The 72,089-nt window shown below is 38.6% G+C and overlaps 1 protein-coding gene across 2 annotated transcripts; it reads left to right on the top strand.

Annotated features, from left to right (window-relative positions):
- The first annotated feature begins 15,445 nt into the window (after positions 1 to 15,445).
- On the top strand, positions 15,446 to 36,655 carry KLF5 (KLF transcription factor 5). Of its 2 annotated transcripts, none has more exons than XM_037528943.2 (4): positions 15,446 to 15,639; positions 22,280 to 23,153; positions 24,141 to 24,200; positions 34,852 to 36,655. In XM_037528943.2, the coding sequence occupies exons 2-4, from the start codon at positions 22,292 to 22,294 to the stop codon at positions 35,028 to 35,030; spliced, it is 1,101 nt and encodes a 366-aa protein (XP_037384840.1). In that variant the 5' UTR covers positions 15,446 to 15,639; positions 22,280 to 22,291; the 3' UTR covers positions 35,031 to 36,655. The 2 variants fall into 2 exon arrangements, with proteins under 2 accessions (XP_037384840.1, XP_037384839.1); XM_037528942.2 differs by lacking the exon at positions 15,446 to 15,639 and adding an exon at positions 19,526 to 20,091.
- Positions 36,656 to 72,089: the final 35,434 nt, after the last annotated feature.

The following is a 72,089-nucleotide window of genomic DNA, read 5'->3' as shown; positions in this document are numbered from 1 at the left end:
ATCTGAAGACCTTATTCAGATTCCACCAATTGTCCCAATAATGCCCTTTAAGCCAAAGAAAATCTCTGAAGATTCATTGCATACAGTTCTCCTGTCTCTTTAGCACAATTCCCTTTAATCTAGAATAGTTCCTCAATCTTGGTCTTTTCTGACATCTATAGTTTTGAAAAGTGCATATCAGGTTTTTGGAGAGACTGCCCCTCAATTAAGTACTTATTTGGCCCTGTCCATTGACACTCATTTGTGGAGCAATGATGAATAAAAGTAATCCATTGTCTAGGTCCACATTCCAGTTTCATACCCCAGCACCACCTCTTACTAGATGTGTGATCACTAAGCCTCTCTGAGGCTTAGTTCCTCACATTTAAAACTGGGATAATTACACCTACATAATGAGTTATGGACAGTATTAAAGGAAGTGACTTATCTGAAAGGAATTTACCCCCCAAACTCACAAACTGTATACATTAAACATGCACAACTTTTTATATGTCTATCATACCTCAACAAAGTGGTTCAGTGTTTTTTTCCTAAGAGGAATTTACCCAATGCATGTCACAAAGTCATTTGCTTTTCATGTGATTTGGTTACTCAACTCTTCACCATCTGGTCACCCTTACATAAGTGCATTCTAAAGTGTATCTCTAAAGTGGGGTTCTAGAACTACTTAAAACTCATCTAAATGATTGTCAGCCTTATCAGACGATACACTACAATTGAACTTAGAGTGAATTAAAAGCCCTAGAACTTTTTCTGCATAACATTTCTTACAGATAGTATCATTATCATTAATACTATTATTATTAGTACTAGTGTTTCTGGACATGACCTACTGTATGTGTCAGACACTGTATTGAGTCCTTCCTGGCTCCAAGAGGATGAGTCCTTTATTATGTAATTCTCCCATCTCAGTGAGGTACTTAATAACAGTGTCTTTGAAATGATGGAAGAGATTCAAAGCCGTTAAGTCATGAAACTTATGGAAGTAAAGGTGCTAGAATTTAGTCCCAAATAGAATTTTCAAAACATGAACACCTTTTTCATTTCTGTAATAAGTATCATTTTTAATTTCTGCTCATTATTCTAGTTTGTTGAAAACCATGATTCATGATTTTCCCATCCAACATATTAGCTCTGGAGTGATCTTTGTGTCTTCCTCCAAATCATTGATAAAAATGTTATGCAAGAGAGAACCCTGTGATGCATGTTAAACAATTCCTTCTTGGTTGAAATTCATCACTCTCTGTGTACGGTTTTTTTTCATACAGCTATAAATAAATCTTTGGATTGTGAACCAATTCACCTATCATCATCTTATCTGTAAGAACAACTAAAGATATTTTTTTTTATGCCAGGAGAATCCCCTCAGGCTACTAATTTAATAGCACCTTTGGAGGGAAAAATGATTGTCTCAGTTTAGTCCAAATAGCTTATATTGAAATAATATTGACTCCTGGTGATCATTCATTTTCTTTTTATAAATCCTTCCTTAATAATCTATTCTGGAATTTTGACAGATATAAATTCAAACAATAGTGAGTAGTTTCCAAAATCCCAAACTTTTTCTAATAAAGTGACAGCATGTTGCTACTAAGTGACCCCAGGAAGGTCACTCTTTTAACCTAGATATTTCTGAAAAGAGAATGAAAAAATTCAATCTATCATTTCTTAAACTTGCCTTATTAATGGCATCTATTGGCTTTTGCCGACAACCTGTGCGGTAAGTATTATCTCTATTTTACAAATGAGAAAACTGAAACTTGGAATTATAAAAACATACCTAAAGTCACTTAGGTTACAAGTGGTGGAGCTGCTTGATAGATTGTCTCCAAGTGGCAAATTTTTGCAATCTCCTCATGCTGTAATCTCCTTCAGAATATTCTGCTGCCATTAGCCATTCACTTATACCAAACAGTATAAACTGAAAAGTAGATTTGTCTGAGCATAGAAATGTTCCCTACCCAGATAAATCAGCACCACACCAGAGGGCAACCATTCCCAAAGGAACACAGTCTCTCCAACAGCCTCAGGGCAAAGTAGTTAGACTGTCAAATGTTTGACATACATTTCATACTACTGAGATTCTCAGGGAGATTCAAAGGGTGTTTCCTCCTGTCCTAAGGACCCATTTGGCCTTCTCAACCACCTTGTTCAGGGATGTGCTGTGACCCTTATTTTGTCCTTGCAGAGAAAGGCCTAAAGTTTTTAAGGAATTTGTTCATACCTTATAGCTAGAGAAGGGCATAACTGAAACTCAAATTCCGATCTTCTCAATCCAAATTCAGTACTCTTTCACTTAACTAATGTCTTTGTTGTTCTGCCTTTGATCATCTAAAAAGCTTGTTGACATTTTCAAAAACAAGAAACTTTGACCAAGGGAAAAGATTTTTAGAAATGTAAGCTGGCCTTTACATTACAACAGTTTTAATACTTAAAAAAAAATTCCCTATTAAAAAGTTATTCCTTAGCATCAGCAACTTGGGGTTTGGATGGAAAACAGGATAGATCATACTAAGTCTGAGCCCTGTGGGAAAATGGGGGGATCCGGGAAGCAGCAAATTAACCCCCAGCTATACCTGTTTACACAGTCCATGTGTGTTTGTTCTGTTTGAAGATACTTTAAAAATAACAATTGTAAAAGAGATTACTGCTTTGATCAGAGAATCTGAATCTCTTTTGTTTGACCATGAATAATTGGTCTTTGTAATGTTAATGCTTCTTTTAAGGACTATCAGATCTGTAAATGCACCTTAATTACAGACAAGCAGTTTTGGAGGGAATTCACGACAGCATTTTATTGAAGGTCTTTTCTAGTTCCCCTTCAAATCTAATTATAGTAGAAAGATTATTTTAGACCAAGGAACAAAAAGCTATAATTATTAGTGTTTTCACTAATGTTCATGTAGATCAAAATAGTTACCTTATTGAAGAATAAGATTTAAATCTTAAAAATGTCATATATTTCCTATGAAGCACAGGACAAAAAGGTGAAGCTTTTAACTGAGATGTACTTGTTAACCTGTTAACCACAATTCTGCCAGCAGCTCAGAATTCTGTTTGCCCAGACTTCACATTTAGAAACATCACATGGAAATCCACAATTTAAACAATGGCTGATTCCTAAATCTTGTTTTTAAATCTGAAACCAACTAAACAATCTACTTAGCATGCATGGATAGGAGGTGGGATTTTTTTTTAAGTCCTCCAATTTTAATTTTGTGGCACTAGGCTTAGTCTTTTTGTTGCAAGATGTATGTTAATATACAATGTTAGATGTTGAAGATGTGAGGAAATGGGATTGCTAAATTGCAAATTGGGTGATTTAGTTAGATATGAGGAAGGATTTCTCAACAATAGAGTGAAATCTCCTTATGTGGAGGTGGTTTGAAAATTGCATATTTTATGAAATTGGTGTGGGGCAAAGCCTGTGTGCCAAGTGCAGCCGGTCTCAGAAGGGGAACCTTTCAATTGAATACATTTGCTCTTGTGCATAGTATTAAATCCCCAAATGGGATTTTTCTCCTCCCCTAGCCAGAAGGCTGAGCACTACCATTAAGCACTTGTACCTGATTCTACTTGCTACCTTCCAACCAGAAAGGATTTTTTTTCCCCAATATTGTGTTAACATTTAAATTTATCATTGAAAACTTTGACCAGAGTCGACCACACCTGTATCTGAGGAGAAAGGATAGCTCTGAGTTTTAAACCATATTGAATTAACACAGTTCAGTCTTTTTGGGTATTTTTTTCTTTCCTAATTATGGCAGCAATTAGCTTTGCAGCATTGCATTCATTCCAAGCAGCAGGGATGGAGAACAATAATCTTGTTTGTTTGAAGCTGGAGAGAGTGTACCTAGCTTTGTTGCCTCCACAGCGTAATCTAAATCTTTGCTAGGTGTCATCCCACACAATGGAGTGTGACTGGACCCCCCTCAAAGAACCTCCGTCACCTGCTTAATTTAGTTGTCACTGAAAACCTCTACAAGGTCAAGGAAAAACAGGTAACAGGCCTTTTTAAATTTAATAAGGTGGCATATTTTATTTACATTTATTTCAAAGGTAGAGCCCTCAGATAAAGGAATACTTTTTAAAAATCATTTAAGCTGTTAAAATTATCTCAGGGAAAACAATGGCACTCCTCTAGAACATTTTTTGACAATTACTGGAATAGAAAGTTGGCTGTTGTAAATGACTCTTGTGTAGTGATGGGGGAAAGCAAATTATTAAATGGACAAGTTATTTATGTTTGAAAATAAACTGTATCTCACACTAGGAAATTAGGTTACAGGCTATTCTGCCTTACAACATGAACATGTCATTAGTTTTAATTTTCCACAACAAAGATTTTAGGGTAATTTGCTTTCATTAGAATAAAGTAGTTTCTCTTCTATGTACATTATCATTCAGCACCTCTGTTGTTACCAAAGTGTTTTTTTTTTTCCTTCTTAATGTGCAAGAAGAATATTCTTGATTTTTTCCCAAATATCTAAATATTATGGCTAAAGTTTTATGGTATTCAGCTAAAACTGAAATGGTGGGTAAACACAATGCAAATGTATCATAACCATCATACACTGTAAATGTAACATTATGAAAGTATACTACTAGTATGCGATGGGTTTTAGTGTTTTAGAGTGCTTAGTGTACACAGTGTGTTTCTCTACTGTAAAATGTAGGCTACCACAGAGGAAGAACAATAATCAGTTATACATTAACCATGAAAGGTCATTTCTTGTGGCAAATGCAAGGTCTATTGATCAAGTAACATTTGTCAGTAGAAATGAGTCTCGGTTACTGGATGAAGCTGGTGAAGGAAGCCATTGTCTAGTGAGACATGATGATACATGCAAATCTTCCATATGCTTGGGGTGGTTTGGATATCATCAAATGTTTCTTTTCATTTATATAATGTAATTTACTGATTTTTCAGCCAATCAATCCCCAAAGCTGCATTCTTTTGTTAACTATGATGCACTTTCAAGCAATGATTAATCACCTAATGGTAATAATGAGAAAAGAAAAAATTATACAAAGATGAATGACGTCTTCACTTGTGTTATAAAATTGTTTATCAACTAGTCTCCCAGGGTGAACTGTGATTTACTTTCAAACTTAAACAACTTGTCTCTATAACCTTATCTTCTGGGTACTTCCTGTGAACTTCATATACTATGCAATCAAACCCATAAATATAGCTAGATGTTAACTTGAATGGCTGAAACAGAGTTAACCACACACATGTAGTTAAAGCTTTATCACCATTTCTGTCATAAACCTCTCCCTTTTCTTTAAGAGATTTACCAAGCTATCATAAAAAGGTATTATGGCTCTATCTTTGCAAAACATGAGCTCCTAAGAAATGACTTGCCTCCTCAAACATACTGGACTTCGACTCAGAGTCACATAGTGGCGTAGAACGCGTGCCGCCACATGTCAGGATGGCTGGTGCATCTGGCTATGGAATGTCCCAGGATTGAGGTGACACAGGAGTTAAAAATTTCACCTTTATTTTGTCCATATCTAAAAAATTAACAGGTATCACTGCCAACAATGATATGTTCCTAGAGGCATACAATTAAGCACATTTAACCAATTTACCAAATAAACGAGGAAAAGTATAAAATAGAATATGTATAAGGACAAAAGTGACTGTACATAATCAAATATCTGTAATGAGAAGGATGAGATTTTTCCAGGGATACAATTAATCAAAAATAATTATTGTAGGAAAATTGAAAGAATCAGACACCCCAAATTAACTCAGTAAAAGGATATAACAAGCATCATTATGATAATTTCACTGATGGATTTTCAGGAGTTACTGCTAATAGTATTGTTGCAATGTATATATGCAGTATATTAAGAAACTAAACTCAGTCATTTAAGTTTCCAATATTAAAAAAAAAATGGGTAGGCACAGCTTCTTTCCCTTTTTCAAATTTATTTATGCATACAAGAACTGAGGTACAGGCCAAAGGAGCATGGGGTGAGAGGATTCACCAGAGACAGGTAGATCTACTGAAATACACCGCTGAGGGGAGCAGTGGGCGAGACAGGAGAGGTCTGCTGCACCACACAGGTTAGCTCCCTGCCCGGGGATCGAACTCTTGCTGCTGTTGATAGCTTGATGGCACTGAGACTTTAATAACTGCCACACAGCCAGGGGGACCCATATAGCCTCTCTTTCTATGAATGACTTCACTCCAGAAATATATTACTTTTGATGACCCAATGTCAAAACACTAAGTCCAAGTTCTTTAGGACTCTTCTCAATGATCTCTTTCTCCAGAAGCCTTCATTGCTGAACTGTCATAGATAATGCATTTTCTTCTGGATTTTCATAATATTTAATGCTTAAGTTTTAATAAAGATTTTGGTCTCCTTTAAATTCCCATTGCTTATTAGTTTATGTTATTTAGCTTGTATCATTGGTTCTCAGTAAATGGCTTCCATTTCTCTAGAATTGAGTGAGTTCTATTAAAATAGATGAATGCGGGCCTCCCCAGTGGCGCAGCGCTTGAGCGCTGGGTTGCGAAGCTGCCCGCAGCCTCTGCAGCACCGGTTTGATCCCCGGCTGCTCCCCGGCCACCACAGGAGGGTCCCACATGGCGCGCAGACCTCTCCTGCCGCCCGCTGCTCCCCTCAGCAGTGTACTTCGGTCCTTCTGCCTGTTCTGCTCCCCGCTCTGGCTCTGGTGAATTCTCTCACCCTCCCGCACTTCTGACTGTACCCAGTGCTTGTATAAATAAATAAATAAATAAACATAAATAAATAAATCTTTAAAAAAATATATTAAAAAAAAATAAAATAGATGAATGCATTGGTTCCTTTCAGAGCAATAAATGCCATTAATCCAGGCTAATTTCCTACCAGTAAGGCATCTGTGAAGGTAGGCTTCACAAGTGCTTGACAAAACTTGAATCCTAATACTGACATCTTAATAATTTTTGAAACATAGATTTTTTAAGAGGGAGCAACCTCTCTCCCTGTCTGCCATTCTATAACCTCTAATTCTCTCTCACCTTCCTAAGGGTAAACTGTTAGCAATTTTGCGTTAGCCGCTTTAGAAAATGTGTGCTTCATATAATTTATTTGCATAAGCCACACCATAAAATATGTATTAGCCAGTGACATATTTTTTCCACTTAGTATGCCTTTAGAGATCATTTCATGGTAGTACAAATTTACCTATTTCATTCTGTTAAAATTGCTGGATATTATTCCATGGTGTGGATATACTAGAATATACTAAATCATTTATCTGATGGTTGCATTACCTACAGCTGAATATTTAGACGGTCTGCAGTTTTTCATTATTACAAACGGTGCTGTAACAAACATTTTGATACATCTGTTTCTCTTTTTGCACATTTAAGTAATTTTGAGGAATGAATTCCTGAAAGTGGAATTTTGAAATATATGAAAATATTACCTTTTGTTAGATGCGCCACATTGCCCTCTGTACAAATACACATTTTATAAAATCCATGCAAATTTATGTTTTTACTAGCATTATGGTATCATTGAATCTTTTTCATTTTTGTCGAGTAAAATGTCATATTTTACTCATTGCTGATTTGATTTGTATTTTTCCTTGAGAGCAGTGAGGTTGAATATCATTTCACACAATTATTGACCATTTGTGTATCTCTTCTTTTGTGAAATATCTATTTACCATCATTGCCTAATTTTCTGCTGGGTTTTCTTGTGCTTTTTCTTACAGATTTTTAATGACTGCTTTTATGGTTGTGGATATTCATTCTTTGTTCCAAATATTTTCTCCCAGATAGTTGCAATTTGGGGAATTGGAGGTAGAGGGATCAGTTGTCTTTTAATTTCACAGACACATTGTTTACAACTCTGCGTTGTGTTAGGCATTCCCCTGGACTTTATGACATAAGCTCTTTATACAGCACATAGAAATCATATTTGGTAAATCCAGGGGCTAACTGCTTTCACCAGTTCATACGCTCTAGTACACTGACCATCATTCCAGTTCTTACCTGAAATTTCCTACTCTCTTCTCCTATCTACCGTTTTGCAGAATCTTGTTTTCTTTAAAGGACAATTCCTGAATCAAAGTCCACACTGATGGCTCTCTTCCTTGTTGGTCATTCATTTGCACATGATAAAGTTTATATTTGTATTATATATTTGTATTTTATGTGTGCCTATATTGTCACTTCAACCAGATGGAAAAGCTGTTCATCTGAAGGAACTTGCTTTGCCCTAACTCCCAGTGTTTTGCCCATAGCAGGAATCTAGTAAAAATTTATTGGTTATATTAAGCATTCTTTCTTATAGGAAATATTTAATTTACCTTCTTCCCCATACATATAGAATTGTATATGTATTTATTTTCTTTTTTAAACTTATCATCTCTTTTGTGTAACCTGCCTCTGTTTGCCACTTGTTATAAGGTCATAATATCTGTATTTCTAGAATACAGTAATGATCAGTGTTAAGAATCTGGTTTTCTCAAAATTGTTCAGTGGCACAAAGAAGAATGCAGTCTTTTTCACATTTGAAAAACACATCGGTAGAGTCCAACATCTTTGCTAGTTTGGGTCTTTCTTTCATGCTACTGGGCTCTGTGTTGTCAGTTACAGTGCCTGGTGTTAGAATGTAGTGGCTTCAGGAGGGAGGGCCATGGTTTTACAGCAGTTCTTTGGTTTGTCTTTCAAAATTAAAAGACAGGGCCTCCCTGTTAGCGCAGGGGTTAAAGTCTCAGCTATCAAGCTATCACCAGCCACTGTGACATGAGTTCAATCCTAAGCCAGGGAGATACCCACATGGTGTAGCAGAACTTTCTTGTCTCCCTCACTGCTCCCCTCAGCAGTATGTTTCAGTAGATCTGCCTGTTATGCTCCCCACTCTATCTCTGGTGAATCTTCTCACCCCCTGAACCTCTGGCCTGTACCCCAGTTCTTGTATGCATAGATACATAAAATCTTAAAAATAAAACAAAATTAAAAGACAAAACCTAACCTAAACTGTAACAGGGTGGTCCCCAGGAAAGGGGGAGGTTCCAGGTTCCCTGCCCCACCCAAACAAGGTCATGTAACTCTTGTGATTAATAAAACTTTTCCTTCCTATTTCCAAAGTCTTAGGTTTGTAAGATGATAACCGGAAATTTTTCTGCCAGCAACACTCCACATTTTTTTTGGACTTGGACATTTTTTTCTGAGCCTATGGAGTAAAACTGCAGTTACATAACATATTCTACGTGGCATAACTAAAAAAAACTGTCTTTGTCTATATGTTGTATGTCTGTATGTCCTTGTGTCTGTCTTGACCTAGAGAGGTTGAAAAATTGGTATACGTGGTGCCCATAGATGTTAAAAAAAAAAAAAGTCTCCAGTTACGATAAAAACAAAAAAGTTATGGTTTGATTGTCAACATTGTGCTACTGAACAAAGCCGGTGCCTTCATAGAGATTGAATATTGTTATTTCTGTTAATTTTCTGATATTTATGGCAAAGCTTCCCAGAAATCTAAATTCAAGTACAAATTTGGTAGCCTGTCATTTGACTGATGCAAGGAAATTTTGTGGAAACTCAGTAGAGCTCCTGAGACACTCCACGAAGTTTCTCCCTTTCCTCCTGGGAAGGCATTACATGAATTTGTTCTATTTGGCTTTTACCTAATGAAGTAAAACTGGAAGGGAAGCATTGTCACTTGGGAAAATGGTAAAACTTTGGTATGTACAAAATGTTAACAGTAGTTTTCTAAAATGTGTATGAAAAAAACCTCTCAGTATCTGGTATGTATGTAAATTGTCAATGGTGCTTGTCACCTTGTAATATTGTATAATTCAATTGTTTCACATCTACAGAAATTGTTTCTGGAAATATAGGGAGAAAAGGTCTCAACGGATTCCTATTGATGGAACTGTTGAGAGTAAAAAACTTTCCTACAAAGGAGTGAATAGACCTGGAAATACACCTGACATTTACTAAGGTTTCTTTGACATAATACTGGAAATTTTTTTTATGCATTCTGTCCTGAATCCACGAAGTTTTTGTTTTGTTTTGAGTAACCAGAATCTGCAGAAAGGTTGCAATTTTTTTTTCAACAAAGCTAACTTGTCACATTTTCTCTCCCCTTGATACCAACACGGCATACAAATAGTGGTAGTAATTTTGCTACTTATCTTAGAGTCTGTTTTTGCGTAACTTACATAGGGATTTTGCCTGTTTTAACAAAAAAATTGGACTTAAGTTTGATTGTGTGGCTTTGTGTGAAGTTCTTCCAAAAAGTTGAAAAAGAGCTGAACCAAGAAGAGGAGAACTGTTTGCCTTGTTTGTAGGGTTCCAGAGACCTCCAAAGAAGGTGAGGAAGCTTGCCTCCATTGGCAGGACTGGACAACCCGGCCAACGAAAATGCCCTGGTACCCTCGAGAAAAGGAAAGCCCAGGTGGAGTCTGATGATACCAACTTTATACCTGAAGCATACATTGACTGGATGCCACTGGTTCGCTCTGATCCTGTATGGAATATTTCAACAAAGCCAGCTAAAAATTGCTGTTAGTTATTTCTACCCTGTGATTTTATGCAAAAATAGGAAAAATGGTTTAAAAGTAGATTTAATTTGCAAACTTTTGCTATGTTGTTAAAGTTTGGGATCAAGGTTGAGAGAATTCGTTTTTGTACAAGTTGAACCATTTTAACATTTTTTTCCCTGTGATTTTAATATATTTGCTATCTTGTTTTAGCCAATGCTCCAACTTTTTTTCTTGTTGGCTTGGGTATAGATGGCCAGAGGTATGCTTAAGTAATGAAACTGGCATAACTGGACATTCATGGACAATGCTGCTGACTAATTGTTGCTTCTCTTACACACATTGTAACCCTGAAAAAAAGACTGTCTCCTAAGATTACACCATGAGATCTGTGCCACCATAGATACGGTGGAATAAAAATTAAAAGGGGGGATTGTAACAGGGTGGTCCCCAGGAAAGGGGGAGGTTCCAGGTTCCCTGCCCCACCCAAGGAAGGGTGGAGCTGAGCAGGGAGAGAAGAAGCTGCAGAAGAGACTGAGGAAGGAAGCTGGATGGAGCTAGGAGACCTGGAAGAGGCGCATGGAGCCTAGAGACACGTGAAGAAACTGTGCTTGTCTTTTGGTCGTGGACTGGGTGACACAGATGTGGGTGAGACCCGTGGGGAGGTGACAATGGCAGTTTTTATCTTGATGTTGATTTTGCTCTTTTCCTTCCTGGCTTGTCTGGTTATTTCTGACCCTTTGCTGTGGGTCCCCACTGGAAGATGCTTTAGACTTGTGGCAGGCTTTGGGGCTTTGCTCTGGGCCAATCCCATATGGATGGACTTTTACCCACGAGGGGATGGGTAACTTTGGGTGCTTCATTTAGAAACTAGACTCTTTGCCTTACCTGTATTGTTTCCTAGTTTTATTAAAGTTCCTTTTCATTAAAGTCTCCTATGTTTTGTGTTGATGCGGCGGATGGCAGAACCCATTTAGAATAGGCAGGTTTGCGGGGCTTGGGCTGCCCCTCTCCCTGTCCTATAACAAAACTACATTGCAATAAAATTGTTATGTCATTGATTGTTCAAGTTGAGCTTATTATTACTACTGCTTCAACTGTGCTTACCTTAAATTTTTTTCTTATTGTAGAACATTTCAAAAAGACAAAAATAGAATGAAACTGTATATACTCATTATCCAGCTTTAACCATTATTAACTCAAGGTCAGTCTTATTTTATTCATAGCTTTACTCAATGCTTATCTTCTCTGGGTTATTAATATTTTTTAAGATTTATTTATTTATTTATTTATGCATAGATGCATGCTACAATAACTGGGGTGTAGGCCAGAGGTGGGGGTGGGGTAAGAGAATTCACCAGAGACAGAGTGGGGAAGCAAAACAGGCAAACTGACTGAAGCACACTGCTGAGAGGAGCAGCGGGTGAGTCAGGAGAGGTTTGCTGTGCCTTGTGGGTCAGCTCCCTGGCTGGGGTCGAACTCATTCTACAGTGGCTGATGATAGCTTGACAGTGCTGTCTTTAACCCGTGTGCCACCAGGGAGGCCCCAAGATCTCATTTTTTTGAACAAAGTAAATAGAGTTCCCAAACATTCATTCCTTTTTCCTTTTTTATTTCAAAATTATTTCAAGCTTAAAGGAAAATGTTGCAAGAATAAAAAAGAATCCCCATGTGCTTTTTACTCAGATTACTAATCACAATATTTTGCCATATCTGCTCTGTTTCTGTCTCACACATACACTTACACACACACACACATTTTGAGCCTTTATCCATACATAATTAGTGTATTAATCCTAAGAACAAGGATTACATTATCAAATTTAGAAATATAGCATTGTCTGTACTCAAATTTTGCTAATTATCCCAACAATGTCCCTTGCAAACAATACTGAAATAAACATTCTCGTATATCTATTTTTGTACACATTTAAGAGATTTTGAGCAATAAACTAAAAGTGGAATTTCAAAATACATGAAAATTTTATTTAAAGTCCATACTGAAATTGCTAATTATCTAATAATATTCATTGTAGCAATCCTCCTCTTCCATGTAGATCAAACCAGGATTATCTATTCTTTTAAAAAAAAAAGTTGCTGAGACTTTGTCTTTCAGGACTCTTTCCTAACATTTACAAATTTGAAGAGAGAGGCCAGTGGTTTGTAGAAAGTTCCTCAAACTGAGTTTGTCTGATCTTTCCTAATGGTTAGATTTAGGTTATGCATTTATTTGGTAGAAATACAAAATAAATAACGTTAGATCCTCAGTTCTTTACTTCAGGAAGGACAAGATGTCAGTTTCCTCCACTAATGATGATGCTAATTTATTTAAGCATTTATTTAAGATAATGTCTACCAAGTGTTTCCATTGGTGTTATCTTTCCCTACTGTAACTAAACCTCACATATGGGGAAATACTTTCAGATTATGTAAAATATCCTATTCCTCAGGAGAATTTCACTCAACATTTTAGCTTCCATTGATTGTTGCCTAAATCAATTAAGATCACCATGGTTGTAAAACAGTTATTTTTCTAATCTTACTTTTCTACATTTTTTAAAAAGATTTATTTATTTATTTATTTATTTAGACAAGCACTGGATACAGTCAGAAGCATGGGAGGGTGAGAGAATTCACCAGAGCCAAAGTGGGGAACAGAACAGGCAGACTGACGAAATACACTGCTGAGGGGAGCAGTGGGCACAGCGGGAGAGGTCTGCGGGCCATGTGGGACCCACGCCGGTGGCCGGGGATCACACCAGTGCTGCAGAGGCTGCGGGCAGCTTCGCAGCCCAGCGCTCAACCGCTGCGCCACCAGGGGAGGCCCAACTTTTCTACATTTTTAGATGGAATCCCATCAGACTTTTATTCTTAACTTCAGCTTTCATATCTATAATGAATAAAATTCACCAAACAGCTATTTTGTATTTTGTGTGGGATACTGTACTAGGAGATATCATGAGGAACGCAAAGAGGAGACCCATTTGTGCCCTTCAGGGACACACAGTTTGTTGGGAGATACAGCCATAAAGTAGATAGCATAAGTAAATGCTTTACTGAAGACGTAAAGCTAATGTGCAGGAGGAATCAACAGGAGTTAATTCTTAAGGGGGAATATAGAGTGACTTTGGAAGAGAAGTGGGCTGTTATCTGGGCTTGTGATATAAGGTATATGTGGTCAAAGAAAGATATTACAGTTGGGGAAAACAGCAAAGGCACTGGGAAAATGGCAATTAAGTCCTATGATTAGAGCCTGGAGTTCCTGAAGGAAGACACAGAGAGTTGTATTGAGAGTCCGGGATGTAAAGATTGGAGATTGGAAGAAAGTCCCACAATGTAGAACTTGGACTCCAATCTATTCACTGATGGAAGAAATGAAACATATTTGAGGAAGGCGTTATCTATGAGATGATACTTTGGGCAGGGACTATATCACTCATATTTGTATTTCCAAGGCCCGCAGTAGTGTTTAGCACATAGATAGTTCAATAAATGTATGCAGGCACCAATTTATGATAGAGACTGGTGTGTGTGTTTAAGTGTGGGTTGAGGTCATGATGGGATGGATGAGAAGTGGGCCCTTAACTCAGAAAACAGCTCTGTATTGGAATTGTTTATAGAAAATAATTTTTTAAATGTTATCATTTTTATTGATATAATACTGGTTTCTTGTCTCTTGGTTGTAACACGGTATATGATTTAGGGATTATACGTTGATACCTCTTCAGATGTATGTTACCACACCAAAGTACCCATAATCCTCCATGGTAGTCCATTGGGCCACCTCGCCCCTCTGCTCCTTCCCTTCCTTCCCTCTGGTAAACTCAGTTCTTTTTTTTTTTTTTTTTTTTAAGATTTATTTATTTATTTATCATACAAGAACTGGGGTGTAGGTCAGAGGTGAGGTGAGAGGACTCACCAGAGACAGAGTGGGGAGCAGAACAGGCAGATTGACTGAATTACACTGCTGAGAGGAGCAGCAGGTGAGACAGGAGAGGTCTGCTGTGCCATGTGGGTCACCTCCCTGGTAGGGATTGAACTCCTGCTGCTGTGGCTGCTGACAACCTCACAGTGCTGAGACTTAATGCCTTGCACCACCAGGGAGGTCCCTGGTAACCTCAGTTCTAAAGTCAGATTTAGAAAATGCTATAAATTCAAGTTCCTAGATCACCTTAAACTTCTACAGTGATTTTTACTCAAAGTTATTTCAGGTATCTCTTTTTACTTTGTTTTCTTTATTAAATGAATTAGGTTATTTACAATGTTTTAACAAAGTATGTAGACTCTTAAACTCTAGATAAAGTTTATATGTGTCTTTAAAGATCTTCATGTGGGGCTTCCCTGCTGGCACAGGGGTTAAAGACAGTGCTGTCAGGCTACTGGCAGCCACTGCAGCACGAGTTGGATCCCCAGCCGACCAGGGAGCGGACCCAAATGGCACAGCAGACCTCTCCTGTCTCACCTGCTGCTCCCCTCAGCAGTGTATTTCAGCAGATCTACCTGTTCTGCTCCCCTCTCTTTCTGGTGAATTCTCTCACCCCCACACCTCTGGCCTGTATCCCAGTTCTTATGTGCAAAAATAAATATTTAAAAAATTAAAGATCTTCATGTGTAATCTGGTTTTCTTAATCTAAAATATTCATACAGAAGACATAGAATGAAATAATTTCTGATGGGCTGTCTACATTGTCTTCTCCCTAAGAGCTTTGTTCTCCTGCCTGGTACCCAAAGTGTGCCAGCCCCACCCCCCCCAACTTTAATTTTCAATCCCCAGTAAATTTGGGTATTACTTTCCACAACTTTGGGTACGAGGTAGGAGAACAAGGCTGTGGCCCACAGCCTACTCCTATTAGTGTGTTGTCATCACATGAACCGCAATTGGCTCAAAACTCTGTTCATTGTGATGCTGGTGATGTGGCCTCCTTAATATTCTAAATGATTGTTTGGTGTTACTGCTTCCGTTGAGGATTTTTCTCTTCACATTTCCTATCATGTTTAGAGTCAGAATTCGAGTACTGTAGAGTTTAAGCTACAGTATGCCTGGCCTATAACTTGGTTCAGGGCATTTATATTAATGTCATTTTTGTCTGCGTATTATACTAACAAGGTGGAAAAAACAATCCCAGTCTCTCCCAAAGGTAAAATTCTACTTCTTTTCATATATTACTATATTTTTTAAAAGGTTAAATAAATTACAGTATATTTAAGAATAACGCACATTAGGAGCTTTGTGAAGTATTTCATGAAGGACATGTTTAAGTCCATAGTTGAATATAAAATTTAATTTCTTTTTTAGGTCATTTTTTTTTTTATTGATTTACCATTGGTTCACTGTACTATTTAAATTTCAGGAGTACATTTTAAATTTCTTGACAACTAGTATGAGAGATAATACAAAAAGTATTTTTAATATTTTTTGTTTATTTAAAATAGAAACAAAATTCTATTTAAGTTTCATATTTTCTCATCCCAACAGGACTGTATAGATAATCTTTTCTCTCATTTTTCATTCTTTTGAGTAAAAATTATTTGAATTTTAACTAATCTCAACTGAGTCTTCTATTTCATTCTTTTCTCAGTAACCTTGTTTTTGGTGTATGGCTTAAAGCAGTTGTCATTAATGAAAAAATAAAAGGATTAAAAACATGAAGTTTTGTAGAGGACAATAATTATGCTTTGTTTTTATTGATATAGATTTTGACAATCAATGAATGTCAAAAAGTCACTTTTAATGAAATAATCTTACCCTAGAAATGAGTACACTCCCTTATTAAAAATTATTTTTACTCAAGCTCACTCTTATTCTGTGCCTGATCTCACTGAGTAATTTGATTCTGATTCATTCACAGCAATGGAATATCCTGTGAATATTTTTCTAATCGAAGTGAATAAAACATTGTCTATAATACTTTCGATCTCTAAATTTTAAGCCCTCCCTGACGTTTTTGCCAAACTGAATAGATACTTCTTATGCCGTGTCTTTCTGTGAACATTGCCCCAGTAATAGCTTCATATTTCTCTCATCTCATCACTCAGAAGCTATTTATCCATTTTTTTCCACTGCCTCCTTCAAACCTTCCCCTCCCCCATCCTTGAAGGCCTGTTCAGCCCCCACACATTCAGACATATTTATTCCCGTAAAGATAGTGACACGGTTTATTCTAAGACTAAATCTGTGTTGCCCAGTGACTAAGGACTAAAGCATGCACACTGCTTCTATGCTTACCTCCTACCTAACTTGACTATTCGATTTTTTAATTTCTTGCCTTCAGAATTCTCTGTTTTGGCACAGTGCAGTTAACACACCACTGACAGTCCACTAATTGATTTCTGAAACCTGACATTTGTTTTTTGTTTTCTCCTATCTTCCCTAATGGTACAGCACTACTAAGCGGGAAGGAATGCAAAGAACTAGAAAGTTCAAAGTAATTGAGGATCTGTCCATTCACACTGTCTGGCATCATGCCAATGTAGAACCTGGAACATTTGAAAAATATCAAGTTTTAACCCTTTTTGCTAAGTTGATGAAGCAAGTTTGCAGCTGTAGCATTTGTGCAAACAGCAACAGCAAGCAAGCTAGGTTGAACATGTTCTTTATATGTTCAGAACCTCATGGCAAATGTCTCAGAAAAGGATTACTTTCCAATTTCCGTACTATTGTACAGTGCAAAGCTAGTTATTTTCTGTAAGATTGCAGAGCTGGGCATTTCAGAAAAACCATTACTTAAAAGTGGCAATCCTATTTAATGAACCCTTATGTCAGAAATGAAATGTAAATATTTGAGCAAAAATGATTATCTTCAGCTTTTCCATGTAAATGTATTGCAAGCCCAGCTATAGTGCTCTCTCTCTCTCTCTCTCTCTCTCTCTCTCTCTCTCTCTCTCTCTCTCTATATATATATATATATATAAACAATTCCATCAGGAAAGGTGGAAATGTAAAAGATAGTAAACAGAATTACAAACCTATTTGATTAAAAATTTACCAAATAGCTGGATTTTTTTTTTTTTTTTTTGGTAATAAAAAAGCTTTTGTAAAGGAACACATGTTAAATGGTGTGAAATACAGAAACATTTTAAGTAAAATATACTGGCACTGAGGTGAAAAGTTAGATTGAAATAACAGGTCATGGATGCTCAGGTGAAAAATATTAAAGGAAGTTCTAGATGGGCTTAAATGAAAATTAAAATATAGATAGATTCCAAAAGGCAGTAAGTCTAAGTAAGATTTAGATAAAAAAGACTACAAAAGTTTTATTAAAAGTTATCCATGGCACACTCAGCTTTGATCATGTTGTCAGCATTAAATAACTAAAGATAGTTCAACGTTTAAAAATTTTAAAAAGTGGTGTTAAATCCTATAATTACCAGCTTCTAAGTTATTTTATTTTTAAAGATGGAGGTGGACTGTACAGGGTTGTTTGCTTGGAAAAAAATTTGCAAAAATACAAAGTAATACTTTGGTCTATGAAAGTAGTCGTCAGCCAATCTCTGAAATGGTAATCACAGTAATAAAAATGAATCATGAATTAACAAGAAGAGAATGAAGAAGAGGAAAAAATCTCATTTTACGGCATAATTTTGTGTTTTCTAATAATAAATACCTGTTATACTTTGCATCAATTTTTAAAAATCTACATACTGAAATGAGATCCACTCTTTGAAGTGAACGTTTTTCTAGGAACAATTTTTTAAAAACTGTTTTCCTCTGAAGTAACGAGTAGACTGTTGTATATGTAAAGTTGTCTAATGGCACAGTGTGCTGTCAACATACATACATAGGTAGTAATATTCCAGGCATTTTTATTGCAGTTTATTGTTCCGGCTTCTCAATAAGCCAGATAAAATCATGTACAGGAACATTAAGGATTAAGGGAAGTGGTTTCCTTAGGTGACTGTTGGCAAAAATTCACCTTCCCATTATAACATAGTAAATGGACGATAAAATATTTGGCTATTACTTTCCAACAAATTTGGATTTCCAGTTTTCAGAGTTGCTGCGTATCTAATGTTTGTGGCTTGCTTGGTTGTCTTTTCGTAGGAAAAGGTGCCACGGTGTTAGGTAAATGTGCTACGTTTCTGTTTTGTAAATGTTGAACTCCATTTTTTGAACCTACAGTGCTAGCAAAAATAAGTCAAAGATGTAATGTCTATTTAAATACATTTGATCTAGTCGTTCGTGCTTAAATTAGATTCCATGCCTCGGCTAGAATCAACATAATGTAAATATTGAAAACTTCAAAATTCATAGGGCCCACCCTCCCCCCTCAGACACGGGTAAGAGGTAGAAATATGTGTGAAAACTTGTTAAGCACTTCAAATACTGCAGGGGGAAAAAAACAAGCTTTTGTGCAAGATTTCCAAAACACACTTACCATTCAACCTATTCAGGACATTTCGAATTTGCTTTGCTAAATGAACAGTCACTGCTCAAGACACATAGAGACAAGAGCTGTTTTTAAATTTGTTTATCACACCGCCCCTGGTTTTCCGCTCAAGAAAAGTACATTTTGTATATTTAAAAATACACACTCACTACCCAAGTATCCCAAAACCTGAGCGCCCCCACCTAACAGCCTACTGGGTTTCAGCTTTTGAGTTTCAGGTCCTTGCACAACACCTAAGACGTGCAAAACTCCTTTCTCCCTAATCCTGGCAGAGAACAGTCCGAGGAGATCTCCCTCCACGTCCCCACCCTAATTCCCTCTCTTCCTAGATTCCACCCTCTTCTCTCCTTCCCTCCGCCCCCGGCTCCGCCAGCCCAATCTGTCAGAGAAGTTGTGTACAAACCGCGCGGCCGCCCCGAGCGCGAAGCTCGTGGCCGGCGAGGGGCGCGGTCGGCCCGGCGGGGGGCGTGGCCTCGGGGAATTTCTCTCTCGTCATTGGTTGTCCTCTCAGGCCCGGGCGGCCTCCGGGCCCCGGGATTGGCCGCCGAGCTGCCCGTCTGCGCGGCGGGCCCCGCCCCCCCAGAGTTGGGTAAAACCCGAGGCGGGCGTCAAGTGTCAGTAGTCGCGGGGCAGGTACGCGCGTCGCCACTTCGCTCCCGGGACCGGCGCAGGCGGGAGCGGGCACCGGCGCGCGAGGGAGCTCGGCGGGGCGGGGCGGGCGACAGGGGCCGTCTGGAGGACGTGGGCACAGCCGCGCGGCAGAACGGACGAGCTTTGGGTTTCGTGCGCGCCTTCGAACACCGCGCCTGCCGCTGGCCGCGGGGTCCGCCCGGAGCCTCCCCTCCTCCGCCCCCGGCCCCGCGCCCAGCTCGCCGGCCCGAGCCAGCGTGGGCGAGGCGGGAAGCGCGCGCCCCCGAGCCCGAAGCCGCCCCACGAGTGCCGATGGCGACCCGGGTGCTGACCATGAGCGCCCGCCTGGGGCCCGTGCCCCAGCTGCCGGCCCCGCAGGACGAGCCCGTGTTCGCGCAGCTCAAGCCCGTGCTGGGCGCCGCGAACCCGGCCCGCGACGCGGCGCTCTTCCCCGGCGAGGAGCTCAAGCACCCGCACCATCACCCGCAGGCGCAGCCCGCGGCCCCGCAGCCGCCGCAGCCGGCGCCGCCGCCCGCCGCGGGCCCGCGGATGCCCCCAGAGGAGCTGGTCCAGGTAAGAGCCGCTCCCCGGCCCCCCTCGCGGGGCTCGGGCGTGTCCCGCCGCTGCGGCGCGCGGGCGACAGGGGCCGCTCCAGGCTGGGCGCGCGACGGGGCGCACCGGGGCCGGGGTGGGCAGCCCCGCCCCGCCCGGCTCGGCCCGGCCCTGCCCTGCCCGCCGCCCGAGCGGGGCGCCGGCACCTCGCGGGGACAGGGTGGGCGGGTGGGTCGGGGCTTCCAGGAGGGTGCGTCCGAGAAAGGCTGGAGCGACCTGGGTACGCAGGCACACCTTGCTTTTTTATTTGGGGAAGGAAACCTCCTCGCATCTCACGCTCAACTTTTCTAAAATTCCGCCTGGCGCTTCTTAAGCCCCTGCCAGGGCCGTGCCCTTGAGGGGCCCGCACCCCCGACCCCACCTCGGATCGGGTTAGGTGCAAACGCGAGTCTGGGTGCTGGGGGTGCTGGTTGCATCCCCCTAGGCTCCACCTGCCTGGGACACGCTCGCAGGGCCGGCTTGGGGAGATGGGCATTCGGCCTCTAAGGCTGTGTCGGAGCGCTTCTTGTTTTCTCTTGAAAAAGAAAGACCGAAAAAAAAAAAAAAAAAAACCCAAAAAACCAGGGTGGTTGTTTTCTAAATGTGCGCGTAAATTTCCTCCCGGAGCCGCGCGGAGAGCTGGCAGTTGGCTTTTGCACTTGCCCGGCAGCCGAATTAGAGCAACCGCCTGTTTCTTTCGCCCACGCAGGGAGTCATACAGCCCAGAAAAAACTTCCCGGGACTTTTAGCCTGTCCCAAGGAAAAAAAAAAAATTGGAAACATACCCACATGCAAACAGCTGGAAGAGCTAAAATCAGAAACCACTAACCACGGCGGGAGCGAAGTGCACGAATGGGTTTAGTTCGATTTATTTCAAGCCGCCTGGTTTACTCGCCGCTTGCTGTAGTGTGTGTGCTGCTCGCCTCCTGCTCGGGCTGGGGAGCTGCAGTGTCGCCGCGCTGCGAAAGGGCAGTGGCGTTTGTCAGGGATGTGACTCACATGACTAGAGCGTTAATTTTATTTTTAAATAGTGTCTGTCCGGGAAATCCAATCTGGATCCACACTGTATCATGCAAGGTCCGAAATACGCTTTGAAATTAAATAGTAGCAAAAAGGACTATTATTTGTAGACTAAGTTGCACGATGAATAGTTCTATGAGCCGTCTAGTGGGGGTGGGTTTTTTTTTTTTTAATTAAAAAAAAAGTGTGTGTTAATAGTCGGGGAGAAGATACCTGTATAAAGATTGAGGAGACTAGTTATAAATTGGATTATGTCCAAAAAAAAAATGACCATTTGAAAACCAAGATATAAGGGGTGACTGCGTTTTTACAGGGTAAGGGGGAATGTAGCATTGGTCCACTGAGGACATGATAAATGTTTTGCTGATGACTAGGCTGGTGATACAGCAGCCTCTCCCACCCACGGCCCCTTCTCACCACTCTACCAAGGGAGTGATTTTCCCCTAGGTAATTAAAGATCTGTTTTAGATAGGGATATGAATAGAAACATTTCATTATCATATTAACCAATTACAGAATCTGCTGATTAAAATCAACATTTAGATCAAATGGCGAATGTGAAGTAGATACTGTTTTACTCAAAACGTTGTATTTAAGTTTCCATTGAACTATAAACAAAAAATGCCCTGAAATAGCCAAGGAGTGTTTTATGTTACGTATTTCGACAATACCTATTCAAGCAAAAGGAAACCTATGACAGTGTTTTTAAGGTTTGCTTGAAACGCGCACACACACACATTACATTTAACTACATGACATAGAATTCAAGGTACTTTGCAATATTACAATACTGTATTTCAATTGTACTGAATTGTGTATTGGGACGGGGAATGTTGCTTGTTTTTGATAATATACTTTATTGCATCAGAAAGGAATGTTTTCCATTTGCTTCCTGATTTTTTTGATTAGTCTCTCACTTTCCAATCTGGGTTTGGTTGTTGGAATTATTTTACCAAATAAATGTTACACAGAATTTTGTTAGGTTCTGTTGAAACAATTATTATTTAAGAGATATATATTTCAAGCAACACTTAGGAGTTTACCCTAGAATTTTTTAGAGCTTGTTGGGAATTTTTAGTTAACACTGTTTGTCTTCTCGAGATGATGAATTGGGTGGATTATGCATGTTTATGTTTCTTCTTTTTTTTAGACAAGATGTGAAATGGAGAAGTATCTGACACCTCAGCTTCCTCCAGTTTCTATAATTCCAGAGCATAAAAAGTATAGACGAGACAGTGCCTCAGTCGTAGACCAGTTCTTCACTGACAGTGAAGGGTTACCTTACAGTATCAACATGAACGTCTTCCTCCCTGACATCACTCACCTGAGAACTGGCCTCTACAAATCCCAGAGACCGTGCGTAACACACATCAAGACAGAACCTGTTACCATTTTCAGCCACCAGAGTGAAACGACTGCCCCTCCTCCGGCCCCGACCCAGGCCCTCCCTGAGTTCACCAGTATATTCAGCTCACACCAGACCACAGCTCCAGAGGTGAACAATATTTTCATCAAACAAGAACTTCCTACACCAGATCTTCATCTTTCTGTCCCTCCCCAGCAGGGCCACCTGTACCAGCTACTGAATACACCGGATCTAGATATGCCCAGTTCTACAAACCAGACAGCAGTAATGGACACTCTTAATGTTTCTATGTCAGCCGCCATGGCAGGCCTTAACACACACACCTCTGCTGTTCCGCAGACTGCAATGAAACAATTCCAGGGCATGCCCCCTTGCACATACACAATGCCAAGTCAGTTTCTTCCACAACAGGCCACTTACTTTCCCCCGTCACCACCAAGCTCAGAGCCTGGAAGTCCAGATAGACAAGCAGAGATGCTCCAGAATTTAACCCCACCTCCATCCTATGCTGCTACAATTGCATCTAAACTGGCCATTCACAATCCAAATTTACCTGCCACCCTGCCAGTTAATTCACAAAATATCCAACCTGTCAGATACAATAGAAGGAGTAACCCCGATTTGGAGAAACGACGCATCCACTACTGCGATTATCCTGGTAAGTGATGTTAGTGGTTGGGACAACAATACATGCATTTAAGTGTTGGTGTATTTGTACCTTTTCAACCACAGGTTTTAGATTTATTTATGACAAAATCAGTGCCTGGCAATAAAGATTGCCTGTTTTTTTTTTTTTTTTTTTTTTTTGTATTCTATTCCTATCCCAGTTTGTGCCTCACTGGTGTTCAGCCGCTTAGTTGTGTATAGCTTATTTTATCTATAATGTTTTTTTTTAATGGCCAGGATCTGGGAACAAGATTCTTTGTACTTTTTCTCCTTAGTATCAAATGAAAATTTGAATTTTGAGTTATGCCAAATAAACCTAAATTGGAGCTTTTAGTTCTAAATTAAGCACTCTGAAAAGAGATTAAATATAGGATAGGGGAAAATAAGGTGTGGCCATGAAGTTGGAATTGATATCCTGATGGTAGGCAGGAGACTGCTCATTCTTGAATGAGATACATGGCCCAAAATAAAAATTGATGATGGTTATGAATATATCTACAAGCTGCTGGCATAAGCTAGCTTAAGATTAATACAGGGTATACTTTATTAATTTATGGTATGTGATACAGCATCCCATACTAAATGTAGAACAAGAAATGTAGAACAGAAAGTTGCAGTCATCTTGGGTAATAGTTTAACACTGTCAGTTTTAGAGCCATTAGAATTTTTTTAGGCACTGAAGTATGTTTAGTTGGTATAAAGCACCTACTAGAAAATCAATACGAATTTCCCATTTGTAGCTTGGCTTGATTATTTGTACTGTTTCCTTCTAAAGTGATGCATAAAGCAAATCTCTTTATACCTTTAATAAGGTAATAAGGGAACTCTTTACAACTTTTTAAAGTGAAGCTTCAAGATCTCACCTAGCATGAGAGATTTCTTCTTTAAAGCCAGATTTTAAACACTGAATCATCAATGTAAAGATTTCAAAAGGATTTCCAAAATGACAAGCTGTTCTTCCTTCCCTCCTTTATTTTAGGCTGCACAAAAGTTTATACAAAGTCTTCTCATTTAAAAGCTCACCTGAGGACTCATACTGGTATGTAATTTTCTTGTTAATTCTGTGAGTTGTGTAAATAGTGTAAGTGGTATTCATCCTTTTAAAAGCCAACACGTGTTTGATCTCTTCTTTCTTCTGTCAACTTTTATTTTTTAATGGCCTACCTTTTCAGTGCTGGCTTGGCTCAAAATTTAGTTCAGTGAAAAAGTCTGGTTCCAGGAAGGCTGATGTTCCTTCACTAAGGCCTTCTCCTGTCACCTTACATAGAATTAATTACCCAAAAAAGGTAAACAACATGATGTTTACTGATGAATTTGAAAAAAAAAAAAAAAAATGACACTGCTATTTCTAGCTTGAAGGGAAAAAATATTTTTCCCTCCATAATAGATCAATGTGCTTCCAGAAAGCTGTATTAAAGACTAAAAACTTTACTATTTGGCATTTAAAGCGTAACTACCTAATAATCTTTTGTTTTAACTTTAGCCTAAGATATTTGTGTTTAGCATGATTTCCATATTTGAAAAGTAGGGCTGAAGTTGCAGAGTATTGAATTTGGACAAAGATGGGAGTTACGGTTTATAAAAGTAATTCTTCTGTACACTACCCCGGCCCACATTTTATGCATTTGAGAGACTTTATCTTTATTCTAGCTTATGTTTCATTCCTGTTTAAAATATGCTCTAAAGCTGAGCCCCTTTAATTTTATAAATATTTATTTTGCCAGATCTGTATAAGCACTTTTAAGAGCTTTTTAATCTTAAAACTTTGTATCAGAGCTCATTTTAGGATCAAGCTAGGTGGCATGCTTTACATACATCCAAATAACCAAAAACTATTTTACAGTATTTTGGTTACAATTTGTGATTTTCTTCAAAGAACAGCCATTAAGGGAAGAACTTATATGAAGCAATTGTAGATTTTTTTCTCCTTTCCTGCTCAGTAAGTGCAGTCTTACCTAAAGTTCAAAGAATAAGTTTGCTAATAAAAGCAATGACCTAGCAAAATGTTTTATTCCATCATTGCTATGGAAACCAAAGTATTCAACAGTTCCTTTGAATGGGTTGTTGGATTAGTGTGAGGGCTTGAATCTCCCCAGGCTAGATGTTACTATGGAAATTGAGTTTTGATAAATGAAGTAGTTATCTCTAACTGCTGCATTAAAAAGTAAAAGCCTTTGAACAAAGGTCAGTGCTGAGATAGAGCACTAAGAGGAATATGGCTGCAGACATTTTGTATGCATGCGAGGAACTATTTCTTGATATCCCAACGCTGAACATACTTATTAAAGTCTAAATAGTGTAGGCGACAATGTGGTAGATTCTGAGACTAGCTGGGAAATTGCTTTTAAAGAAGAGACATTGCATGTATTTATCAGTGAAATGAAAGGGTTGTTTTGGCCTGAAGTTTTAGATACAAATTGATTACATAGAAGGAAAGATGCTACATAAAGCAGGCCAAAGTAGAAATTGTATTTATAGTTAACCAGCCATTAAGCATACAATAAAACAATCTAAAGATATCAAAGTACAAACGACAAGGCCAAGAAAACGTTCCATATAGAAATTCTCAAGAATCATTTTACAGATTATATGTTATGAAGGAAGCATTGAAAATGGGTTTTTACCTGGATTTAATTAAGGGGAAGTGTAAATAAGTTAGAAACATTCCAACTATTGTTTTTTCCTTTGAAAGCCCTTGAAACAGGAGATAGGACTGAAGGAACATTTTTTTTTTTTTTTCCATGAGGTTAAAGTCTCCTAATAAAAGAGGAGTGCAATTGCATATAACGATGTAATCAACTGGTTATTGCGGGCATATCTAAATGGCCTTGCAACTAACTCCTGTCAGGGTTTAGTGCTCTGAATGCTTTACCTGGGATTCTGGAACTTGACCTGCTGGCAAAGAAATTTAATAGTGGTTTTGTCTTAACAGTGCTAGTACTAATGAAAACAAACTAAGAGGACTTAGGCCTACTTTGGGTCCCATGTATGGACTTTTCCCCCTCATCATAAACGTGTGGCCTTTTAATGAGGGAGACTATGTAATCCAGTTTAATAAAGTTTTGTTTGATAGTCTTTCAGCTGCCTTGGGGAGAGTTTGTAGCAGACTTGTTCATCTGGCCAAACCCGTTCTTGGGTAATCATAGAGCATTGAGGTTGTTTTCTCCTCATTTCTAGTTTCTAGACAATGCTTTTTAAAATTACTGTGCTCTCATTGCATCCTTTCCACCCTGCCTGTTGTTTTTAAATGAATCTAAAGCCAGCTAGGACTTGTTTTTCTTTTTTGTTGTTGTTGTTTTTTTGTTTTCCTTTTAAGGCCCAGGTATTTCTAAAGAACAATTTTTATTTAATAGCTTTCTCGTTTCTGTGTTCCCTGACCTTCCCCTTGGACGATTTATTTAGGGGGGCCTAAAAAAATAAAACAATCTATTTAGGAATGTTGATGGGTTGCCATTTTTCAGGCAGAATATAAAATACCCTAGCATTTCTTTGGAATATAATTGTAATTGCTTTAAAATGTCAGGTTACCTTATGTTTTAAAAATGATTCAAGCAATTAAAACAACCTACATCTGAGCTATTTAATCACTTTTTAGATTGTAAATGCTTGACTTGCAAATTGTACCTAAGGAAATAGTCTTTCCAAAACAAGACTCTTTTTAAAAAGTTGACATGAAAGAATAGAAGATACCAGCTTCTTTAACTAGAAACCTCAGAGCAATTCAAGTTTTTCTAAGTTCGTACACTTCGGTTTTTTTATTTGCAATGAATATGCAGATACTACAAAGTTCTGCTTTGTATGGTTAGACAAAATACCTGAGATCTACTTTGCCTCTATTCTAGGAAATAATTATAATTCACTTAAAAACATGTTAGGTCTTTATATATACCTACGATAGCCTACTTACAGGCCTATAGAGGCACTCCTTTTATGACTGCGTGGGTGTTTGTGTGTTATTTGTAATATGTGTGTATACATGTCGTGCCTCTGGTTATAAATAATTATGGCTGCTTCTAGGCAACAGTGTCAAGAAGTAGTATATTTACAAATAACAATAACATCTAAATGTGAATATTCTACTGATATTTGTATATGCTTCATGATGCATACAAAGGACTATTCCCATGCCAACATTTTGAAAGCCACTCCTAAGTACGTTTACTGAACAGATTTACTTGCCATTCCACCCTTGTAAATTAACATAACTTGTTAAATTGATTCGTGGATCAAATAGAAAAATCTACAGTTGTATGCCTTATTGTCTTTAGTTTCATAATGGAGATTCTAAATAACTTTTAAGCATGGGCTGTCAGAGAAAAGTAAAAAGCAATAGGAAAATATATTAGGACTTTATATCCAAAGAAAATTAGCCAGAAATTAAAAATTTATTATCACTGGTACTGGTTTCTTAGTGTGCTTGTGAGTGCCATAAGTTGAATTATTACTTTTTTTTTTTATGTTGAATGTGGGAACTTCTTTGAAAATCATGTTTACACTTTAGTAAAATGTATTTGCTTTCAAAAGAAAGTTTTGAAAAAGTAAATAATGAGCTCAATACAAATGTGTGAAATTTTAATGGTTTTACTTGCGTGTGTGGATATGCACTTAACCCTGGAGAATATGCTAAGTGGTTGGGAAATTAGAAAACAGTAACATATTTAGGTAACTTATCAGTCTTGCCTATCAGAACAGGGCAGAAAATTAGCAGTTGTATGAAGAAAGTATTTGAGCAGCACTCAAGTACTCCCTTAAACTCTATGCATGGCTGTTATGTGTATATTAAATGATTACAGAATCCCTTGCTATAGTTTGACAAGGACAGTCGGAAACTCCTATAAGAGACAACAGAGACATACAAATATCATAGGAATACAAAACTGGACTCTTGAGTGCAGCCATACACTTCAGTGTTGCATTTGACAGTGAACTGTGTTCAGGATTTCTTGGTTAAGAAAGAATTTCACAGTAAATGTTGAAAGATTTTTTTTTTTTTTTGGCCTAAGCCAAATTGTAAAAGGGGTAAACTCCCATGATTTGCTTTACTTGTATAGAACAAATTTATTTCTGTATGACATTTATATTAAGGTGTTATGTATACGTTAAAATATAAAGTCTCTGCTTGAGATCTGTTGCTGAGTATTGATTTTGGTTTCAGTTTGGATATTAAAAATGTTAGATAAAAAATGTCTAGTTCTTTGTTCTACACTTAGATGTTGAATATATTAGGTAATAGATTTTTATTTAAAATGACTAAAGATTTTCATTACTGGTACGTCCCCACTTTAAAAAAAAATCACTTTCTGAACTTGTTGATCTCTTTTTGTTTGTGTGGAACAGTGTGTGAAAGGAGTGAAAGGCTTTTAAAAAGAAGGATTTCACTTTGTTGGGAAACATTTAGAGCTAATATTAGCTTTGAGATTAGTATTTGTTGAATATATAACCTGTGTTTTTGGGAAGAAATGAAAAAGTTTTGCAGGATAAAATTATTTAGTGCCCAATGATTTTTTTGAGTCTGTATTTGAAAACTACGCAGGAAAAAGTCCTATTTGGCCTGTAGTGTTCGAAAATACTAGTTAAACATTCCTAAATTATTTTTATTTTCATTTATAGCTTCAAAGTCTGTCTTTATTTACAACTTCAATCTTATGTAAAAAACAAGTAATGACAAAAGAGTTGCTGGTTCAGACCCCTGGGAAGGTATTTATGAGAATAATAGCCTAGAAACAATTTTTTTAATGACTCACTCTGAAGATTAAATTTTGCTTCCCTCCTCACACTCTTTCATCTCAAAAACATTTTACATAGGAAATTGATTAAACATTGTCTTGATGATAAAGCCTATCAAAGGTTAAGAAGCAAAATTTGACTAAGGAGACCTTGTGGAAAATGAGAACACCAATCTCTTCTTCCTTTTTGTTCTTTTATAATAGTGGGAGAAAGTAGTTCATACGTAGATTTAAATAGAATTGTAAAATTGCAGAAGTTGAGATAGAAACATGAGTTGTGAAGGTAGAGAGCAAACTTTAAAAAAGTAATAATTTAATCATGGAAGATTTCACTCAGCAGATATTTTTAGTTCTATAGAATGTAGTAGCTGTTTACTTGATGACCTACATTTTTTTCAGTGAAAGATTAGAAACAAAGCAATGTCCTAGTTTAGTGTCTATAGCAGCAGTCCCTTCTATCAGCCTGTGTTATTTGTATTCAGGGATCTCTAACAACTCTGATAAAGGGTGATTTACTCTTTTAGAAATTTATTGTAGGTAACTTTCATTAAAAAGATGTAAGCAGAAGAATAAATTTGATTGATCTATAAAGTGGGGCGATATCTCCTGGTTAAGTTGCTGGTTGAGTGCAAATTAAGTTAAAAGAGAGGTATAGTACTCGTTCAGTACTAGAAAAATGGAAATAAAGGGTGGGTTTTTTTTTTTTTTTCCTATTTTGGTTTAAAAAGGGAAACTATTTCATTGACATGTTACCTTTTTTTTAAGTTCAGTTTAGGCTCTTAGTACAAGAAAGTGAATTTTGGTGTTGTCTTTCTGTCAAGAGGCTCAGGAACAGGTATTTTATTTCATTAACGCTAATGATAAAGAAGGTTACTCATTGTTTTTGTTTGTCAAAAAGCCTTAGAAGTAATAGTAGCTTAGGAGCCTAGGGATTCACTCTGCTGGGACATCGACAAGGTGACCCTTCACATGTCACCATATAATTCCCCTTTAAGTTTGGTAATCTCCTCGCCCCAGGAGATGGCCCCTTTCTGCCATTGAACAGCAACAGAGGCTCTAGAACTTCATGGTTTTCATCAACTCCAATCTACTTTAGACTGATTTTATCCTGTGTATCTTTAGGATGAATGATAATCGATACTGAGCATGTCCTTCTAAACAGGCTAAAAGCAAGGTTCTTACCCCAAAGCACATTTAGTCCATTACTCTCAGTGACTCTAGGCAGAGTAGAGCCAGGCAAATTCCTGCTGCAGGTGGGCCACAAAAAAAGACCAGTCTGATAGACTCATACTTGACACTCCTTTCTATACACCTTTCGTCTTGATTAATGAAAATAACCAACTTGGTCACACTTAGGTCAAACATGATTCTTTCAAAGAAGCATTAGAAGTGTGACATTACAGATGGGACAGAACGCAAGCTACTTAAAGAGGCCAAATGCAGCTATTTGAAGTCTTCATATGTATTAAGTGTAAAAGATTCATTCAAAGTGGATTTAAGTGATGATGGAGAGACAAAGAAGTGGGAATGATCTCTTGTGGACCCTGTAGAGATTTCTGGGAAGGGTAAGGCAAATCAGATTTTAAGGAAGGGAATGGACACAAATTGATAGGGAGAATGAAGGGAATTCTTAATATGTCCTTTTAAATTTATCAGTTTCTTAAATGTGGACACATTATTGACAGGGATATCCTAGCAAACACGAGATGCGTCTTGCAAATATTAATCTTTGAAGTAAAGTGCCTATCCTCTCCTCTTACAAGTGTAGTGTGTTACAATAAGCTTTAACAAAAAGATTTTTCACACTTGTTTTTTTTTTTAAAGACATATCTAATTTCCCTGTAGGGTTTAATCTTAGTAAATGCTTCCTATTTTTTAACCTTTCATTAGACTATATATAGAATGTTTCAGATTCTGAATTACATAAGTCACTAAATATGGGGAAATCTATTGAATTGGCATGTAAATATTTTCTTCCTGAAATGGTTCATGTTGAACTTCAAGGATTCTTAAATTCCAAGAATTAAGTGTTAATAGTTTTTTTCAACTTTAGTAATTTGCTGCGCTGTTTTGGTTCTCAGATTGGATATGGATTTTAAGTTCTTTAAGACCAGAAACTAAGTCTTATTTATTGTGCTTTGCAAGTCATTTAGCAAACAATGTTTACTAAACATCCACTTTAATTCTGATGGTTTTTAGCCTTTGTCAGATACAATTGATAGTGTTAACTTTAGCCACCAGGGAGGAAACTGCATTTTTGCCTGATAAACATTTTAAAAGTTAACTGAAATAACTTTTAAAAGATAAATCCATCTACAATATTTTTCTTTGGAATCTGTGTAGAACATTCTAGGGAACGGCCTTGGTATGAATCTATTGAATGTGTTCAGCAGAGCAGAGAAACCTCCCATCCTACTGTGATAGGTTCCAAAGTAATTTTTTTATCTGTTCATTAGAGGGGGAAAAATTAGATAATTTTTTAGTTCATTGTTAAAGCTTTCGAATACTTTATGGACTTGTTCTGCTGATCTACTGAAGTTCACTTAACCTGGGGTCAAAAGGAAACACCATTAGGTAATATTGGGATTGTTAATACCTGCAAAGAATAGTTTCAGGACTCACAGGTATTGAAGATGGGTCTCCACAGAAGATTGACTCAGCCAGCCTTTGCCTTGTGTCTCAGACAGTCTGGGCCTTACAACCTGCTCAGAGTCCATTAAGTTACTCCTTAACTGCCCTTCATAAGTGGCCTTAAAATCTTTAAAGAAATTTGAACTATTTGTGTTCCTTAAATCATTCATATAGAGTATATTAATGTTTGCTAATGGAAGATTTAAGTAGGACATTAAGGAAAAGTGGCAAGCCGGGATTCTTGATGTAGAGCTCATGGTTTTGTTCTAACTCCTGGGGTTACTGTGAGGATTAGGTGAAATGCTGAGAAATACCTGACTCTGGAGTATGTGCTCAGTGGATGTTTGTGCCTGCTCTCTCCTTTGCCTGGTTACATTTTTGCTGAACACTTGTACAGAACATGTCAGTTGAGTTTCTCACTATGGATAGTATGCTTAATTGAGCCTTTAAAAAAAGGTTAGCGATCCCTGGCAAAATATTGCTGGTAATTTTAAAATAGCATGAGAACATGTATGCTTTGAGATAAAGTTGAGGTTTGTTTTCCATGTTGTACAGACTTGTCACTTTTTTCTTTTTGCCTTTGGAAAGTTTCACATTAACAGCATGAGAACTTAAAAATACAGTTGATGTTGAAAGAGCTTAACTAAATATTTTAAATTGGTGGTATTGGAAAGAGATTCTGTAAAAATCCAATTAAACTTTTGAAAGCTCTATCCTGTTGAAATAACTTAAAGGAAGTCAGTTTGGTTTCCCAGAAGTACTGTGCATAGTGTTTCTGGCTGAGGAAGAAAGGCCCAAATCTGCTATTTGGCCAGAAATTGGGTACCAGCTTCCTTATGATGTTTTACTTGAGCAGTGTTGACACTTGAACAAATCCCATAGAAATGGCCCCAAGTGGGGAATAGTTGTCCTTGCTTTTATAGTAAAGACTTGGCCTCATAATTAATGACCCAGACACTGGTAGTATTCTTGGCTGAATAATCTATAGATGTGCATAAATTGAGAGCAAGATCCCAAATGTTTTAGGAACTTTAATGGCTACCGTTTTTCAACCAATCAGTAAAGTAAACTTTTAAAAATATTGGTGCAGTTTATGGCTTCATAGCCAATAAAAATAGTGGACAAAAAGAGTCTAGTGTCCCTTGTTTCTTAAATAAACTTTGAAAATTCTGTTCTCTTGCTATTTAAATTATTAAATTCAAAAGACTAGAATGATTTCTTTTAAAATTGGAGCACTTTAGGAATTTTTTTCTTGCCTCAGACATCAGAAATAACTTTCTCTTTCCATTAAATGACAGTAAAGTATTTAACCAGTATGTTTTTGTGATTTATTTTTCACAGTAACAAAAACAAAACACTTTTGCAAAATGTTATTTTTTCCTGCTTGATTTATATCTCCAAGAGTGATAGCTACATTTATGACTAGTATTAAAATATTTCTCTGTTAAAGAGATTATATGTGAATATAGGTACAAGAAAAGAGACATATTTGTTAGTGTTACTTAAAGCATTTGAGTGTCTTAGCCTAAATTTTTAGAATTACCTTGAAAGGGAAAATAGAAGAAAACTTCAGAAATCGAGAAGGGCATTTTTTAAATGTAGTGATAGAGATTTGAAAAAATAAAGAATACTTTGTGTCTTTGGTCAGAGGAGAGAGAAGAGAAAGAAAAGATGGCACAGGGGTGTACACCCTAGCAGTTGAAAGAGAAATCTCGCGAGAAAGAATTAGTACATATTTCAAGGACAGTTTCGGTCCTTCTTTGTCTTTGTGGGAGTTTAAGATTCAGAATGGTTTTCTGGACAGCAACAAAATATGTATTAACCACAAGCTGTAGAAATCTCAGTTGATGCAGACATTGTCTTCAAAAAGTTGGACTCAGTTGAGTAATCTTACAACTTCCTGAATATGATACTGCTAAATCAGGCAGAAGGGTTGTGGAGTTTCCGCTGTGACACTGAGTAGTGAGTGTTCAAAAGCAGCTCTGAGGTTCTCTTTCAGAAGAAAACACTTTAAAAGGAATTTTAGCAGTTTTACTATTCAGTTTTCAATGGCACCCATATAAAACTCTGCAGTAAGCCAGTGGAACATTAGCGTGCAAGTTTATCTCAGAAATTTACATCTTAATCTAAAATTGAGAGGAAATTTTAGCAAATAAAGCATAAGAAATAGTTAATACTTTGTGAAGATTCTTAGGCTTGGGGATTTGTTTCAGGGGAAATACATGATCTCATATAGGATTAAGTCTAAAGTTAAGATTACATTATAAATTTGAGTGGTTTTGAAAGAATAGCAACTAGCACACTTTGTACAGTATTAAGAGTAATGCAAATTGTGATGGAGGACTGCTCAGATATTACTTCACTATTTAAGAGGCGAGACCTGTCAAAGTATAGCTAGACTGAAAAGAGTCTTGTAAAATATAGATAACACGGTAAGCTCCTTGAAGTCAGACATTTTTGTGTTGTTGTCCGGGCATTTCCTGGCATTTAACAAGCACTTGGTGAAGCCTTTATGAGATGAATTTTCATGATCTTTTGGGTGCAGTGCATTCCAAAGGAAAGCCCATATCTAGCAAACTTTGGCATTATTCTGTGCGTTTCATGACACTTAAACTGAGGTAAAGTCATTAGAACCAAACTTTTTTGATCAGGTCGAGGAATGTAGTAAATATCAAATGCATAAAACTTTGTTACTGTTCAACTTTAAAATCTTTCTAGCATTCTTTTGCTCCAATCTGGAAAATGGGAAGGTGTGAATGAGTGTGCTAGTGTGAATTTCAAAGAACAGAGTGTCCCAATAACCCATTTTGGAGGTGGTGTATTCAGGTGAACTAATTTATGTGCTGGAAGTTTCAGTTTGGCTAATTTAGAAACATCTAGGACCAGTTTAAAGTAAAAGATTGCAACTGTAGTGCATTAAATTCATCATGTTGGTTATTTAAACATTCCCGTCGCCCCCCTGAAGGCCTGCTTATCTCCATTTTACTATACTAGTTTAGGTTTATCGTTGTTGAGATTATTCATGAAGTTGCCCATCCTCAACTCATTTTATAGATCTACATCTATAGGAATAGTACACAGAAACGAGAGTACTGATTGATTTTCCAGGTTTAGAAGTAACTTTTTCTGAGGTACACAGTTTTTTTTTTTTTTAAATCTCTTTATATAATTAGAGATTAAGTATCATTCCATGAAACATAACTCTTTACTATGAACTTTCCTTTTCTTGGGACCATAATTATAAAAAATTGTTTCCTCGAGCAGTGTATATATAGTGCGTATATTGTCTGTCTGGTGAGCGCATTCTCACCTACTCGTTGTTCATTGTCACAGGTGAAAAGCCCTACAAGTGCACCTGGGAAGGCTGTGACTGGAGGTTTGCCCGCTCAGATGAGCTGACCCGCCACTACCGGAAGCACACCGGGGCCAAACCTTTCCAGTGTGCAGTGTGCAACCGCAGCTTCTCCCGCTCTGACCACCTGGCCCTGCACATGAAGAGGCACCAGAACTGAGAGCCGCGGGCCTGCTGTGCCTATGCAATTCCCACTGACGTTCTGCAGTTCACTTGGCAAAATTTTAAACTACAAACTTAACTATATATATATAAAAAAAAGAAAAAGCAAAAAACTGGAAATGTATATTTTGTATATTTGAGAAAACAGGGAATACATTGTATTAATACCAAAGTGTTTGGTCCTTTTAAGAATCTGGAATGCTTGCTGTAATGTATATGGCTCTACTCAAGCAGTTTTCATCTCACGACAGGCAGCCGCATCTCAGTGTGGGTAGGGGTTGGGGGAGCAGAGTGTGTTTGCAGTGTTTTTACCTAAGCACCATCATTTAATGTGACAGTGTTTAGTAAACAAATCAGTTGGCAGGCACAGGAAGAAGACTGGATTGTATGTCAAGATTTTACTTGACATTGAATTGTTTTTTTCAATATTAGATAATTCCTTAGAGGTGCGCATTGTACCTGGCAATTCACAAGTAGCCATTGAACAAATGTGTTTTTTAAAATATGAGTTGCCTATATTTGCTATTCAAAATTTTGTAAATATGCAAATCAGCTTTATAGGTTTATTACAAGTTTTCTAGGATTCTTTTGGGGGAAAAATCGTTGATTCTTTTGAGAATAACCATGAATACATTTACAGTTAGAATTTGTGATAAGATACCTCTTAAAACACTACCAAATTAATTTCTTTAGGGTAATCAAATAATCATTCAAATGAACATAAAAAGCAGATTTCATGCACTGATTAAATAGGATTGTTTATTTTAAATATGAAAGACATTTTATATGAATTGTGAACTCAAGAGCTTATAGGTAGTTACAATATACAAAAGTCAAACCTCCTACAATAAGCTAAGCAGTATCATTTTATAAAAGAAGGATTTATGTAGTTTTCACATGGTAACAGTTGAATTTATGATGCAGTTTTCATATACCAAGATGTTGGCTTGTGCAGTAATGTTGGTTAAATGCCAGTTTATGTGGATTTTGCATGTAACATACTTTCGAGACACAGTAATTTTTCCTAAATTACAGTGCAGTCTAGTTAATCTATTGTTAATACTGACTCAGTGTCTGCCTTTAATTATAAATGACATGTTGAAAACGTAAGAAAGCAAGTGCTACATATATGCAATATAAAATAGTAATGTGATGCTGATGCTGTTAACCAAAGGGCAGAATAAATAAGCAAAATGCCAAAAGGGGTCTTAATTGAAATGAAAATTTAATTTTGTTTTTAAAATATTGTTTATCTTTATTTATTTTGTGGTAATATAGTAAGTTTTTTTAGAAAATTTTCATAACTTGATAAATTATAGTTTTGTTTGTTAGAAAAGTTGCTCTTAAAACATGTAAATAGATGACAAATGGTGTAAATATTTTGTAAGAGGCTTCAAAATGTTTATACGTGGAAACATACCTACATAAAAAGCATAACTCAGTTGCTGTTTTGCTTCTTTTTCCCTCTTATTTTTGTATTGTGGTCATTTCCTATGCAAATAATGGAGCAAACAGCTGTATAGATGTAGAATTTTTTGAGAGAATGAGATGTTTATATATTAACGACAATTTTTTTTTGGAAAATAAAAAGTGCCTAAAAGACTCATGTTGTGCCTTCTTCACCTACAATAGCCAAAACAGCAAATTCCATGTCCCGATTTTTTTAAATGTTCTTTGTAGTAGTGTTTGCTGTTTTTCTTTTTACTGTAACATTGCTTTACATCATTGTGTATTAGAAGTATAGGATCCACCCCCATTAAGTGTTACCATATGGCATCAGTGCCCAGATACCCAGCCTTCCACTATACCATTGTGCTCCTTCCTCACCTTGCTCTCCTATCCCTCCCACCTCGTCTCCCCCCAGACTCAGTTCTGTATATTCCACGTATAAATGATACCATTTGCCATCTGTGTTTCTCTTTCTGATTACACGTTTCCTTCATCCATGTTGCTGCAAATAGCAAGCTTTTTTTTTTTAAATACCTGAGTATTCCATGATGGGCTATGTACGTGTCATGTGTCACATCTCCCTGACCCAGTCATCTCTGCACTGTGGTGGTTCCATAGCTTGGTTCTTGCAATTAGTGTTTTTGTATTTAGGTAGGGATGGAATTGCTAGTAAAAATGGTGAATCCATTTTAATCTTTGAGAAATCATGGTTTCCATAGGGACTGGAAACATTCCCACCAACATTGTAAGAGAAGTTTCCCTTTCTCCACATCTTTGCCAACATTTGTTTCTGGTCTTTTTGTTACAAGGTGTGGGGGTGGGATCTCGTGACTTTAATTTGGATTTACCTGATTGATAAGTGATGAACATTTTTTCATGTGCCCGTTGGCCATCTGTATGTCTTGGACAAGTGCCTATTTAGTTAGCTCTTTTGTCCAGTTTTTGTTGAGTTGTATGAGCTCTTTGTAGACATTTGATAACAGCTCCTTATCTGATGTATGGTGTGTAAATATTTTTCTCCCAATTCAGTAGGGTGTCTTTGTGACTGGCGGTTTCTTTCCCTGTGCAGAATTTTTAGTTTAATATAGTCCCAGTTGTTTATATAGTCCCTTGTTTTCCTTGCTGCTGGAGGTGAGTCCACAATCATCCCCTAAGACTGTGTTGTATATCCTGCCTATATTTTCTATGGACTTTATGGTTTTAGGTTTTACATCCAAGGCTTAACCCATTTTGAGTTGATTATTTGTGTAAGATATAGGATAGTGGTCTAGTTTCTTTTTTTTTGCGTATAACTATCCTAATTTTCCCAACATCACTTGTTGAAAAGATTTCCATAAGAAAATTATTTTTATGGATCTGTTTTATCAGGATGGTTACAAATATAAAACCAATACCCACTCTGAACCAAAATCTACATTTAAAAAGGCAAAATACGGGTTGCTTTTAAAATATAATTAGAAGTGTGAGTGGAAGGCATACTTCATGAATGCTGACTTTTTTTGTGGTCACTACAGGGAAACATACTGCATTAACCTTTTCCAGATCATTAGCTAAAAGCACTATAGTGGTAACTTGCATATGCCAATTTTATTATCAGACAAACCAAAGAATTGTTTTTTTTAAACATTAAAATCATATCCAGTAGCAATAAAGTAGCTTGTAGGCCTAAATCTTAAAAAAAAAAAAAAAAAAAAACTTCCTAGAAAGAACTGAGGTCTTTGCAGGACTGATGCTAGGAAGCAGGTAGGAAATACATAAAATAATCCTGGAGCATCTTAAAAGTGACAGAAAATAATAATAAAAAAAATACTGGTGATGGGTGTATGTCAGAGCAATAGTACAGAGGACTGAATTACAACCTAAGGTACAGAATATCCATAATTCCATACATAAAGGACAATAAACAGGAGAAAGTAAACAAATGTGTGGAAGAATCATGAGCAATTTTTCATAGCTATTCTACCTTCAGGTAGAACATAATCCCCCTCTCAAGTGTAAATTGCACTTAGTGACTTTGTTCCAAAGAGTACAATATGGCAAGGAGAGAATAAATTTACAATGTAGAAACCTGCCAAACTGCCTGATTAAGGTCCACAGTGATAAGTCATGTTGATAGCATATAACCTTGATTTGATGTGATGAAAATGGAACTTTGCCTCTATGAACTTCCTCCTAAAATCATATAACCCAAGTCTAATCTTGAGAAACACAAATCGAAATTGGGCGACATTTTATAAAATATCTAACCAGTACTCAAAACTGTTGAGGTCATGAAAAACAAGAATCTCAGAAGCTGTCACCAGTCAAGAAGCACAAGATATGACTAAATGTAATATAAATTGAATGGGAATAGAAAAAGGACATTAGGAAAACTGGGAGAAGCTAAACAAAATATGGGCTTTTTACTTAATGTATCAATATTTGTTCATTCATTGTGGCAAATATATCATACTTGTGTGAATTGTTAATAGGGAAACTTGGGTGGCATACATGGGAACTCTACTATATTGGCAGTAATTCTATAAATCTAGAACCTCTAGAATAAAAGCTTTCTTAAAAATTGAAGGTAAGGGGGCTCCCTGATGGTACAGGGGTTAAAGTCTCAGCACTATCAAGCTATCACCAGCCACTGTGCATGAGTTCATGCCCTGCCAGCCAGGGAGCTACACACATGGTGCAGCAGACCTCTCCTGTCTCCCCCACTGCTCCTCTCAGCAGTGTATTTCAGTAGATTCTCTTGCTCCCAACTCTGTCTCTGGTGAATCCTCTTCCCCCACCCAAACCTCTGGTCTGTACTTCAGCTCTTGTATGCATAAATATTTTTCTGTAAATGGGAAAATCCCTGATGTCACATTTAAAGTGACAGTTGCAATTTTATTCTGGCTTTGTAAGTTTATTTAGCCTCTCTTTATTTGACTCCTCATTCTTCCCTGTCATTCAAGTAATAGCCCAAGAATACTTCCCAATTCATTCCCTCGCCAGAACTTTTTCTTTTATGGGGCAAAAACATAATTTCTTTGATTTAAATTAATTTCTAGAAATTGAAATAGGCTATAATTTTTGAAGCAAAACAACTCCTAATGTTTAGTAATAAACCAGAGCTGTATCAGAAATTCAGTTGTGAAAGATAATTATATGAAGTAAGATTGAGTAGAAATCACCCTTGCTCTAGTTCCTAGCACTTCATTGCATTCACCTTCCTAACATCTGAATTCCATTTCACCCCTAAATTAGCGAGCAAGAACCACTCTTTCCTCTCTTCATGATCTTTTCCTCCTTTTGTAGACAGTCCTTCCTCCTCTTGCCAGCTACCTGTGCAAATTCATGTCTTACAAAGCTCAGTTCAGACTTCAGTCTTCATTAGCCAGACACTTGAACTTCTTTTGTATTTGGAGACATTATGACACTTTATTCTTTGAATTATTTTCCCACTTTTTTTTTTTAAGATTTATTTATTTATGCATACAAGAGCTGGAGTACAGGCCAGAGATGTGGGGGGGTGAAAGGATTCACCAGAGACAGAGTGGGGAGCAGAACAGGTGGATTCACTGAAATACACTGCCGAGGGGAGCAGCAGGTTAGACAGGAGAGGTCTGCTGCACCATGTGGATCACCTCCCTGGCTGGGGATCAAACTCATGCTGCAGTGGCTGCGGATAGCTTCATAGTGCTGCGTCTTAACCCCTTGTGCCACCAGGGAGGCCCCTATTTTCCCACTTCTATCACATGATTTTCTTCAGTGTCAATTCCCTAGAAGAAACACTTCTTAGGTTATCTTTGTATTTCTGGTTTTGTTGATTGATAAGGCAGATGTCAAAAATAACATTATGGTGTTATATGAATTGGTTTAAGCCCCGGAGAGATTCAATCTAATATTACCAAATTTCCTTTCCATATTGTACTGTTTAATATAGCATTGATATTACATTTTTGATAAAAGTTTGTATGTGGAACTGTGATTTTAATGTGAGTAAACATGTATCACCTTGTGAAATTTTAAACATTATTTAGTGAGTTTTCAAGAGAAAATTATTTTAGACAATTATGCTGAACATACTTTCAACTACAAATAATTAACTGTAAATAATTTAAATAAAAATGATATTATGGGCATTATGTCCATAAAATGCATATCAGTGTTCAAACATATTCTAAGCAGTCTTCTGGTAAACAAACTACCCCAAGTACACAAAAATTGAATACACCACGTTCTAATTGACCAGAATGCAATTCTGTGATTTGATTTCAAGTAATGTTCTGAGTTTTAACTATTGTCAGTTATTTTTTATTTGAACACAAAATTATCTTGTCTTTGTGCTTTACTTCATTTTGTCATATCATTCTTACTTTGCAGTTTGTGTTAAGTGTCACTTCATGGTATCCAATTAGAGAATCCTTAGATAAGCATGACCTGGCCTGTCTACATAAATATGTTCTTCAAAATCTAGCTAGATTCCTTTTCCTATCTGCAACTAAGCCCACCAGAGCCCTTTGGATTAGCTCGTGGGCCATAACAACAAAGAAAGGCTTTATTCTCCATTACTAAATCTGGTCTCTACTTTGAAGTCAACCAAATTCCATCTTTGGTTAGATTCTTCTTTGCAGTGTTAAACTAATCAATAGCAGACACTGCTCTCTCTCTCTCTCTCTCTCTCTCTCTCTCTCTCTCTCTCTCAACTTATAGCAGAGTTTTAAGAGGCCAAACCTGAAAATCATTTAATAATTATTTTTAATTTATTTTTTAGACCCTAATTTCCATTTAAATTTTCCCCTGAGAGCATTTTTTTTCTTCAGTCCTTAAGGTCTACAATCCATTACAAGGTCATGGGGCAGCACCTATAGTTCTAAATTGAGTTGTGGGTCTTTATCTTTCTAGGCTTGATTAGAATTTTCCTGTCTGTCTTGCTATGAGGGGCACAAAACACTTAGTACTGAAATTTCACATGCAGCTTAGGAAGCAAATAGGTGTTGAAGGCCCTATTTTAGGAAATGTCCCTTGCCACTGAGATCTCTATTATTTTATTTATTTATTTATTTATTTATTTTTTTTTAATAGAGGCACGTTGTTTTTATTTATTTATTTGTTTGTTTGTTTGTTTTGTTTCTACATGCACTGGGTACAGTCAGAAGCGCGGGAGGGTGAGAGAATTCACCAGAGCCAGAGCGGGGAGCAGAGCAGGCAGAAGGACCGAAGTACACTGCTGAGGGGAGCAGCGGGCGGCAGGAGAGGTCTGCGCGCCATGTGGGACCCTCCTCCGGTGGTGGCCTGGGAGCAGCCAGGGATCGAACCGGCGCTGCAGAGGCTGCGGGCAGCTTTGCAACCCAGCGCTCAACCGCTGCGCCACCGGGGAGGCCCTCTATTATTTTAAATGACAAACTTCTTAATGGTCTTGTCTTAAGGCCTGCATCTGGCACAGTTAGTGCATTGAATAGGCTGTGTGTGGTTAGGCCTTTTGGGGGTACAAACGATTGTCCCTTTTTTTTTGTTGGTCATCTTGGAAGCAAGGGCCCAGATTTAAGTTATTTTTGGAGCGACTACTAACACTATTATGCATAACAAATCCCATAAAAGCTATGTGTGATTGGAAGAGTTTGTTACATGAAAACTCAGAAATTTCAATTTCTTTATAAACCAGCAACCTTTTTTTTTTTTTAAGATTTATTGTTATTGGGCCTCCCGGTGGCGCAGCGGTTGAGCGCTGGGTTGGGAAGCTGCCGGCAGTCTCTGCAGCGCCGGTTCAATCCCCGGCTGCTCCCCGGCCTCGGGAGGAGGGTCCCACATGGCGCGCAGACCTCTCCTGCCGCCCGCTGCTCCCCTCAGCAGTGTACTTCAGTCCTTCTGCCTGCTCTGCTCCCCGCTCTGGCTCTGGTGAATTCTCTCTCCCTCCCGCGCTTCTAACTGTACCCAGTGCTTGTATGTATCAATCAATCAATCAATAAATAAATCTTTAAAAAAAAAAAAAAAAAAAGATTTATTGTTATTTATTTTTGCATACAAAAACTGGTGTAGGCCAGAGGTACAGGGGGGGCAAGAGGATTCACCAGAGACAGAATGGGGAGCAGAACAGGAAGATCGACTGAAATACACTGTTGAGGAGAGCAGCGGGCGAGACAGGAGTGGTCTGCTGTGCCATGGGGTTTGCTCCCTGGCCGGGGATTAAACTCATGTCTCGGTGGCCGGTGACAGCTTAATAGCCCTGAGACTTTATTATTTTTTTTTAAATTTTTTTATTTTATAGAGGCATGTTTTATTTATTTATTTATTTATTTATTTATTTATTTATTTATTTATTTATTTATTTATTTTTGTTTATACATGCACTGGGTACAGTCAGAAGTGCGGGAGGGTGAGAGAACTCACCAGAGCCAGAGCGGGGAGCAGAGCAGGCAGAAGGACCGAAGGACACTGCTGAGGGGAGCAGCGGGCGGCAGGAGAGGTCTGCGCGCCATGTGGGACCCTCCTCTGGTGGCCGGGGAGCAGCCGGGGATTGAACCGGCTCCGCAGAGGCCGTGGGCAGCTTTGCAACCCAGCGCTCAACAGCTGCACCACCAGGGAGGCCCATAGCCCTGAGACTTTAAACCCCGTGCCATCAGGGAGGCCAAGACCAGCAATCTTTATTTTACCCATTTCTCTTGCCTTATAACACTCACAAAAGTATGTAGAAACGGTCATATTCTTGAATATAAAGGCAAAAATTTAATGCTACCTGTCAATTGAAGACATTGGAATGATGATATATATGAAAGGAGTTTGAATAGGTAACTAAGAAGCTCATAAAAGTTTCTAGGAAAAAATGGCAGATTGATCACATCTAATTTTGAGCCTTCTAAAGCCCACTAAAATGGGCCTTTTTCCTGCACGGCATACAATTTTGAAGGAAACAGGAAAACAGAAACACCGACAAACTTATGGGAGCTAAAGAGAGCTAGATATAAGAAGCAAAAAGCTGGACAGAACTGAAAAAGCTAAAGCCTAAACTAGTAGTGGGGAAAATCAGGAACTGAATTATAATCACCACAAAAATTCCAAAAGATGCCAGGAATTTGTAGCATCTAGTACTTCTGGAGTGAAGCTGAAATATGATTGTTTAGAGTTTGTCTTAGAAGCTGTTAATTCTCTAGAGCCCCCCCTTCCAATATATACATAGTGTGAACAGGGAACAACCAGCTAATCTATACCCCAGCAGAATAGAAGTTTATATGCTTTTTTTTTTAAGATTTATTTATTTATGAACACAAGAAGTGGGGTACAGGCCAGAAGTGTGGGGGGTGAGAGGATTCACCAGAGACAGAGTGGAGAACAGAACAGGCAGACTGAAATACATTGCTGAGGGGAGCAGTGGGCGAGCCAGGAGAGGTCTGCTGTGCCATGTGGGTAGCTCCCTGGTCAGGGATCGAACTCATGCTGCAGTGGCTGTGAATAGCTTCGTAGGTTGTGTCTTAACCTCTTGCGCCACTAGGGAGGGTCCTGGAAGTTTATATACTTATGCTCTGAAGAGAGCAAAGACAGAAGTTCTCTAAATGAGGAGACAACAGGCCCAGTAGAGTGCTCAACAGGAAGTAGGAGGAGTGAATGAATCTGCGTATTTCTTGCTAGAGCCTATTTTTCTTCCTTTCTTCATTTGTCCCAGAATGCTGGAGGCAGGTCTTTATCCACTTGGTAGGAGCCTGGAAAATCTTCAAAATGTACTAATCCAAGAGGAAAGATCTAAAATTTCAAGTACTCCAATAAAATGATCCAGACAGATTACTCACTGAGAAACTCACAGATGATTAGCCTTACACATCTCCCAGCTTCCAATTCTTGGTTGCTCACTATTAAATGTTAACAGACAAGCAAGAATTGTCTGATATCTAGGAAAACCAACCAGTATAAAAGAGATACAACAGAAAGAAGCAACTTGGAGAAAAAAAGACTATGTGTGGTGGGAAAAAAAAAAAAAACTTATTAATAGCCCCAGAGAGATAAGAAAGGTATAACTACAAAACAAACAGCACACAAACATGTTCTAAAGAACATGCAGAGAATGAAAAATTAAAATGGAAAATATGACAACTGATGTAAAAGAGTCAAAAGTAAACCAAAAAGTACAAACGAAGAAAATAAATTCAAGTTCCTTTTTCAGCGGCTCTCCTGCCCGGTTATGACTATGCAGGCGTGTCTCCTTTTCTCCTTTTCATAATAAACCTCTGAAAAAAAAAATCCTTTTTAAGAGGTTGTCATCTGAACAGAAGTTCAAAAAAGAGAGTAAAGAATAAAATGAAGAGAAAGAAAATTTTAAAATAATTTAGCAAAATTTCTTAAAACTAAGGGACATGACTTTCAAGATTGAAAGGTGTTTTGAATGCCCTGCTACACTCATGTAAATAGGTTCACACAGGGTCTCCTGGTGGCGCAAGGGATTAAGCATCAATACTATGATGCAATCCGCAGCTACTGCAGCACAAGTTCGATCCCCAGCCAGGGAGCTACCCACGTGGCACGGCAGACCTCCCCTGACTTGCCTGCTGCTCCCCTCAGCAGTGTATTTCAGTAGATCCACCTGTTCTGTTCCCCACTCTGTCTCTGGTGAATCCTCTCATCGCCCCACCCCCTGCATCTCTGGCCTGTACCCCAGCTCTTGTATGCATAAATAAATAAATCTTTAAAAAAATAAAATAGGTTCACACCAGTAGGTACTTCAAATCCTGGGACCAAAAGGAAATTCCTAAAGCTCCCAGAGAGAAAACAGAGTCATGTAGAAAGGGAGTTGAGATGCTTCAGATTTTTTTTTTTTCAAAGATTTATTTATGCATACAAGAGCTGGGGTACAGGCCAGAGAGGATTCACCAGAGACAGAGTGAGGAACAGAATAGGCAGACTGAATGAAATACCCTGCTGAGGGGAGCAGCAGGTGTCAGGAGAAGTCTGCTTCGCTGTGTGGGCTGCTCCCTGGCCGGCCGGGGATTGAACTGGTGCTGCAGAGGCCGTGGATTGCTTCATAGTGCAGTGCTTAACCCCTTGCGCCACAAGGGAGGCCTGGGATTTTACATTTTTAAAGGGTTAGGAAAAACAGTATGCAACGGAGACTATGTGAATCACAAAAATCTAAAATATTTACAATCTGTCTCTTTTACAGAAAAAATCTGCTGGCACCTGATTTTGACAACTGCTAATGATTTGAGGGCTTCATTTGAGATTCATGTATTGAAAATAACTCACACAAATATTAATTCCATGTAAAACAAAAAACTGTACAACCGAAGAGATGGCAATGCAGACATGATAAGCAGAAATAAAGAACAAAATGCTGAGACCTGCTTAAAACACTTGCATACAGCTATCTCTAGGCATGGGGTAATGGCAGAGAAAGGAAGGAATATGGCGGTTATTATTTTTTCATAAATAGCCTTGTAGAAGTACTTAACTTTTAAACCACCGGCAAACATAATTTCGGTAAAAATAAACAGGAGCTGGAGGAGGAAGAAGAGGGCAAAGAGGATGATAAGCTCATCACCAAGAGTTAAATGTGTACCCCACAGTTTCTTGGAAATTGCTGGATAATTTTCATGTGACTCTGTACCTCCCTAGCATCATATCCACCTTCTGTGGTTTGTAGGAAACCAGGCTGAGTTTCTCATATGAATGTTAGCATCCAGTACACATAAGAAAATTCAAGTAATACAGATTTAGAAGGAGCTAGTTAAAATAATATTTGGACTTTTTTTATTATACGAAATGTTAAAAGCACTCTACATCGAAGCACCCATCTTGGTGTCTGTGGCTTATAAAGTTGAAAAATATACAAGAACATGTTGCCATCTTGCCAAAATTGTGCAAGGAAGAATCATTTTTCTCTGTTTCTGAATTTTCCACACTAGGCTCCAGACATAGCCAGTGCTCAACAAATATGTGTTAACTAAATCAAGGGACTTGAAAAATTACCTCAAAAGTATGGATAAATCGGGCCTCCCTGGTGGCGCGGTTGAGCGCTGGGCTGCGAAGCTGCCCGCAGCCTCTGCAGCACCGGTTCGATCCCCGGCTGCTCTCCGGCCACCGGAGGAGGGTCCCATATGGCACGCAGACCTCTCCTGCTGCCCGCTGCTCCCCTCAGCAGTGTCCTTCAGTCCTTCTGCCTGTTCTGTTCCCCGCTCTGGCTCTGGTGAATTCTCTCACCCTCCCATGCTTCTGACTATACACTATTTATACAGTGCTTGTATAAATAAATAAATCTTAAAAAAAAGTATGGATAAATCTTATATATCTTAGACTAAGAAAGTTAGGGTGATCTAAATCTGAGTAAAAGTAAAAACACCAATCATGAATTCTCACCAGATGCTATTAAAAAGGTGGTGTTCCCTGTTACAGGATAAAGTATCTGAATATTTGAGAGCATTTAAAAATGTTAGTATTAGAAATTGCAAAATGTCTTTGATAGTATTGCTCTGCTGATTAGTAGACATATTGGTGTTGGGTAAATGAACTGATCAGGCTTTCTACACCACCGGCCTCTGTGGCCATCACCTGCAGTCTTTTTTTTTTTTTTTTTAGATTTATTTATTTATTTATTTTTGCAAGCACTGGGTACAGTTAGAAGCGCGGGAGGGTGAGAGGATTCACCAGAGCCAGAGCGGGGAGCAGAACAGGCAGACTGATGAAATACACTGCTGAGGGGAGCAGCGGGCATGGCAGGAGAGGTCTGCGTGCCATATGGGTCCCTCGCCTGTGGCCGGGGAGCAGCAGGGGATCGAGCCGGCGCTGCAGAGGCTGCGGGCAGCTTCGCAACCCAGAGCTCAACCGCTGCGCCACTGGGGAGGCCCCACCTGCAGTCTTGATGGTGTTAAGAAGGCGCTTGGCAGCGTGGACTCGGAGCACACATTCCTGACTCTGGACACCTGGGGCCTGGGTCGGGGCATGTGTAAGTGGGTGCACCTGAGCCTAGGGACCAGGCATATAAGGGCAGTGTCATTCAGACGGCTACAGGAAGATGGCTACGAGAGGACGAGTGACTACAGAGAGGTGAGATCAGGAGAGAAAACCAGAGAGACCCCAGAGAAATGAGCACAGAGATTCTCTGGGGGTTGAGGGGCTTGACTGCTGCCTGCCTCCTGGCCCCTGGAGCTCTCTGCCCCCCCTGTGCCTAGTTGCCCCACTATAACTGGAATCCATGTAAAGGGATTCAAGGCTAATTTTGAAATCTTTTGGACTTAAATGAACATACCGAGATAAATACGTTGATTTCTTGTGTAACTTGAAAGATACAAAGAAAAGCAGTTATGAAGTGATGCTTACTCTTTGTTAACCCTGAAATGAGCAAAGGAAGTATATAGATGGTGTTTTCTGAGATTGTAAGCAGCCATAACTCTTCGGAAATGATTATTGATTAATCACCATGGTACCACTGCAAGTTAAATTAATATTCTGTCCTAGATCTACCTGAGGATACACCTAAATGAAAGCATGATAAGTACTACTAATTTTCTATGTGGCTGAAAGAGCATGAAACTTTGCTTTTAAGGAGCGTTTGCTCACTAGTATTGAAAAATATTACTTTTTATTAGAAAACCGTATTATTAATAAACCTTAAGGGTTAAAATGATGATTTTCACAAAAATAAAACGGATATATATGGTATATTTATAGTATATATTTGAAAATCTTGGGAGGATATATTTTATCTTTGTTTTTATTTTCTAAAATTATCAGGAGTAAAGGGGATAGGGCCAATGATCTTAAATACTTGTTTGAAGGTGACAATGGCTAAGAACTACATGCCTTTCTTTGCCAAAGGATTGTAATTTCTTTATTTCTCCAGAGAGATTTTTTTCCCACCTTTCTTAAAAGGGACACGGAATGGAAAAAAAAGCCTAAAAACACAGCATTTATCTTTTCCCAAATTAAAAAGACTTAGCGATCATAAGTTTGGTTGGAAATGTTATTGATTCCTTTTTGAATTTTAATTACATTCTGAATCACTTGTGCTTAGTTGCTACCCAGGGTGGATTGTGGAGGTGTAAACCCAGGTGATACAGCCGGGAGTGCTGAAGCAACTTTTCCTGTTTTGCCATCCACAGGGTTTATAGGAGGTGGAGAGCCAGGGAACTTAGAAGAATGCAGGACCAAATCACACCTGTCTTGCCTGTAACAGGGCTTTGGGAAAGAGCTAGCTCCCCAGCCGAATTCCCTTCAGTATTTCATAAAGTTTGCACAAATATAAATAGACATCTTAATTTATAATATTTATAGCTGTAGCAACCTTAGAGACACATTCCTGATGTCTTAAATGCTCTCTTGGTCATTGTAAAAACATCCACCAAATGAGCAGCTTATTATAAAATTAAAAGAGTCAATAGAACTTTAAATAGATTTTTTCCCTTTAAGGCTTACCTCTCAGAATGTTGGTGTTTATTTGTTGAAAGATGTACTTTTCTTACCTTGACTATGTGATTGTTATGAAATTATTAGCAATGCTAATATTTTGGCCAAAATGAAACAAATAGATTTTGTTTAATTAAAAAAAATACATGAAGTCCTGGAATGGCATTATATAAACTGTGACTAAAAAGCTAAAAGTTAAAAAAAAAATTAAGCAGTTACTTGGGAATAATAAGGAACTGAGAAATGTGATATGTTAGATATCAAGTCCTTAGAACTTATAGACAATTTGCTAAGGATATTACCTTTTAAGAAAATTAGAGATATTTTACAAACATTATTTTTTCCTGCTAACTTACATTTAACTCATAACTTACATTTTATGAGTGTTTATAGCAAAAACTTCACATTATTTTGTGGGGATTCTAACATAGATGGAAGACATTTGACAACTGTAGTGAAAACAGGGAGGTGATAAATGGACTTACATGGTTGCAAGATTTTTTGCATTTTACGTGAAATACAACAATGTTAACTTAGACAGTGGGAAAGATGTATACTGTAATCTCCTAGACTAACCAGCAAGAAAAATGAAGAGATATAGCTAAAAGCCAACACATAAAATAGAATAAAACTTTTCCCCCCAAATAATAAAGAAGGCAGGAAAGTAGAAACAGAGGAACAAACTAACAAAAAAAAAACAAGGGGGAAAGCTAACAAATGGTAAATTGGTAGACTTCAGTCCTATCATATTAACTACTACAGTCATTGTTAATCAGCTAACAAGCTACAATCAGGCTTTTTTCTCCTAAGAGTTTAGACCTTTGCTCATTTTTTGAGCTGGTTATTCCTTATTGTTGGAAAAAAATATCTTGGGATGACTCCTTTAGTTGCAGAGAGGTGAAGCAAGGTCTATCTTTGTTCTGGAACATGAATTTTGTATGTAGCTCTTACTAATAATCTGGTTCTGATGCAGTGACAGCTAGACCTTGGTAAGGGGCTTATTCCTGGGTGGACATATGTGGTTCAGCAACCCACAAGCACTGAACCAACAAAGAACAAGTCAGCTCCTTGACTTCATAATAGCGTTGCTGTTTCAAGAGTGGGGAGACACTAAGCAGAAAGCAGCCACCAGAGCCAAGGAGTTGGGGAGCTTGGACCTGGAGGAAATTTTCAGCTCATCTAGAGAGCTTCCCAGTCTCCCCTTGGTCCAGGGTACAGTCTGTCTGGGCCTGCTAAGAGGAGCAGGTGAGCGCTGATGAGGTGATGGTAAGTGGATTAATCTTTGAGAGCACAGATTCTGACTTGGCTCTGCTGTGTGTAGAAACAGACCCCAGAGCTTCACTGGGCCTCAAGGGAGTGCTTTGTCCATTGACTTGAAAAAGCTTCATCCAAGTCAAATAATACAAGTCACTGTAGGGACAAAATGACAAGTACATTCCTTGAGATTATACCTAAAGGGGAGGCAAGAATGAAGGGAAAGTGGGGGATGATCCCAGGCCTTTGATCTTCCCTACCTGCCACAGACTTCTCCTCCCCCTCTAAAAGACTTCCTGAGGCAGGAAATGGTAACATCACCCTGTGTTTGTCAGCACGCTCTTGTTCTGAGTCATCGGGATTATTGGCATAGTTAGCCTTACGATTTTCAAGTTGATGATTTACTCCCTGTTTAGGGACTTGGCATTGTGTTCACCAGACATCCATTCAGTTAGGGATTCCCTCCTTGTAATGTCATTCTGGGTTCTTCTAAGCAGTATCTTCTAACTTTCATAAACATTTGCCTATATTAACTGACTCTAAGTTGGGGAGGAGAACATACAAATAACTGGTAGAATCGATTACAGTTCATTTTAAATATTCCCCCATTGTTGAACATGAATATGGTTTCTAATCATTGGGTATTCCAAATCATGTCATGGAAGCATCTTTCTACATAAATGGCTGCATGAGTATGAGTGCTTCTGTGGGATAGATTACCAGATGTGGAACTGAGGGGCCAAGGGATCAAAGCATTTACATTGTTTTCATTGGTCATTTTTTTTTAAGATTTATTTATTTATTTATTTATTTATTTATTTATTTATTTATTTATTTATTTATTTATTTATTCAAGCACTGGGTACAGTCAGAAGCGTGGGAAGGTGAGAGAATTCACCAGAGACAGATCGGGGAGCAGAGCAGGCAGAAGGACCGAAGTACACTGCTGAGGGGAGCAGCGGGCGGCAGGAGAGGTCTGCTCACCATGTGGGACCCTCCTCCAGTGGCCGGGGAGCAGAGGGGGATCGAACCGGTGCTGCAGAGTCCACGGGCAGCTTCGCAACCCAATGCTCAACTGCTGCACCACCGGTGAGGCCCCCATTGGTCATTTCTGAAACCTTTTCATTATGGAAATTTGCAAGCAAATATAAAAGTAGAGAGCGCTCTCTGATGAACACTCACCTTTTCTCTAGCTCTCCCAATTATCAAATCTCAGCCAAGCTTAATTTACTTAGCCACCTTGCCTTCCCTTGAGGGAATAGTCCCCTTGATGATTTTAAAGCAAATCTCAGACATAGCATTTCATATGTAACTATTTCTGCATGCATCACTGAAAGATTACTCTTTTCTAAAACTCCAACACCACTGTCAGACCTCAAAAATTATTAACTTTTAACTTTTTAATATCCATTTCACATCTGAATAGGTCCTCAAAAATTGACCTCTGGGAAAAAGAAGTACGAATTTTCTCGCCCACTGCACAGCTCTTGAAAGCAGAATTCTGGAGGGAAAAGCAACAAGCGAAGGAATTTGTCTTAGCCACTGTTGAAGCCTAGAAATGGCACTGAAGTAAGAGAGGAAACTGAACCCACCAGTGGTCTATCAGCTCTCATGCATTTAACTCCCCTAAAGAACAGTCTTGAATAACAGACAACATCAAAAGGCAGCTGTGCTTTTCTCAGAATAAAACAGCTGAGCTAAACAACCAAACCAAACAGCTGTACTGCCTTTGGATTTAGTGTTACATTAAAATTAGATGTTTTCTTTCCCTAGTCTTTTTTTTTTTTTTTTTGGCAGAAAGAAACAATTGAGTTTTATTTCAGACATAAATGTTATGTTCAAGTCATTTGCACACCACCCACAGTAAAATGTTAGTTATTATGGAAATTTGATAGACAGCATTGTCACTCATAAGTATAGACCCTCACTATTGTTTTCATTATTCAATATATTACTTTTCATTATTCAATTATTTAGACCGTGTCTGTGTATATGGTGAACACCACTTAGGATCCAGAAGTGGAAGCTGCAAATTTGTCAGATATCTTTTATAATATTCCATTGCATTTAAGCATTTTAAAGTAAATTATTAAACACACATCATTCCTTTCCTTATAGAAAAGTTAATTGCTATCTTAAAAATCTAAATCAAATAGAATAACAGGTAAAGGACAAAACAACATGGTCTTTTTTTTTTTTTTTTTTTTTTAATAGAGGCATGCTTTATTTATTTGTTTGCTGGTTTGTTTGTACATGCACTGGGTACAGTCAGAAGCGCGGGAGGGTGAGAGAATTCACCAGAGCCAGAGCAGGGAGCAGAGCAGGCAGAAGGACCGAAGTACGCTGCTGAGGGGAGCAGCGGGCGGCAGGAGAGGTCTGCGCGCCATGTGGGACCCTCCTCCGGTGGCCGGGGAGCAGCCGGGGATCGAACCGGCGCCGCAGAGGCCGCGCGCAGCCTCGCAACCCAGCACTCAACCGCTGCGCCACCGGGGAGGCCCAAAACAACATGGTCTTAATTCTTCCTTACCCTAAACCTATAATCTCCTCCCCCAAAGAAAATACTATTTATTAAATGTTCACATTGTGAAATATTACATGTTCATTTTATAAAATAGAAGTAAGTTGAAAGAAGGAAATAAAGACTTCTATGGTTCTACTACTTACCTGGTACTGTATGTTAGGTACCACTCTGAAATATCCACTATCCTCATCCTGCCATTGATACAATCTTTTTTGCAAACTCAAGGGTTATAAGTACATCCTCTTCATTATCACACTTTGTTTTGTGCATATGTCATGATTTTTTTTCCATGTCACTAGTTATTTTTCACAATGTGAGTAACACTGTTCTACAAAAATGTCTTAACCCTTTTTTCCCCACATACATACATCTTGGGTTGTGACAATTTCCCAAAGCAAGTAGTTGTTTTGAGAGTTATTCATCTGGCATGTACCAATACTTCATTCCTTTTATGGCTGACTAATATCCCTTTGAATTGATGGACCACATTTATTTGTACCTGTTGATAGATATTTGTCTATTACCAACAAAGCTGCTATGAACATTTGTAGAAGTCTTTGCATCAACGTAAGTTTTCATTCTTCTAGGTAAATACCTAGGTGTGAAATGGCTTCATCATATGTTTGATGGATCTTAAACTTTTAAACTAATGAAGTTTTTTCCTAAGTGAGTATATCATTTTATAGTCCCATCAACAATGAATGACACCGGTTATTCCATATCCTTGCCAACAATTGTCTGGTCACTTTTAAAGTTTTAGCAGTTCTAGTTGATGTGAAGTGGTACTTCATCGGGGTTTTAATTCTAATAATGATTAGTGATGTTGAGCATTTTTTCGTATGCTGACTTGACATCCGTATATCTTTGTTGAAATGTCTATTGAAATTCTTTACCCATTTAAAAATATTTTTATTTCTCATTATTCTCAATACCATCCACATACAAGTTCTTTTTTTTTTTTTTTTTTTTTTTTGTTTATACATGCACTGGGTACAGTCAGAAGCGCGGGAGGGTGAGAGAATTCACCAGAGCCAGAGCGGGGAGCAGAACAGGCAGAAGGACCGAAGTACACTGCTGAGGGGAGCAGCGGGCGGCAGGAGAGGTCTGCGCGCCATGTGGGACCCTCCTCCAGTGGCCGGGGAGCAGCCGGGGATCGAACCGGCGCCGCAGAGGCCGCGGGCAGCTTCGCAACCCAGCGCTCAACCGCTGCGCCACCGGGGAGGCCCCTCCACATACAAGTTCTTTATTACATACATGCTTTGCAAAATTTTCTCCCAGTCAGGGCCTTTTCTTTTCATTCTTCTGACACATCTTTCAAAAAAGTTTTTTTTTTTTTTTTTTTTTTATAGAGGCATGCTTTATTTATTTGTTTGCTGGTTTGTTGTTTGTTTCTTTTGTTTATACATGCACTGGGTACAGTCAGAAGCGCGGAAGGGTGAGAGAATTCACCAGAGCCAGAGCGGGGAGCAGAGCAGGCAGAAGGACCGAAGTACACTGCTGAGGGGAGCAGCGGGCGGCAGGAGAGGTCTGCGCGCCATGTGGGACCCTCCTCTGGTGGCCGGGGAGCAGCCGGGGATCGAACCGGCGCCGCAGAGGCCGCGGGCAGCTTCGCAACCCAGCGCTCAACCGCTGCGCCACCGGGGAGGCCCTCAAAAAAGTTTTAAATTTTGATGATGTATTTTGAAAATCAGTAAGTGATTCTCGCAGCCTGGCCACAATCAGAAGAAAAGCCTGGCTCCAGAGTGAAAAAGTAACAACAACGTAATTTAAAATGGGGCCTCCCTGGTGGTGCAGGGGTTAAAGTCTCAGTGCTAGCCACTGCAGCATGGGTTTGATCTCTGGCCAAGGAGCTAACCCACATGGCAGCAGACCTCTCCTATCTCACCCACTGCTCCTCTCAGCCATGTATTTCAGTCAGTCTCCCTGTTCTGCAACTCACTCTGCCTCTGGTGAATCCTCTCATCCCCTGCACCTCTGGCCTACACCCCAGTTCTTGTTTGCATAACTAAATAACTAAATAAATAAAAACAAAAAAAAGTAATTTAAAATGACCCTACTGGGCAAGGGTTGTGAAGTCTTGCCACCAACCACAGACTGGGGAATAGGCAGGACATTTTTTTTTTATGAAAGAGAACACTTGTCTCATAGTTAGATACTGCAACCTCAATCTTCATCTCCCATCTTATATTGATTGGGAGATATCTTATGAGAACAGAGAGAATTTGCTTGCTCTTTGTAGCAGTTTAGAAACTCAAGAATGCCAGAAAACACTCCTTGTATTTGGTTTATATGAATGAGGATGACCACACAATATGTTACTGTATTTAGTCTCCTGGGCCTGCCATAACAACGTGCCACAGACCAGGTGGGGTAGCAAAAGAAATTTATTTTAAATAAAAGAAATTTATTTTCCCACAATTCTGAAGGCTAGATGTCTCCAATTAAGATGTCAGCAAGTTTGATTTCTTCTGACATCTTGTTCCTTGGCCAGTAGATCATCATCTTCAGATGAACCTTGTTTTCTTCTGTGAGTGTCTGGATTCTGATCTCTCCTTTTAAGGACATAACTCATATTGTATTAGGGAACAGCCTAAAAACCTGTTTGACACTGATTACTTCTTTGAAGATACTATGTCCCCAAACAGTCAAATTTTGAGATACTGGGAGTTAGGACGTGTATGAATTTGGGGGAAAACAACATAGCCCATTATAGTCCCCTGAATGAAGGGCTGAACACTTACTCAGAACTGTATTTCTAATCCATTCAAACCTGGTATGGAATGAAAGTGATATGCTTCCTGGATGGCTCCAAGAAAGTGCAACCCAGTTGACATTGGCAGTAACTATTTGTAAACAAACTCATACAGCTATGTAGATGAACAGTTTCCTATAACTTGCTCGCTCTTGTCCATTTCAAGGGATGAAATTGTGTATAAACCCATGTCTACACTTTCTGCAAGCAAGGAATATCTGCACATGAGCTTTCTGGAATGAATAAGTCACCTTTATTTGCATCGGGGCTTCTCTACCTCAGGGCTATTGACATTTGGGGCAAGACAACTCTTTGCTGAGGGGGCCTATCCTTTGCACTGTAGGATGCTTAATTGCATCCTTGGCGTTGTAGGGATGCATTGTAGGATGCATCCCTGGTCTCTCTTCACTAGATGCTAATATCTTCCCTAGTTGTGGCAACCAAAAATGTCTCCAGACATTGCCGACATCTTCTGGGGGACAAACTGACCCTGACTGAGAACTCTTGGTCCACATAACATTTTTCCAGAAGTAACTCAGCCACGGGCAATATGGAAAGGAAAACAAAACAAAATAAAACAAAAACTCATGTGTGCCATGAGGTAGAAGTGTCTAATTTGGGACTGACATACAGCATCTTGCAAAGCCTCTATCCCATCTACTCCACCAAAGCTGGACACTGGTTCCCTGCTTACTGGAACCTACAAAGATTAAGCAGAACATATTTTGGTATTCTTTGCAATTTCAGTTTTCTCTTAGTACCTACCTCTCTGGATCAGTTGCCTCATTCCACTAGCTACAGCTGGAAAGAATTATGGATGCGAAAGTGTTAAAGATGAGGAGAATTATGAGGTTAAATTGGCAAGTTGTGTTTGCCTTTTTATTTTATTTTTTAAAAAGATTTATTTATTTATGCATACGAGAGCTGGGGTACAGGCCAGAGGTGTGGGGTGTGAGAGGATTCACCAGAGAAAGAGTGGTGACCCAAACAGGCAGACTGACTGAAAGACACTGCTGAGGGGAGCAGCAGGTGAGTCAGGAGAGGTCTGCCCCGCCATGTGTGTTGCTCCCTGGCCAGCCGGGGATCGAACTTGTGCTGCAGAAGCTGCGGCTTGCTTCATAGTGCAGTGCTTAACCCCTTGCGCCACCAGGGAGGCCCCCATGTTTGCCTTTTTAAAAAGAGTATTTGTTTGGTAAATCAATGGAAGTTTATTTATTTTAAGTGAGCTAATGTTGGTTTACAACACAGTATTTGATCAGAAGCATAGGATGGCACCTCTTCAGATGTACGTCACCCACCACCACCTCCCATCAAGGTGCCCACAGCCCTCCACATTAGTCCGTTGTGCCCTTTCCCCACTTTGTTCTCATCCCTTCTCTCTATATTGTAGCCTCAATTCCACAGTCAGGTTTTTGGGGTTTTTGGGGTTTGTTTTTTTCTGACTCTTTGTTTTGTTTCTCTCTATTCCACATGTAAATGAAACCATCTGCTATTTGTCTTTTTCCTTCTTTCTTACTTCACTTGGCATTACCCTCTCTTGTTCCATCCATGCTGTAGCAAATGACTAGATTTTTTTTAATAGCCAAGTAATATTCCATTGTGTACAATATGCCACATCTTTCTGATCCAGTCATCTGTGTTTGGGTACTAAGGTTGTTTCCATAGCTTGGCTATTGTAAACAGCTACAATGGACATGGTAATTCAGTTAGTGTTTTTGTATTTGGGTAAAAACCTAGGTGTGGAATTGCTGCTAAAAAATGGCAGATTCACTTTTATTTTTATTTATTTGTTTTTGTTTAAAGATTTATTTCATTTATTTATGCATACAAGAGCTGGCGTACAGGCCAGAGGCTCAGGGGTGAGAGGATTCACCAGAATGGGGAGCAGAACAGGCAGATCTACTGAAATACACTACTGAGGGGAGCAGCGGGGATATAGGAGAGGTCTACTGTGCCATGTGGGTCACCTTCCTGGCTGGGGATTCAACTCATGCTGCAGTGGCTGCTGATAGCTTGATAATGCTGAGACTTAACCCCTTGTGACACCAGGGAGGCCCCAGATTCATTTTTAATCTTTTGAGAAACCTCCATGATTTCCATAGTGATTGGACCAGCCTACATTCCCACCAACATTATGAGAGGGGTTCCTTTTTGACCCATACCCTTTTAAGGACTTGTTCCCTCATTTTGATATGGTACATTCTCACAGGTGTGTTGAGTTGGTATCTAATTGTGGCTTTAATTTGCATTTCCCTGGCAATAAGTGATGATGAACATTTTTTCATGTACCTATTGGCCATCCCCATGTTTTTCTTTGGAGAAATGTATATCCTGCCCATTTTTTTAATTGAATTTTTGTTGAGTTGTATGAGTTTTTTTGTAGATCTTTGATATCATCCCTTGTCAGATATATAGTGTGCAAATATTTTCTTCCATTCAGTAAGGTGTCTTTGCTTTAGTAATGGTTTCGTTCACTTTTTAGCTTAATGTAATCTCTGTTTTTATGTTCTCTTTTGTTTTCCTTGATGCTGGAGATGAGTCCCCAAACATCTCAGAAGTCTGTGTCATTAAGTGTTTTGCCTATGTTTTCCTCTTTGTATTTTATGGCTTCAGTTTTTACATCCAACTCTTATGCACTTTGAGTTAATTTTTGTTAAGTGTGAGGTAGGGATCTAGTTTCATTCTTTGCGTATGGCTGTTCAGTTTTCCCATGTTTATTTGGTGAAGAGACTCTTCAGTATATACTCTTGGCTTTTGTCATAGATAAACTATAGATGTAGCGATTTTTATCTACACTCTCAAGTCAATTCCATTGGTCTGTGTGTGTCTGTTTTTGTTCCAGTATCATACTGCTTTGATTACTATTGCTTTGTAGTATAGTTTGAAGTCTGGGAATGAGATATCCACATTCTCCCCCCCCCTTTTTTTTGTCACGAATATTTTGGCTACTGGGGTCTTTTGTGGTGAATTTCAGTAATATTTGTTCCATTTCTTTGAAGAATGCTCAGTGGAAGATTCTTTAAGTGAATTTCAAGTAATGATGACATGCTATTTGTGATGTATTTACTCTAGTGATTCAAATTGCATAACATTGTCTATAGTTTACCTCAGCAGTGGGTGATCTTTCCAGAAAGAATCTCTTTGTGACTTGTGAGTCATTCTCCCCTTTTGTTAGTTGCTCAGCACCAAAAGAAGTTAAGCAATACTTTACTGACTGTAAAATGAAGATAATATAGTACTTGCTATATAAGGTAAGGTTATCATAGGGATTCAAGGAGATAATGGATATAAAACCCTAGAACAGTGCTTAGCACTTTGTAAGGGTCAATGTGTTAGTTATTATTCTTTTTCCATCAAATCTATACTGTATCTGGCTTCAAATTAAGCACTGTGTAATGTGATGTGCCAGAGTCAGAGGTAGCTGAGTCATGGATACCTATGAAAGCAATGATTAATATAGCATTGGTACTAATAGCTACCCTTTGTTGATCAGTTCCTGGGGATCAGTTTCTATACTAGGTGCACTATAGTCATTGTTTCATTTATTCTTCAAAATGACCTTGCAAAATAGGTCTTATTTGTTCCATTTCATAAACAAGGGAACAAATTCCTTGCGTTAATTACCATACATCAATCATCATGGATGTGAGATTTTACAAGAGATCCATTTGACACCTAAATTCTGCTCCCTCTCTGTGAGTTCATGGTTGTAGAAGAGATAAGATACATGCATCAAAAAGTAAACTACCAAGGAAAAACTGTTATCTACTGTGGGAGAGATATTGATAAATTATTATAAAAATTAGAGTAGGAAGAGAATTTCCCTCTGGGGTTTTAGGGAAAACCTGAGAAGAGGCACAATTTGGGCTGAATTTTCACATGTGGAACAGTAGGACTGGGGTGGGTGGGAACATTCCTAGATAGAAGAAGAAAACCATACAACAGGAAATTGTGGTTTTTAAATGAGGAACAAGAGGGAGTTTGGTTTGACTAGAATTATGAGGGAAACCCTCATCAGCTCTAGCTTGAACTATTTCCCTTTTATTCTTTTAACTTGCTCTCATCTCATCTTTCTGCAGACGTGGTCCCCCATATATTATCCACATTACTAGGAGATACAGGACCTTCTTCTTCTTATTTTAAAAATTTTTAAGGATTTATTTATTTATGCATACAAGAACTGGGGTGTAAGCCAGAGATGTGGGGAGTGAGAGGATTCACCAGACACAGAGTGGGGAGCAGAACAGGCAGATCAATTGAAATATACTGCTGAGGGGAGCAGCAGGTGAGAACAGGAGAGGTCTGTGCATATGGGTCACCTCCCTGGCAGGGGATCGAACTCGTGCTGCAGTGGCTATGGACAACTTCATAGTGCTGTGTCTTAACCCCTTGTGCCACCAGGGAGTCCACTGGAGGATCTTCTTAAATCTCATCATGTTGTTTCCTTGTATGAAATTCTTCAGCATCTCTCCATCACAGGCAGAACAACTATGTAAACCCTAGAACCTTTGTGATGAGTCTTCTCTCTATTGCCTAGTCATACCCAGGTATATTTTCCCTCTTCCATCTTGTGCTTCACCATACTGAACCCCACCCACTCTATTCCCTGACACTTTCCCTTTTCTTTACATGCTGTTTTTCCTTTTCCTTTCTTGTTCACTGGGAAAATTCTGCCTTTATTCTTTGGTGTCCCCTTTTAAAGTGCTTTCCTTGAAGGCTTCTAAGACATTCTTCATTGCCAACCCCAGGTAGGCTTGGTTTCTCTTTTAAGCACCTACTATATTGGGTGTATGATCATAAATGACTATTTTATAACGATTATGTTACCTGTGTGTTTTTCCATTTTTTACCTTTTTGGGGATAAAAATTGTACCTTGTTTTTTCCTCTTCATCTCTATGTCTCAATAAGTAACAAGAGTTCAATAAATACTCCTTGAATAGTTTAATGAATGATGGCATGAATAAATACTGGCACTATGTGAGCAAGATATATCGAGACTAGATTTTTGGGGATCTAGATGGCAAGTTTGCGCAACTCAGTTTTTTTTTTTTTTTTTTTAACTTTTATTTTGTTCTGCATTGGGGAGCCAGGGAACGTTTTTGAGCAAAGGTGATTAATCTTGGATTAATATGTAAAGGTTATCGGAAAAGTCAGAGGCAGACCAGGAGGCTATTATAAAAACATCACAGTAATGTAACGAGGACCTGAATTGGGTAGTTTTAGAAAAATATTTCACTTTAACTCTTTGACCAAGAGAAATGTTATTGGGAAATGAACTTTTCATTAAGCTTTTTTTTTTTTCTTATTATACCCTGGAGCTTAAATAAGACATTCTTAGGTGCTCCATTCCTTTTGTTCTGTAAAATAAGGCTGGCCTGAGTTTTAATTCATTAAGGTGGCTATCAGAGGTTTTCACTGAGTTGTGCTACTTCTAAGCAGGGTCTGTGGATAGAGAGACTTGAATCTCTGGCATTTGAACAGCTTGGAAGATTGGTGCTCAGTGTACATTTGGTGAAAAACTGCCTTTTAGTGTTGTCAATTACTGCTCTGCAGTAATTGCTTTCAGGTTCCTAAACTCTCTTTTGTCCTTTCCATTCAGATAAACAAAACCTCTCTTTCTGATGCTTACAGTTTGTTGGGGCCCCTCCTTCAACCTCTGTAGGCCCCTTTGGCTGGCCCAGTCACATTCTAATCGGGTTGGTCAGTATATTTTGGTAGTTAGCACCGGCTCTAATGCCTCTGAATATTTTGAATTCACAGCAATGGTGATCAGCTATCTGCAAGGTGAGTGAATATTAGATGAAGATGTCTTTGATTTCCTTGGAAGCCTCATTACATATTCTGTTATGGGCCAGCAGAGCTGTGGGATGGACTGGCAACTGCATGAATCTGGGCCACACAAATGTCTACCATGCGAATTGCTTCTTGCCCACAAGTACAACAGGTTCCAGTTACTGGTGTTGCTGAGCTCCCTTTATTCCTGGGTGAGGCTATTGCCTGGTTTGCCTCTCTCGTTGGGTCCGAGGACTTACAACAACTGCCGAGGCCCTTCCTTGCACAGCAAGATGGTAGGTGTAGATAGCGTATTACCACATGGGGAAAACAACTGGAAACATTTTTTAGAATATCTTTTAAATAAACAAAAACTTCATTTGCTTTCCCCATTTGAGGCCAAGTCCCTACCTTCCTCTTATTGCTTCTAACTGCCTTGCCAAAACCCCTTTTGTTTAGTAATCAAGAGTTAAATCAGGTACTCATAACCAGCCTACTGGTAGGTTGTGGAATACTTGGAGGAAAGTTTTTGGCTTTTGTCAGTGAGTCTTGCCTCCATCATATAGGATTTTGTTCCTATATCTGACTGGATGTCATCATAGGGAGAACTAGTTAAATATTTGCATTTTGGTGAGGAGGCTCAGGAATTGGAATTTAAGGGGACCATGTGATTTTGACATCTAGACAGGTAATTGAAACACTCGGTGTTCCTTCCAGTATAACAAAGAATGCAGGGGAAGGGCTGTCTTCAAACTTGGTTGGAGATTAGGGAGAAGGGAGGAGGGACCCACAGGCTTTGTGTAGTTTGAGTCTGACTCTGAAAGTCACTGTAATGCGCACATTTAAAATTTTGTATTTATGTTCTCCATTTTCTTTAATCCTTTTCATGGTTAACAGAATCTAGAGGCTCTAGAACTTGCTACTTCATTTGCATTAAAAAGCAAGAATTTCCATGAAAACTAACAGATGTGAATTCTTTTATCTTACAATCCTATACTTGCTAAAGGTCAGTTAGTGGAACGTGCAAAAATTTAAGATTGCCTTAGATATCCAAAGGACAAGCAATGACATCAAGATTAGCAATGCATATAATTGTGGTACCTGACCTAGGTCAAGCTTTACCAGAGGCTTCCTGCCCCTGGCTTCCCTGGAGGAGAGATCAAAGGAGCAAAGAGTAGAGGCTGAAGGAGAAAGATGGAAAAGGCTTCGCATAGGAAAATGAATGAAAGGAGATAGGATTATATGTAGAGTAGAGGGGGTGGAATAGGAGTGTGGGTAGAGGCAATTGTTCAAGGCACTTGAACACAAAGGAATTCATTTACTCCTGAAACTTTATTAGTTATCTACTCGGGTCCTGATCAGATACCAACCACAGTTCCTACCCTCAAAAAGCTCTCAGTCTAGTGGGATAGGCAGACAGATACATATTACAATGGAGGGTGATAAGTCTAACAATAGAGAGAGATACTAAGAGTAAAGTAAAATTTGTTGAAATACTTCAGTTCAAATTTCTCCTTCCTAGACTTTTTAAGACACCAACTTTGCTTCACCTTTCTTTAAAAAGTAATTTTCTTTGTCAAATGATGTGACAAACACATACATGTCTTCTCCTTCCTCCACCCTCCCCTGTGACTGCAAATCTATCGTCGGGTGCTGTGGACCAGAGATATCATTTTGCTGTGATATAAAGTGGCAACTGTGTGAATGCAGGTTTCAAGATATTTCATGAACAGACTGCACAGAAGCAAAAAATTAAGAAGTAAAGATTGAAGGTGCCCCAAACAAGTATCAGGACAGAAAGGTATAGGGAAAGGAAGAGGAAGTTAATTGAAATATGGAAAAGAAAAAAGTCCAAACATGAAGATGACTGCAATTTGGAAATACCAGGCAGTGTAGTTTAGACATTACAGTGGAAACATTTACAGTGTGTTATTTTACCGATAACAAGGGGAAACTGTATCTTTACCTTTTAAACAAGGGCAAAATGCTTCTGTGTTCTTTTTTTTTTTTAATTTTGGCTAGAATGTCCACTATCCCAATCAAAAAATTTCAGTACACAGGGTCCCCAGAATCCATAAATGTGTTCCTGGCCCACTCTATCATAGCTTGGTAGAATTACCATTACAAACAGTTTACCCCTTCATAATATTAAGAAAGAACTTACATTTCTATACCTTATAGGAAAAAAATTCTGTTTATGTCTCATTCATTGTTTTCAGGAGCATATTTTGCTGGTTTGATGCATACCATTTTCTAACAATTTTCCTTGTTTCTTTTTACAGCATTGTTTTTGTTGTACTCTTGCTGATGGCTGCTAGATTTTAATTAGTTTCCCTGCTTGATAACATTAGTGATTCCGATTTCAGTTTTTCATTTATTTTGTTTTTTGTTTTTTTCTCTCAATGTAACATTGGTGAAGGATCCAGGAATATGACACAAAGGTGGAATAAATATTAATTTTGTGCAAAAAAATATAATAAGGGCCAAATGAATCAAATGTGCTGAAGAAAAGTCAAGCTTATCAGGGACAATATACTGTTATAATTAAGTTAATTGAATATTAAAAATCAAATCACTGGAGTTAATCTGAATGAATCCAGTGCTTAAATTTACATTATAATATAGTTAGTTAGGGCCTCCTCTGGTGGTGCAGGTAGTTGAGCGCAGTTCTGTGAAGCTGTCAGCAGCCTCTGTAGTGCAGGTTCGATCCTGCCTGGCCAGGAAGATACCCACATGGCACGGCAGACCTCTCCTGTCTCGCCTGCTGCTCCCCTCAGCAGTGTATTTCAGTCTGCCTGTTCTGTTCCCCACTCTGGCTCTGGTGAATCCTCTCACCGTCCTGCACATCTGGCCTTGTATGCATGAATAAATAAATCTTTAAAAAATATATAGTTAATGCATACCTCAAATAAATTTAAATAATAAGTACAGATTAAGTAAAATTTAAAAGAGGATCCGTTTTTTCCCCAAAGATTATATAAGGTTCTTTTTGCAATGTAATCCTAACTCATATAGCTTTTCATTTCTAACAACTAGGTTGAATCTATACACTAAAGATTTCGTTATTAATAGATATCTATTAATTGAAACCTCTCCACTGAAATCAGTGCTTCATTTTTTTTTCTTTCTGCTCCTGATCCAAGACAGGCACACACTGTCAGGCATGGCATTTAAAACCCATTTGCTGCTGCTAAAAACCTTGACCACATGTGCACAGCTCCCACTTTATCATTTTGATGTTAATAGAAAAGAATAAACAAGATATGGATTCAACAAACCATTGTCATTTCCACTCAATTGTTTTTCTAGGTATCAGGAAAATATTTGTACTTTCTGGACAGATTTCTTTTGAAAAAACAGACAAATATAATCTGCTTATTCTGAGTTGAGGCTCCAAACTTAGGTTATGGGATATGTCTGTAATTTAGAGTTCACATCCATGAACTTTCCCGAGGAGCTGAATAATGGCTTCAAGTCTTCCACTACTTTCCCTGTTGCAGGGATTGGTTACCTGGACTCTGAAGTGTGGCCTGGTTGCCAGGGGCAGACTTGTGAGCTCCTGCTCGTTTGCATGAAAGGATAGCACCTGTGACTACATACTGAAAATTCAACTGCAGGTGTATTTGCAAATTGGATTTTGAGGGGGAAGTTTAAGCAAATCCTATTGAAAGTGAATCCCTCCTAGGCTTGAGTAATGAAGAAATAAGAAGAAAAGTGACAATCAAAAACCTATTAACATCTAGTTTCCAGGGAAGAACCTGACTGTCTAATGACATTGATGCTTTCACAGCCGAGGCATTTAGCAGTCATTTTGTGTCAGTTGCTTCCTTACAAATGCCACGTGACAAATTTTTCAGTTCTTTTGACTTCTAAGCCCCAGCACTCAAAGATATTTGAAATGAATTGATGGCCCTAAGAGATGAGGGTCTCTGTCCCTCTGAGTTTTTCCACAGAAACTTGCAGTAACGCCTCAGTCATCAACGCATGAAAACAATAAATTGACCAATCTATTCATTCCATTTATTCTTTCTTTTATTAATTCCTCATAATCCAGAGTAAATTATGATGTCCAAAAAAAGAAAAAAAAAGGCTAAAGTGATCAGCAGTTTATAAGCTTTAGAATTTGGACAGCAATGGAGTTATGTCTCCAAACTAAAGGAAGAAATTGCTCATTAAATTCATCCTGGAGCATCTATCATCACTTTCAGGTTGCATCCCTGTCTGCCTCCCCAAAGTTTTGCTTTTTTTTTTTCTTTAAAAGATTTATTTATTTATACATACAAGAGCTGGGGTGTAGGTCAGAGGTGTGGGTTGGGGTGGTGGTGAGAAGATTCACCAGAGACAGAGTGGGGAGCAGAACAGGCAGATCTATTGAAACATACTGCTGAGAGGAGCAATGGGCCAGACAGGAGAGATGTGGTGCACCATGTGGGTCAGTTCCCTGGCTGGGGATTGAACTCAGGCTGCAGTGGTGGTGGATAGCCTCATAATGCTGAGGCTTAACTCCTTGTGCCACCAGGGAGACCCCAAAGTTTTGCTTTTCTTAAAAAAAAGCTACTCTATGTCCCCAATTTTTTGCCCAATTGTTCTCTTTTGTACAGGAGTCTACATGCTGCTGCTTCCACCCCTTGCTGGGGCAAACAAAATGTCTGAGAAGGAATCAGAAACAACAGAAACCTACAAATGATGATTTGGTCATATTATAAATGTGATAAGAGCAAACTTTTCATTGTTACCCTTCAGTTCTCCAAGCTGATATTGGCTGCATGAATGACAGGCTCAGGGTCCAAATATCTTTCTCTCCATGATAAAGAATATAATTTTCATCAAAAAAAGAAGAGGGAATTACCAAGTTTTATTACTTTAGCTGGTTTATAAGATAATTTTAGAATGGACTAGTAGAATGTATTTTGAAAGTGGATTTGCAATTTTGTTGGATTCTATGAATTGTGGTACTTTGAGCTTTTAAGAAGCAGATGCCATGTAAAGAAAATGTTTTCTGAAAGTAAAACTTGATGTTTGCCAAATGTATAGGCTTATGGCCTTCTTATTGGGAGGACCCCTCCAATGTCAACACACACATTCTAAATTTGCCTTAATGCTTTAAGCAGCTCTTAACATCATATGACAAGGAGAACGTTTGTTAATCAGAAAAATTACAACCTATTCATACTTATTGTTTGATTATTTCTTTGCTGACCTCTGAGGTCCCATTGTTGATTGAATTAGTTATAGTAACTGATATTTATTTTAGCAACTAGCTATTTTGAATGCAAACTTTTCTTATCACCAGATGATTGATAGGCACATTAAGAAGTTGTTCAACAGGTTGCTTGGTTTGAAGAAATGCCTAAATCCAGATAGGTTACTTTTTTATCAACAATGAGTAGGAATTAGCACAGATAAGCCCCTGGTAACCAAAATTTTATTTTCAAAGTGAAATGGTGTCCTTTCTTTAAATTTAATTTGTTTAAGCAAGAGATTCTGTCAGTTCACTTTAATAAATTTAAATATACAAAATTTTGGGAGGTTGAAAAATGTTCTGAAATAAATTGCTTACCTAGTGTTGTTTGGAGAAAGCATGCTGTAAGGAAAATTGTCAAGAGGCTGTGGTTGAAGGAGTATCTGTTGGTACTAATCTGGATTTTGTTTATTATCATCATCATCGTATTGTTTTGTTTCATTATTGCAGAAAGCCTCCATTTTATAAAGATTTTTAGTCATTTGAAATAAGTTAGGCCTACAGATGCCTAAGGTTTTCATTCATGTTGGTAAAAGCATTGTTTTGATTGTTTTTTCTTTTTACAGAAACAGAAACACAATAGAGTAAGGTAAGTTACCGATGGTTAACTGAATGACAAGGTTAAGGTTCATAGGTTCCCATTCTTATTTAATCTAGTTTTTGGTGTTCAGGATCATTATAGCTTCTCATCAGATTGGATGCTATTTTGTCTCATTTTCCTAAACAACACAGGTACTTGTGATAAGGACCAGAGAAAAGATGTAAATGTGGACATAACAGGTAAGTCAAACATATGACTGAAAATCTGTTCTTGAAGGGGAGCTGAAGGATGTTGCTAGAAAATTCTATTGTGCAATGTCTCAACTTGAAAAAGTGTTTGCTGGCTAGTCAGGACTTTTTATATGACCTTAGTTTCTCATGGTAACTTTTTAATGTAGCATTGTTTGAATCACTGTGCCCTTTTAAACCAATATTCTGAAGGCAGGTAACAAAAACAAAACAAATATGCATACAATTGTAAGTAGAGTGATTTTAAAATGAAAAATAACCAAAGGAATAGTTGGATTAATGATGTGAAGTTCCTTAAATTGAAACTGGCCTAGAACTATTCCTCTGGTAAGGGTTTTCCCATTCTTTGGTGGGGGGTTTTGCTGTGGATGCTGGACATTCTATCTATTAGCATCTCCATAGATGATGTGGAGAGTGACAAAATGGGAGAGTGTCTAATTATTAAACAAATCACAGGTTCATATCTCCCCCCTCCGCCACTTGTTTCCTTGGAGACACAGTTCCCTGTCAATTTTTTGAATTACATTAATATTTAAAGTGTGATTTTGAATCAGGAAGAATGCGAGGTATCTGAAGAGTAATATTTATATCTTCCATGTGACATTTTCATCACATGGATAAACGTTTAAAATGTTCTTGAGAACACTGAAAAATAAGGAAATAGAGTTCAAAAATAAAGTTTAGAACTTGTTAGACTAGTTTCTGTCTAAAACTTGGTGGATTATACCTCTTTGTTTTAAACCATTACAACAGCAGTGATTAAATATCAGATTCCTTAAAGAGTCAGTAGTTCCTTTTGGAAAGTTTTGATTAGAGCATTGTATTTATTAAACTGTTCTACCCACACATCTCTTCAAGATGTTGTTTTTCCCACGTTTGCTGTTTTATTACATGACAGTTATTGTAAGGTTAAATGTCGTTTACTTTCTCGAGGTTTATTTTTACATCATAAATCATACTTTTTAAAAAACACATCACAAGAAGCACTGTGGTCTGTCCAAACTTGGCGTGGGGAGACCTGGGTCATATTTCTGACTCTGACATGTGACTTTGGCCAAGTCAATGAATCCATCTGTCTCAGTCTCCCTAGCCGCATAATGGGGTTAATAATATCTCTCTTCTGCCTACTTCATAAGGTTTTGTGTTTTTTTTAAGGATTAATTAGTTAATGTTTGCAAACCACTCTGAGCTCCTTTGATAAAATACAAAGCACCATTATTTATGACAATAATAATAGTGTCTTGGACCTGTAGGCTTCCTTTCATCCAAAGGATCCCATAGTACTTACCACTGGGATTGTAACTTTACAGAGGGTTACTGTGTGGTGGCTGGCTCTCCTTGAAGAAACAGATGGTAACAAGCAGTCTGGGTTTTCACTAGAGAGTAATTAAGTCTCCCACCAACTCCTTGCGTCATTTGCATAAACTTCCCAAGACAGAAGAGCAGTTCCCAAAAGATTGCTGGGAGAAGCTGAGTCTGACTCCTTATCTTTCATCACTATTTATAAACAAGTCACAGGGGATTTGAAATGTGGAATATCAATGTTTTCAACTCCAGAATCTATATCTTCAGAATTCGAGAAAACATGGGAATGTTTAGACAAAGTAAATCAGGTTCAATGAAAATATAAATGGAGTTTGTGTGGGTTACCTGAAGGCCTTTCAGGTTGTGTACAGCAATTACCTACAAGTCCTGTGATCTCTCCTTGGCAGTCTAGTTAGACTAACTTTCAGTTAATTGACAAAGATTAATTAAGTGCTTCACTCATGTGCATGTCTGAGGTTATTAAGAAGAAAAGTGTACGATGTGGTCCCTGCCTTCAAGTTGTTTACAACCTATTTGTGAAGATGAAACTAAGATACAGGAAACTATTAGTGGACCATGGAAGATAACATATAATTAAAGGTTAAATTGTGTGGAACAGACCAGAGGAAGTACAGAGAAGGGAATGATCAATATGGACCAGCTTAGTTCAGGAAAGCTTTACTGCAGAGGTGAATTGAAAGGAGCGTGCTTTTTACAGGATCATGGAAGCAGTGGATGTTGTGTGTGTGCAGCCAGGGCGAGTGCTGTTAGGGAGACAGGGCACATGCGGGAAGCTTATTCCAGGTAAATTGAGGAGGAAGCTTCCAGGGCCTGGGTATCTCTCATAGAGCAGACAGAACCATTTGGATTTGACATCATTCACTTAAGTTTTTAAAAAAGGCTTCAGAACCCAGGAATTTGATAAAAGCAGTATTTTGAAATGATTCTTTGGCAACTGTATGCAGGAATCACTGGAGCAGGAAAAAAACCTAAAACTGGGAGGCCAGGCTGGAATTGGATATGGTCATCCAGAGAAGTGGAACATTATCTAGAAGAGTTGTGAAGGAAAAGGAAAGAATTAATTAATTAAAAATAGGAGCTTAGCATGTGCTGGGAATGCATCTGATTTTCACAACAACCCAAAGTAATATTAACTCATGTTAGACCCATTTCCTGATGTGGAAACTGTGACTGAGAGGAGCTAAGTAATTTGCTCCAAGTCATAGAGATGGAATATGCTACAGCCAAGGTCTAAGCCTATGCATTCTTTTTTTTTTTTTTAATAGAGGCATGTTTTATTTATTGATTTATTTGTTTGTTTTTTGTTTATACATGCACTGGGTACAGTCAGAAGCGCGGGAGGGTGAGAGAATTCACCAGAGCCAGAGCAGGGAGCAGAGCAGGCAGAAGGACCGAAGTACACTGCTGAGGGGAGCAGCGGGCAGCAGGAGAGGTCTGCGTGCCATGTGGGACCCTTACTGGTGGCCGGGAATCGAACCGGCGCTGCAGAGGCTGCAGGCAGCTTCGCAGCAGAGCGCTCAACCGCTGCGCCACCGGGGAGACCCTAAGCCTATGCATTCTTAACTAGTATTTAGATTTAAGAGGCTTATAGGGAAAGGTAGACATTTTGATGAGGGAGTAACCATTCAGCCCAGATGGAAAATGCTTGGTTAATGGTAAAATAGGTCATTTCCCCCTTTGATGCCTGGAGGACTTCTCAGAGCTCCTATTGTACTACCTACTGCCTGCTGTGAATCTGCTGAGGACTTACCCTGGGGACCATTCCCTGACACTGGTGTGCGGAAAACACTTAGAAAATGCTGACTTGAATTTTTCTTCACAGCCATGGTTGGTTGTTCCAGGATCAGGAATGCTGGGGAGCCATCAAGATTGGGAATGAGGGTTTCTAAACACCCATAGGGAGCCACAGTTAGGAGTGGGATTAAGAAAAGCAGGAAAAAGACTAATCATAATAAAGTAAAAATCAAAATCAACAAGCGACTATAAACCAGAGGGAGGGATCAGGGTCAAAATAAGGGAGGTGGGAGTTGTATGGGGACTATGACCAAGATGAAAATGCATACATTGTGCAAAAATGAAAAATGTAAAAAATATATAAAATAAAATTTTAAAAAAAGAAAAGAAAAGCAAGAAGAAAAAAAAAAAAAATGAGGCAGACATGGGAGGCTGCTCTCAGGATGCCAAACTGGGTTTATGGACCTGGGAATTCATAGTGGGGAGGCTTAGGCCACAGAAATAAATAGTTACAGTGAGGGGCCTCCCTGGTGGTGCAGGTCTTAGTGCTATCAAGTGCTCACCAGCCACTGTGGCCTGAGGGCCTGAGTTTGATACCTGGCCAGGGAGCTACCCATAGTACAACAGAACTCTCCTGTCTCGCCCTCTGCTCCCCTCAGCAATGTGTTTCAGTCAATTAGCCTGTTCTGTTCCCTACCCTGTGTCTGGTAAATCCTCACACCCCTAGCACCTCTGGCCTGCACCCCAGCTCTTGAATGCATAAATGAGAAAAAAAAATAGTTACAGCAAGAACATAGCACTGGGGAGTTCAGTGCCCACTGCACCTGATCTTCCCTAATCTCACCGGTCAGAGTCTGCCAGTTTAAACTGTCTCCACTTTGCAGTTTCTCAAAATGCTGCAGTTGGGCAACTGGTGCTCTTGATGTGGGGTTGAAGAGAGGTAAATGGGTTTTCTGATGGGAAAAGAAGTTTCGAGGGTTAGGCTGCAGGCGGGAGTGGATTTGGTTCATATCCTGGAAGCCTGGGATTATAAAATTTGGACTCAAGATGAAACTGGGAATCATTCTAATGAGCAAAGAAGGTTCTTGGCAAAGAGGCTTCTTGCCGCTCATTTCTGAACCTTCAAAGGGGGAAAGGTTAATACGAAAGTACAGCTGAGTCTAAAGCCCTACGAAACCTTAAATGTTGGCTGGCTTAAAAATCCTACTACAAATGATCAGAGCATTAGCTGTTATTTCTGAAGCTTGCAATTTGACTTATGAATCTACTTACTGATTACATTTTGAACACATGTTGGCAGCCAAAGTAGAGCAGGAAATCATTATTGGATAAAAAGGGCCACACAGGAGGAAGTTTTTATTGGCAAATATCAACTTATATATTCACAGAATCCTATCATTTTTGTACTAGAAGGAGTCTATATTCCTACCTCCTGAAGGCCTCACTGGAAAGTGTCCAAAAAGATACCCATCTCTTCTTTTTTCATGTCCCACACACCACAAGTCTCCCCTTTAGTCTGGGGTTCAATTATGAAATATATTTCAACCTCCAACACCTATCATGGAATATGGCCACATTTCACCTTAAATTCTCTGTGTGTGTGTGTGTGTGTGTGTGTGTGTTGTATGTGGGGGGAGTTATCTCCTCTTGAACATGGAAAACAGTTATCATCTTTTCTTTCAAAACCCTTCATGAACTAGAAGGCTATAATTACATTTCCCTCAATTTTCTCAGCTTTACATGGAGTAATAATACTTGTGTAAGTCTGACATTTGTGGATTCCTTGATATGTGGAGGGCAGTGCACATGTCACACAAATTAACTCATTTATTTTCAACAAAATCCTATGAATCATATATT

This window comes from Talpa occidentalis, unplaced genomic scaffold (assembly GCF_014898055.3).
Source record: "Talpa occidentalis isolate TD23 unplaced genomic scaffold, MPIMG_talOcc4v2.1 talOcc4.5, whole genome shotgun sequence".
Lineage (NCBI taxonomy): Eukaryota > Metazoa > Chordata > Mammalia > Eulipotyphla > Talpidae > Talpa > Talpa occidentalis.
The sequence above is the reverse complement of the archived record's forward strand: the minus strand, read 5'-3'. Positions and strand labels throughout refer to the sequence as shown.

Excerpts from the sequence above, each read along its gene's own strand:
- KLF5 (XM_037528942.2), top strand. The coding sequence starts at position 19,831 with ATGGCGACCCGGGTGCTGACCATGAGCGCCCGCCTGGGGCCCGTGCCC. Across the intron at positions 20,092-22,279 it reads CCCCAGAGGAGCTGGTCCAG|ACAAGATGTGAAATGGAGAA; the intron begins GTAAGAGCCGCT and ends TCTTTTTTTTAG. Across the intron at positions 23,154-24,140 it reads CCACTACTGCGATTATCCTG|GCTGCACAAAAGTTTATACA; the intron begins GTAAGTGATGTT and ends CCTTTATTTTAG.